General features: G+C 36.8%; 4 protein-coding genes and 1 pseudogene across 5 annotated transcripts; 3 read left to right on the top strand and 2 right to left on the bottom strand.

Moving 5' to 3' along the window:
• Positions 1 to 16,152: 16,152 nt before the first annotated feature.
• On the top strand, positions 16,153 to 17,025 carry LOC145122321 (RHOMBOID-like protein 2 pseudogene; annotated as a pseudogene). Its single transcript, XR_013714625.1, has 3 exons — positions 16,153 to 16,157; positions 16,571 to 16,734; positions 16,823 to 17,025. The product of XR_013714625.1 is annotated as an RHOMBOID-like protein 2 pseudogene (transcript).
• A 5,437-nt stretch (positions 17,026 to 22,462) lies between these two features.
• Positions 22,463 to 24,903, bottom strand: LOC145118545 (GTP-binding family protein). The gene is made up of 8 exons (XM_079054238.1): positions 24,162 to 24,903; positions 23,929 to 24,018; positions 23,695 to 23,840; positions 23,422 to 23,580; positions 23,273 to 23,339; positions 23,077 to 23,184; positions 22,858 to 22,997; positions 22,463 to 22,769 (listed from the first exon to the last, which is right to left on the bottom strand). Exons 1-8 carry the CDS (start codon positions 24,735 to 24,737, stop codon positions 22,685 to 22,687), a joined length of 1,371 nt encoding a protein of 456 aa, XP_078910364.1. The 5' UTR covers positions 24,738 to 24,903; the 3' UTR covers positions 22,463 to 22,684.
• Positions 24,904 to 43,017: 18,114 nt separating this feature from the next.
• Positions 43,018 to 44,087, top strand: LOC145122320 (uncharacterized). Its single transcript, XM_079057938.1, has 2 exons — positions 43,018 to 43,148; positions 43,604 to 44,087. Exons 1-2 carry the CDS (start codon positions 43,018 to 43,020, stop codon positions 44,085 to 44,087), a joined length of 615 nt encoding a protein of 204 aa, XP_078914064.1.
• Positions 44,088 to 45,881: 1,794 nt separating this feature from the next.
• On the top strand, positions 45,882 to 48,188 carry LOC145120939 (syntaxin-22-like). The gene is made up of 7 exons (XM_079056723.1): positions 45,882 to 46,329; positions 46,837 to 46,930; positions 47,066 to 47,205; positions 47,297 to 47,371; positions 47,448 to 47,605; positions 47,698 to 47,798; positions 47,888 to 48,188. The coding sequence occupies exons 1-7, from the start codon at positions 46,136 to 46,138 to the stop codon at positions 47,951 to 47,953; spliced, it is 828 nt and encodes a 275-aa protein (XP_078912849.1). The 5' UTR covers positions 45,882 to 46,135; the 3' UTR covers positions 47,954 to 48,188.
• Positions 48,189 to 50,750: 2,562 nt separating this feature from the next.
• On the bottom strand, positions 50,751 to 52,211 carry LOC145120967 (translationally-controlled tumor protein homolog). Its single transcript, XM_079056752.1, has 5 exons — positions 52,096 to 52,211; positions 51,553 to 51,626; positions 51,328 to 51,456; positions 51,074 to 51,231; positions 50,751 to 50,982 (listed from the first exon to the last, which is right to left on the bottom strand). Exons 1-5 carry the CDS (start codon positions 52,121 to 52,123, stop codon positions 50,865 to 50,867), a joined length of 507 nt encoding a protein of 168 aa, XP_078912878.1. The 5' UTR covers positions 52,124 to 52,211; the 3' UTR covers positions 50,751 to 50,864.
• Between the last annotated feature and the right edge of the window lie 19,878 nt (positions 52,212 to 72,089).

The following is a 72,089-nucleotide window of genomic DNA, read 5'->3' as shown; positions in this document are numbered from 1 at the left end:
TTATTTAAACTCGAAATTTTAATGATATATTTAGTGTGCATTTCATTTTATTTTAAGTTTAATTTTAAATTTTAAAAACAACTCGCAAAATTTTCAAAATTGACTTGATTCAAGTTGAGTAGAGCTCAAGCTACTTGAGAGTATAGGAGAGCTTTTGAGATACTCGAAACCGACTTGAAAAATATTCGAAATTGAATTGAATCAAGTCGATTAGATCTCGAGCCATTTGAGAATTTTATTGATTAGAGCTAGAGCATTAAAATGATTGGCTTGTGAAACTTGAGAGTTTAATTCAACCTTAGTCGAAGTTACATTTTATCCTTTGTTTTGTTTATATTTACATAATTATTGTTAGTCAAAGTTGCATTTTTTAGCCTTGGGTTTTATTGTAGTTTTTGTTTAAACGAGTTAAAAATGTAATTGTACTTGAATTTCAGATTTTGCTTTAATGATTTTTGATGAAATTGTAATTCTGTTGCAATTTTAATGTAAATTTTTCAACGCATAATTGATCCATGCTCAAAATTGCCTTTTACTCCAACAAGCTTAAGTTGGCACTATATCGATTCAACTCAGTTTGGTTTTTGATCCACACTGACCTTCGATGATTAAGAATAAGGATGGAAAAGATGACCGAAAAGGGGATGAATTTTTAGTAATTGTATGTCTTTTCCCTTTCCGACAACAATAATAATTGTAGAAAAAACGATAGTAATTAATATTAATACTAATAAGTATAAAATAAAACAAAAATTAATCAAACATGTCCAGTGAAGCCATGTGGATGCCCACTCACACGTGTCAGATGACATGCGGATAATATTAAGACTTAGACCATCCACATCAGTGCAAGATTATTGATCTTTCAATTGTGCTACATCAACTTTTATAATTATCACTCACATCGGTATAATATCAATCATCTTTCAAAATGGACCCCACTTATACATCGACTAATTTATAATTTTAATATATATATATATATATATATATATATATATATATATATATATATATATATATATAGAGAGAGAGAGAGAGAGAGAGAGAGAGCTAGGTTTAAATGTTTCTAGCAACTATTGTGTGCATGAATGCACCAATAGGAATTTAGGAAAAAATAAATCATTAAATAAATTATTTAAGGGTATTATAGTAATCTTTGCATAGTTAATTATGGTAGATCAACAACAATTCCTTATATCACGCAAGAAGCAAAGATAAATTTAGAACATTAGCCCTAAATCAAACTCACCGTCGTTCCGCTTCTGCTTCTTCTTCTACGCGTGTGGTCTCAATGATTTTTATCTGTTCAATCTTCAACAACAACAATATCAACAAGATCAGTAGTCATTGTTAGAACAAAGTTCTATTAGGATCGATAGATTCTATGCAGGCAAACAATTAAGAACGTAATTATGAACACAATAATGGCTTTAAATATGTCGTATGATTAAAACTTCAACACCTCAGAAGAGATCGATTAAGAACTTCGACTGTAGAGTTGTTTAGGGTTACAGAACAATAATCAATAATAATCAAGAACATTAACCTCTCTAATGCATACATGCATGCATTATTTATAGTATAACCCTACTAGATAATCACGGATGGACAGGCCCAATCCGGATACAAAACACAAGCCCATGACGCAACACAATAAGACCCAACAATCTCCCCCTTTTCGTCAATGGAGTCGAAAGCTCACTTTGGTTGAGCTGCAGAAGACTTCTTGATTGTCTTAAACACCTTCGGTATGATGGCCAATAGATGATGACGAAACGTTATGTACCACCGAAGCATGTCTGTGAAGTTCTTCTTGTCTGCTTCTGAGTTCTGCTTGCACCGATGAATAATATTGATAATATGCTCCAAGCAGTCTGTTGAGAACAGATGTTTATCAACAAGAGCGAATAGAAATTTATTGGCTTCGCCTCTTGTAAACATCACAGTTAGATGTGTAGAATCGATTTGGCCCATCTTCATTTTGTTCACGTCGCCTGGTTTCAGTGTTGGATTGACAGTCGGTTTCTTGTTCATCACTTTCGCTATCTCCTGATCCATAACAGCAACCTCATGGATGTAAGAGGCCAACATCCTCTTCAAATGATCCAGTATCGGCTCATATTCTTTCGGATTGGTGAGCAGAATGTTAAACAATAGGATCCAGTCATGAGGATTCAAATTCGGAAGGTCTGCCAGGGATATAATCGACACCGAGTTTGCTGATCCTCGTGTGATTTTGAAATTAATATGTATGAACTTCCCAACAGGCGAAGGCTTGAGTACCTTGACAGTAACAATCTTCTATGCGCTCCATGTCAAGTACTGTGGTTGACCATACTTCAGATAAAAGTCGATAAGCTCACGATCAACTTTTGGATGAGGGAAAGGAACTTCAACAGTCGAGTCAAAACAATGAAATGTGAATGCCTTTCGTGTTATTGGCATGTCGAACTGTGAGTCCTTAGAATTGTCACAATCAAACGAAACGACAGGTTCCAGCCAGTAAACGCTAGGAAACTCTATTGCCTCATTGATAAGTGTATCTTTTGTCCAAAGGGGAAACAAGGCCTTCTTGCAGTTTAAGGCTTCTTCTTCTTCCTTGTTCCTCCTTTCCCTTTCCTCAGCCTCCCTCGCAACCCTCAAGGTCTCATCCAACTCTCTGTCCCTCTTCTTTCGTTTAAGGGCCTCAACAATAGTCTCTTCTTCTTCGTCATCACTGTCATCATCAATCCCCTTCTTTTTAGCTTGAGAACCAGAACCCGAAGCTTCATTACCCTTCGGTTCGGTTATAACTTTGACTTTCGGTTGAGCAGATTCAGTTTCGGTTTTTACAGTAACCTTCGGTTGAGCACCTTCTCCCCCTTGTTTTGGAGGTATGAATCGCTCCGAAACACCCTTCATCTCGTGTAATAATGCAAGGGCAAGAAGAAGTTTTGAAATTAGATGATTCCTTATAGTCAAAGTAAGAATAGGATCATGAGCACCAAGGAGGTTGGTCAGCATATCCTTGACATCCCCAGCACAGCTACGAAAGACAGCTCTCTCCGTCTTCAACAAAGAAATTTCCTTTTCAGCTTGAGCAAGGTGCACCTTCTGAACTTCAATTGTTGAGGCTTGGCATGCAAGATCTTCCTTTAGAGCACTTTCCTTTGCTAAATCAGCATGAAGAGATTCAAGCTGAGAATTCACAGAACTGATAAGTGAAGTGTTCTCTTCTTGTATTGAAGAACGAACAGCCTCAAACTTTGTTTGCTCTTCTTGAAGGGACTTGGATAAGGAATCCACATAGGCATTCACCTTAGCTGTATTGGTGTCAGCATGCCCTTTGAGTGACTCAAGAAAGATCTGAGTATTGTGAACAATTTCTGCAACGTCAGTAGTGACCTTCTGGCAAGAAGAAGTAGACACGTTAACAGCCTTTGTGGATTTGTCAATTGACTCAGTATATTGCTCAAGAGTAGTATCCAGGAAAGCCTTGAGCACTACATCATTGTAGGACTTGTTGGCATCAAGCAATTTATCAAGTTTCTCATCAATGCTATGCAATTGTTGGCGTGTGACTGGAGCTTCATCATCATCATCTGTAGGAAGCCTATATGGACTGTAGTAGGTCGAATCAAACTCATCATTAGCACCACCGAGAGTGGCACCGGAATCAGTTGAAGGGGAAGGTGAAAGTGGTTTGGAAGTAACTAGAGGTTCAGTTTCAGTAGTCGCCCCCGTATCAGATACGTTGACTCTTACTATCGGTTCTGGGATTGTAGTGGAAGTTGATTGGGAAATAATAGGAGGTGGTAAGGGAGTTGTAGAAATAGGAATGGAAGTAACTGGTGGTGGTGGTGGTATAGAAGCTGTTGTTTGAGATGTGATAGGTGGGGGTTCAGGAGCAACCGAAATAGGAACTGTCTGTTTCGGTGATGGAGGTGGTGTTGGAAGTTTGTTATGAAGAGATTCGGTTGAAGTGGGAGATTGGGGAGGAGTGTTACCTCTCGGTGATTCATGATGAATTTCCTCTTCTTCATCCTCTTCATCGTTTTCTGAACTGGAAGGAGAGGGACTCTTGGCTTTCTTCGCCATCTTCTGAATCTTCTTTGGCTTAGAAGAATCCCCTTTCTCAGACTTTCGCTTCCTTGACTTGGCATACTTAGACTTATCATCCTCGGTTGTCCCTTTCTTGGTAGTAGCCCTTTTTCCTCGGTTGCCAGGCTTCTCCACAGCGTCCAAGGCAGTCTGCTATTCAGGAGATAAGACTCTCAGTTCCTTGGGAGGAATCTGGCGATAATCAGCCATGACCGTACTCTCGGCGGTGACACATTTGTACATTGTCTCTGGTATAGAGCCATTGTGAGGGAACTTGGTAGGATCAGAAATGATGATTTTCTTGGTGTGAAACGTAGCCACAGACGCGACTAGGGCATCCTCCATTACCGGAATCTGCAAAGTATCAATCGCCCTTCGTGTAATGAGAGTCCAGAATCGACCACACGAAATTTCAGAGTGCCTCGTTGAAGTGTTGAGGCTTTGCACCACTTGTGACCAGATAATCGACCCATAGTCGAGATTGAGACCATTATAAAGACCGTAGATGTAATGCCCGTGTTTCTAGGCTAGGCATTTATATTAACATTATAGTCTAGGTTAACCTTTGTAACTCATTTTGAAGAAATGAAAAGGAATTATGTGAATATTATGTGAATTATGTGTTTTATGCTTAATTATTAGGGCTTAATTAATTAAGAATAAAAATGAGCGTCAAAAATTAAATTTTAGATAAAGCCGATATCTATTAAGAAACTTGTAGTGGCCGTGACAAGGATTACGGATATATAAAGAATGCCGAAATCCGAGTTATAACGAAGAAGTTATGATCTGTCGAAGTTTCGCGACAAACCGGGACGGGGTCGAATGTCGTAAAAAGTGAGTTTTCGATAAACTACTTTTTGGCCTTAGTGATCTAAACAAAACTTGTAGTGTTCGTGAAACCGAGAGTAGGTATAAAAAGAACGCCCAAATCTGACTTCGTATGAGGAAGTTATGATTTTTCGAAGTTTCAGCTTAGCAGTAGACAGCTAAAAACTCGAATTTTAGATCGAGTGATTTTTAGCCGACATGACCTAAACGAGAATCGAAGGTCTCGTTATTAGTAGCACAACGGTAAAAAGTCTGACGAAAACGGACGTCGGATGAAGAAGTTATGAATTTTTAACGGATTTCCTGTCCCGGTCTGTTAAAAATAATAATATAAAAATTAAAGTCAAAATTAGCCGACGAAGTCTAAACGAAAGTTGTAGAGCGTAATTTTACCTACGCGTTCATATAAAGAACGTCAAAAACGGAGCTCGTATGCGAAAGTTATGGATTTTAGAAGTTTTTGCACAAAAACCGAGAAAATTCGCATATTCACGAGTTGCCACGTCACCCTCGCCTCGCATGTGCCACGTGTCCGAAATGGTGAGTCATGCGAAGCCACGTTTCGGATTTTGATTTGACCGAAGGGAGGCCCAATCTGAACCTCGCACGCCTTACTCCGAGCCTCGCACATGGACTGCGAGTCCGCGGTCCAATCAACAACTGCCACCGAGGCCTTCGCATGTGTAGCCTCGTGCGAGCCATCCCCCCCTGCGAGCTTCGGATCTGCGATGCGTGGTTCTTTCTCAGCCGTCGGATCAAGACTTCGGACTCCTATAAATAGAAGCCTCCTGCGAGCCTTCTCGGATACTTTTGGGATTTCACCACTTTTCATCCCTTTCTTCATATTTTCTTCATATTAACATCCCCCGAAGCCCCGGTATCGATTATAAGCCCCGGAATACGCCACGAAGAGCCCGTAAAGCCCGGAAAATTTATCTTTTCGGTTTCGAAGGCCGACTTTTGCAGAGCCCGGTTTCTCAATAAAACTCCCGGTTTTATTAGAAACGAACGTTTTAGGAAACGAATTGCTGCCCGATTATCATCAAAACAAGAGAGTGTATAGTCACTTTCATTTTACACATAGATATGAAGTATTTACCTTATAATACGTGCTATGTGTAAATATATTATTTGTTTATTTGAGGTGACTGTTGAGTTGATGTTTTATACAAGTTTTAAACTGTATAAGTATTTTTATCTACAAATATGTTGGGTAGAACATGGGTAGATAGTGATGTGTGATAAAATAAAAGTGATGAGAGACCTCGTTGTGATTTGAGATTCAGTCATCTAGCGGAGTTTGGATGACGACCACGGACTTTCTAGACAGTCCAGTGGGAAACATTAGCAGGTCCGCAACCTGTAGGTGTTAATGAACTTGGGTGTTTGTTCGCTGTACTCCATCCCCCTCATGGTTGCCTTTAGGACATGTATGGCTGAGGAAACCCCTTAGCAGTAGTGTCCATCCCGATGATATTCTTTAGGCTAAGTCCCTTGTGAAAAGTGTTTAGGGACGTAAAGTGAGGATAACGGGAACGGGTAATCAGGGTTATTGTTGATTGGTGAACTTAATAAGTTTATTATTACTGTGGGTTGAAAACCCTATATGCTCACTAGGCTCCCAAGCCTGACCCACTCAGATTTTTTTTATGATTACAGGTAGTGGACCCCGAGCTTAGTCGGAGGATGACGTGAGATTCTTGGATTATAGGCCAGTAGTTGTAAATAACTGTAGTAAGGCTTATAATGTCTTGTTTATGCTTTTGATCTGTATAGGAACATGACATCCCGAGGTTTTGATATATATGAAAAATATATACCTTCTTAATGAAGGGTTTTGATAAACTTTTATCATATGTTGTTTGGGGACCAATTCCGCAACATCTTTTGAAAAGATTTCTCTGATTTTATTTTAAAAAGCATAAATTAAATCGGTCTTTTCTGGCCGAGAAATTAGGGGATGTCACAGTAGAGAAGGGTCAGAAAACCCTTACTGGTACCATCAGACCCACCACTCCGTTCTGCCAAACTCTTGATGAGAAGAGTAAGTAATCCATTCCATTGGGGCGGTAAGCATGACTTCTTAACCTTCGTAACCGTGGTTAGCACATCAGTGTAGCCCATCTCGTAGAGCATCGAGAATAGTTGAGTAGTGGTAATGAAGTCCGGTGAGATCACAGATGAATCCACAGCAAGTTGTAACAGTGAACAAAATCTCCCTTTTGAAATCGAAGCCTTGTGAGAGAAGATTTGGAAGTAGATCCTCTCCTTGTTCTTATCATATGAAGCGGTAGTGTAGACTTGCGATAGGAGTGACATTGGGACGGATTCCACCTGTGTTAGGGCTAGAACCAAAGGTGAATACTTTAAACACTCAACCACTTGTAGCATATACGAATCGTACAGAAATGGGTTGAGTTCAATGATCATGTTCTGATTTGGCTTGATCGAGAGCAATGTGGACGAAGCAGTTTGATCGTGAGCCGATGAAGAAGTCACCATTGTTGATTGAAGGAAGAAGATGAACAGTTGTAAATCGTCGTGTATATAGAGAGAGTTTGTTGCAGGTAAAAGAGACAAATGTAATTAGAAACCCTGTTTATACCATTGCCAGGAGAGAGAACGAATCGTCATGATAATGATGAGGTCACTGAAACGTCACCTGAAAAAGCGCGATGTGACAGGGTGGTTTCTCCCAGGTATACGCCAGCACCCGTGGGTTTAGGGACCATTCAAATTCACGCGCCCAAAAGCTTATCCTCAATTCGTCGTTTGAAATTCAGCTTCGCTCCAAAATATAGGATAACCCCTGTTGCTCCAAAAGATAAACAAAAATTGAACCAACCGTAACCAGAATGTTGGAAAATAAAAATTTTCGTGCAATAGTGTGACAAAAGATAAAGAAATAAAGCAAAATGTGTATTGGATGTGAGTGATGTCTACTAGAAGACATAAAGCAGATGATTCCGGGCAAGAATCGCTTCCTTCAAAGTCAAGAGAGACTTGAAGTGCTTGAGTGGTTTCCCGAGAAATAACGATCAAGTGTTTGTAGAAAAACATTGAAAGGCTTCTTTTAATTTATAGGCTAAGGGTAGCTTATCTTCAACTGAACATCGATTCTTAACATAAAACCGAACATTGGAAGAAGTACTTGTGAGACCGATGTGGTCTGTTGAACAAGTAGGTTGGATATAATATATAGTGACTAAACAAATGATGGAAATCTCAAAAACAAAAACAAACTGGATCTTTTTGGGAAGAAAAGCCTTGGTGTTAGACAATTTCATAAAAGACCACTCAAAAATAAAAATGAGATTTCATTAGATAACCAGTAAGATCTTGAATATAATAATTCATCGTCAATTCATTGTTGGTGTTGGATTGTGGGTTTCACTCAGCACGTGGTGTACTTCTCTAAGATCACAAACACATATTTTATGCAACCATAAACCTCAGTGGTAAAGACCGAGAGTCTCAAGGGTTACAATGGTGAACCGAAAGTTGATGGAGAATATAAGGAGGGTGGTTAAAGAACCGAAAGTACCTCTGCTAAAGAAATGACAAAGCAGAAAAACTCTTAACTCATTTGAGAAGAGTAAGGTAGCTCTTGACTTGAGTTGATTTTAACAGCCTGATTGGGAAGAAACGATAGGTATAGATCGAATCATTAAGGTCTTGCTCTTAGTCGTAGAGGCTTCGGTCAACATGCAGCAGCATGCTTCTAGGGACTCTTAACTAGTTCATATGGAAATAATCGTACCTGCCTTAGCTCCAAATTCTATTGTACTGGTACACTTGGGACCTAATTAAAAGAACAAGCAAACAAACACACCACACAAACAAAACAAACAAACAAACCACACAAAAAAATAATAATGTTAAAAATATTTGAAGTTTTGAGATTTTCTGAAAAAATAAAAACAGAAAGAGAAAATATTTTTGGAATTTTTGAAGTTTTTCTGAAAAGTAATAAAAATAGAAAAAGAAAAATAAAGTAGCACAAAGCACTTTAAAAAAAATAAGAAAAAATAGAGTTAAAAGTATAAACAATATGTACAACCGAAACCTTATCTTAAAAAAAAATGAAGCGAAATAAGCCGAGCGTTCGGTTCATTTCGGTTCCCGAAAAATCCGGAGCCGAAATAGACCGAGCGTTCGCTCTATTTCGCTTGTCTAATTTTTAGTGAGAGATTTGAGGATTCGGTACCGACTCTGCTTCCATCATTCCCAGGCCTTGTAAAATTTTATTGAAGCTTGCTTCAGGTAAAGCTTTAGTGAATATGTCAGCCAGTTGATCAGAGGACCGAACGAAATGTACTTCCACGTTCCCATCTTCTACATGGTCCTTGATGAAATGATATCTAAGTGCAATATGCTTAGTCTTTGAGTGTTGCACTAGATTGTGACATATTCTTATTGCACTTTCTGAGTCACAATAGAGAGGAATCTTCTTCATACTCAGCCCATAATCTCTTAGTTGACTTTGAATCCATATTACTTGAGAAGTACAGGATGCTGCAACTATATACTCAGCTTCGGCTGTTGAAAGTGACACACAAGTTTGCTTCTTGGACTGCCAGCTAACAAGTTTACCATCAAGGAATTGGCATCCACCTATAGTGCTCTTTCGGTCCAGACCACATCCTCCAAGATCAGCATCAGAAAAAGCTTGAATGAAGAATCCAGATCTAGCAGGGTACCAGAGACAGAGAGAAGAGGTTCGCTTCAGGTAACGGAAAATATTTTTCACTGCCACAATGTGAGGTTCTCTTGGATTAGCTTGAAACCTGGCACAATAACAAACAGAAAACATAATGTCCGGTCTACTAGCTGTTAGATACATAAGGGACCCTATCATTTGTCGATATAGTGTTATGTCAATAGCAGGTTTTTCCAGAGAAGGTGTTAACTTAGTGCCAAATGCCATAGGAACCTTCACTTTCGAATCTCCCGTCATACCAAATTTTGTCAGCAAGTTCTTTGTGTAGGCCTCTTGGTTGATAAAGATACCTTCTGGTCCCTGTCTAATATTCAAACCAAGGAAAAAATTAATCGGACCCATTGCGTTCAATTCAAATTTAGTCTCCATCAATTTCATGAATTCAACCGTTAAGCTAGGATTCGTGGAGCCGAAGATGATATCATCGACATAAATCTGAACTATCATTAGATGTTCGCCTTCTTTCTTTCGGAAGAAGGTTGGGTCAACCGAACCTTGCTTAAATTTCGACATTTTCAGAAAGCGAGTTAAAGTTTCATACCAACCCTCGGTGCTTGCTTCAAACCATATACAACTTTATCCAGCACATAGCAATGATCAGGGAATTTCTCGTTCACGAACCCAGGTGGTTGCTCAACATACACCGTTTCTTCTAGTTCTCCATTCAAGAAAGCGCATTTTACATCTATTTGGAAAAATTCGAAGTTTTTATGTGCAGCATATGCCAGAAAAATTCTAACTGATTCTAACCTTGCTACTGGAGCGAAGGTTTCCTCATAATCTATTCCTTCCTCTTGGCAATATCCTTTTACCACCAACCGAGCCTTGTTTCTAATAACGTTCCCCTCTTTGTCCAATTTATTCCTGAAGACCCATTTCAAGCCGACCACTGAAGCATCCTTTGGTGTGGGAATCAACCTCCAAACTCGATTGCGTTCGAACTCATGAAGGTAATCTTTCATTGCTTGTACCCAATCAGAATGATCAAGTGCAGCATTAACTGTTTTCGGTTCAACTTTGGAGACAAACGAATTAAACATACAGAATTCAACTTTAGAGAATAATGCAGTTTGTTTCGCTTTCAATTGAGAACGAGTGAGAACTTTCTCAGATGATTCACCAATGATTTGTGCTTTGGGATGATCCTTGGTCCATTTCACTAAAGGAGGATAATTTGGGTCATAGGCTGGATCCAACTCTGCATTTACTTCCTCTTCAAGTTCTGATTGATCACCTTCGTCAGTTGTATTCTCTTTCTCCCCTTCGACTGGCGAAGTGTAACTTGTGTCAGGATCAAATTTTTCATCCTCTGTGGGAGTCGGATTCTCCCCCTCGATTGGACTATTATTGGGTGGGTTTGGAGTTGTATGCTCCCCCTCGCCTGGACCTTTATGAGTTGGGGATGGAATTGGATTCTCCCCCTCGAAAGACATTTCGGTTGTCTTTGGTGCTGATGAACTCTCCCCCTTGAACATTGAGCCGTTGTTTGGAGAGTCAGGGGAGGGTTGACCACCTATCGGTTTAGGAGGTTCACTTTCCATTTCTTTGGCAGCTTCATCTATGATCTTTTTGAGATTGTCGATTTTGTTGTCTACTGCTTTCGCTTCTGAGTGTGCTGCTTTCTCTGGTTCATCAAATAACTGAATGTACTCTTCAAACAAGTTGGATATTGGAACCGAGACTTGTCCTGATTCAGGAAATATTTCCCCTAAGGCACTTTCGCTCCTTTGAACTTTCTTCATGTAATTATCGTCAAAGGTTACGTAATATGTTTCTTCAATTCGTTTGGAGCGTTTGTTCAAAACTCTGTATGCTTTTGAAGTGAGTGAATAACCAAGAAAAATTCCCTCATCTGCTTTGACGTCAAACTTGTTTCGGTTCTCCTTTGAATTAAAGATGAAACACCTTGAACCGAACACGTGGAAAAATTTGACGTTGGGCTTTCGATTGTTTAAGATCTCATATGGAGTGATTGAGAATCTTTTGTTGAGCAAAGATCGGTTCTGAGTGTAGCACGCGGTTGCAACTGCATCAGCCCAAAAGTATAGTGGAAGAGAAGCGAAGCTTATCATGGTTCTGGCTGCTTCACATAAAGAACGGTTTCGTCTTTCAACAATCCCATTCTGTTGTGGAGTATAAGGGGCCGAAAAGTTGTGAGATATCCCCTTGTAAGCCATAAAATCCTCAAAATCTTTATTCTTGAATTCCAGCCCATTATCGCTCCTGATATTCCTCACCAACTTTCGCAGATGTACTTCCACTTGCTTGATGAACGCCTTCAGCTTAGGAGTAGCATCTGATTTCTGTTTAAGAAAGAAAACCCAGGTGAAGCGTGAAAAATCATCTACAATGACAAGAATGAACTTACTACCACCGAAGTTTTCGATAGCCGAAGGTCCACACAAGTCAATATGCAGAAGTTCAAGAGCTTCAACAATCTTTGTATTGATTCGTGTAGGATGGCTCTTTCTGCTTTGTTTGCCCATCTCACACGCTGCACACAGATGTTCCTTGTCAAACTTGAGAAGAGGAAGGCCTCGAACGTGATCACCAAGCACCAACTTATTAATATCTTTGAAGTTCAGGTGCGATAGACGTCGATGCCACAACCAGCTTTCATCAGTGTTTGCCTTTGATAGCAGACATATTGCTGGTTTTCCTCGAATTGGGTTGAGATTTAAAGGATACATCTCTCCCTTGCGTTCAGACTTCAACAAAACCTTTTTGGATTGCTTCTCAATTATTTCAGAGCCCTCATCATCAAATGAAACCTTCAAACCTGTTCCCACAACTAATTGTGACACACTAATGAGGTTATGCTGCAATCCTTCCACATACGCAACTTTTCGAATCGAGAAGTCTCCGTTGGTTATCATACCATATCCTTTGATTGTTCCATATGAGTTATTGCCATACTTGACACATCCACCATCCTTTAGGGACCGAAACTCCCTCAGCTCTTCCTTCCTTCCTGTCATGTGACGCGAGCAGCCACTGTCTATATACCATTCATCATCGAACTGCTCGTCACGTATCACCTGCAAATTCAAGCAGATTTAGGAACCCAAAGTTTCTTGGGTCCTGGTGAGTCTTTCACAGAAAAAGGAATTGCAGTAGAAATATCAACCAAATAAGTTCTTTTTATTAAAGTGGATTGATCTTTTCTTTTGATGGTGTACACCTTGATTTTAGTTTTATCTTGTTTAATTTTTGGTGTAGTCGATGGTGTGTTGTTAGATGGTTTTTGTGTTTTCTTTTGAATCCTAGGGTTAGCTATCCTTTTCTTATCATTGGAATTAGAATCAGAATCAAGCTTTCCCTTTCCTTTGATGTCCTTCACTGACTTTGATTTGCTTTGGGAGTTGGAAGGACCGAAACTAGACTTAGGACCAAAACTTGACTTTCGGTTCTAACTGTCGGTGTTGGAGCCGAAAGTAAACATTCGGTTGTTAGACTTGACGTTTTGACCGAAAGTAGACGTTCGGTTCTGTACGCTAGTTTTAGAATAGTAGGAATTTGGACTGAAATTTTCTTTTCCTTTTAGCTTTTCCTTCCCTTTGTCAATTGATTCTTTCTTATGAGGTACGTAGTTGGGATTTTGAGATTGCCAATGACGTTTTCGCTCATTCAGATTTTTCATGTATCTTTGATTTCTTTGGCGTTTCTGTTCAGCTAACTCCTTCTGAGATTTTTGGATATTGAAGCTAGCCTTTGGCTTCTTCTTTTGAGTTTCAGTTGTCTTAGTTGGAACAATCGGTTCTTTCATTGGTTCTTCAGGGATTTCTTTTCTTCCACTTGTGCTTGGTTTGTCGAAACTCGAGGGTTTTTTGATGGGTTCAGCAACGTATCTTCCTTTAACCCTCCATGAAGTTTGCTCAGATAAGCCTACGGTTTCGTCTGCGTTGTCAATAGGGGCTGACCAGAAGTAATCGTCGCACCCTTCAGCATTGTCTTCGTCGACCAAGATTTTTAACTCTGCCGTTTGTTTTGCAGTGATCCCTGTAACAGCATAGACCTGATTCGGCATAGTTTGAACCTTTTGATAAACCATAGCTTTCTCTTTGAGTTTCTGTGGCTTGTCTTTTGACAGGCGAGCGAATTCAACCGAATTTTCAAATATGAGGGGTTTCTCATTCTCGGTTTCGCTCTTCATAAACTCAGAGCAATCAACTACGTCTTCTACTGAGATTTCGCTCATCTCACTTTCCTCATCAAATTCAGACGTATTTTCTAAGTTCATTTTATTTTCTGAAATTAATTTGGTGTTCGACGAGTCAAATGATTGAATAGTTTCGGACTTAATTTTTAACCTATCATTTTCATCTAAGAGATTTTTTTAGCATACATTTATGTTCCTTAGATTCAATGAAGGTCTCTATCTTGTCCAGTCCAATTTTGTAGGCGATGGATGTCTCTTCTGAGGACACTATTGATTCACACTCAGCAATGACCTCATCCTCCTTAAATTCAAGGAAGGGTAAGATCATCTTATGAATCTTTTTCCGTATCTCACAACTTAAATGCAATTGAGCAATATTAGTATATAAGCGCTTAGCAATTAAACAAAAAACATTCCTTTATTTTAAAAACTTTAAATTGTCTCTTTGCAAATAAATACTTTCATCCCTAGCCCTATTCAATTCCGCCTCCTTCAGCTCAATCCACATCCTTCTCTCCTCACTTTTTGAAGACACCATGCTGAGTTGGTCAGTTAGGTTAGAATTCGCTAAGCGAGTTTGCATGAGACTACCACTTAAGTTAGAAAATTTAAATTTTATTTCATTTATATCTTCTTCATAATCTGTTACTGGAATTTTAAGTGATTCAAGGATTGATTGTACCTTTTTGATCAGCCGATCACAGTCGTTAATCTTCTCGCTCACGGGCTTGGCTGCAAAGCATTTGTCCTCAGTTAGGTTCGGCTCCTTACTTGCACTTTCGGTTGATCCACCAGCTGTGACCATCAAACATCTTCCAGCCGAACCTGCATCCTTTGCCACATAAGCTCTTCCAGGAGTGGGCTTTCTCACCTCTTCATCTTCAGAATCGGTTAACCAAACTTCAACGCCACTGAACTCATCTTCATCTGCATTCTCCTGCACAATCAAGGCATTCATAGAACTGTGAGTTGCCTTCTTTTTCTTGATCTCTTCCAACTTGCGCATGTAGTACGTCTCATCGTCTTCACCAGCTCTTTTCTCAGCCATTTTCCTCAGCATGCAATCTTTGGCAAAGTGGTTCTTACCGTGACAGTAATTGCAGTCGAACCCTGAGTCTCCTGTAAGCTTGCTCTCCTTCTTGTCTTCATCCTTTTGAGAAGAATTCTTCACTTCATCCTTCACCTTCTCAGAACTGTAACTTCCCTGCCAGTTTCGGTTCTTATTGACAGGAAATTTTCTTCGTGCAAACTTCTTTGGATTGGTGACCATCATAGCATACTCTTCGCTTGTAAGGTCACACTCAGACATATCCGACTCCTCTTCCTCTTCTGCAATACTTTTTCCTTTTGAGACAAGGGCCAGCGATCCCACACCCGAAGCTACCTTCGCTTCCTTGGTTACTACATTCTCATGGGACTTAAGTATTCCCACAAGTTTTGCTAGTGAGTAAGATTTAAACTGTTCATGTGCTTTCACTGTTGAAACCACAGCCATCCATTCTGGTCTCAGACCGTTCACGAAGGTTACCTTCTGCTCGATCTACTTTCTTTCTATTCCATGCTTGATCATCTTACTTAGGAGATGATTGAACCGATCGAAAGTTTGTATCAGTTTTTCTTCTGGTTTCTGTTTGAAAACTCCAAATTCTGAGAGCATCAAGGTTTGAATGGAGTGTTCTAGATCTTCATCGGTTGAGTAAAGTTCTTTCAACCTATCCCAGATTTCTTTAGCCATCGTGCATGAACCAAATAACTGAAAAGTATCAGATTGCAAGGCGAATCTGATCATTCTCATGGCCTTCACATTACACAACAACTTGTCCTTCTCATCCTGTGGCATCTTGTCTACGTCTGCCACCAGCTTGTTATATTTTTTTTGGGTCTTGACAGTCGTGTTCGTTCCTGAGTGAACAAACGGCCCAAGCGTGATAGCTTCCCAGATGAGATAGCCATTATCTTCAGATCCAACTACGTAATCTTCAAAGTGATGCGCCCATACTTCATAGTCTTGAGTGTAAAGAATGGGAATCCTGGTAGTGGATCCAATGTTGTTAGAGATGTTGATGGGATTTGTTTGAGAATCTTCGTGAGACATGGTGAGCCGCTAGAATCAGACCTGTAAACTTGAGATTAGGGTTTTATCAAACACAGGAGTTACCGTCGACAGGAAGAAGACGGCTTCTATATATTCGATAAAAGCGGAAACCCTAAAGAATTCTTAACACAGAAGGAATGTGTATTGATCACACAGTCTCCTGCTCTGATACCAATTGTTAGAACAAAGTTCTATTAGGATCGATAGATTCTATGCAGGCAAACAATTAAGAACGTACTTATCAACACAAGAATGGTTTTAAATATGTCGTATGATTAAAACTTCAACACCTCAGAAGAGCTCGATTAAGAACTTCGACTGTAGAGGTGTTTAGGGTTACAGAACAATAATCAATAATAATCAAGAACATTAACCTCTCTAATGCATACATGCATGCATTATTTATAGTATAACCCTACTAGACAATCACGGATGGACAGTCCCAATCCGGATACAAAACACAAGCCCATGACGCAACACAATAAGACCCAACACATACCAACCAACAACAAAGAATCAAGATTCGTGTTTTGAATCTGGGTTTCATAAACCGGTATCGATGCATTCTCCCTGGGTCCTCCCTCTGTGCGAATCAGTTCCCGTCGTGGCTTTCAACAACATCTATTTCATCTCTTTCAAAATTGGTCTAAACCCTAATTAACTGCAAGTTTTTGTTTTCCAGCCTCGAGAAACTGGGAGCTCTTCAATGGCGGAAAATCGTGCACGGAAATCAAGGATGGAGACTCGTCACCGCTAACTGGTTACACGTCGGATTGATTCATCTAGTCGCTAATATGTTAAGCCTTGTCCTCATCGGCATTCGCCTTGAACAACAATTTGGATTTCGTAAGTACAATCACACCTTCAATTCCTCATTTTCTTCAAATTTCAAGTTCCTTTTACATGAACAACACATCCTGAAAAACTTTTGCAGTTCGCGTAGGATTGATCTACCTGTTATCACGATTCGAGGGTAGCATTCTTTCTTCATTATTCCTTCAAAACAACATCTCAGTTGGTGCCTCCGGTGCTCTCTTCGGTTTACTCGGGACAATGCTCTCCGAACTCATCACAAACTGGACAATCTACTCCAACAATGTGAACAAAATTCCATTTTATAGATATGATAAAGTTTGAGCATTACGTGAAGCTTTTTATAGGCAAAATATGCCTAATGTGACTAATTTGCTTGCTACTGTGTTGATTTTCTTGATTGTTATATACTTTCAAGGGTTCCGTGTTGTTTTGCCTGTGAGATCTAAGAATGCTCGTGGGCAACAAGGGTCTTACCCCATTAAGTTGTTTTAAACTTCCAACATGCCTATTATTCTCCAGTCTGCACTTGTTTCCAACCTTTATTTTATATCTCAGGTATTAAACTTTTATCTATTCTTTATTTCTTTACTTGTTGAATTGAATAATTACTTATATTGTTGTTGTTGTTCCTTTTCAGTTGTTACACAGAAAGTACAGTGGGAATTTATTGGTTAATATGTTGGGAAAATGGAAGGAGTCTGAATACTCTGGTCAATCTATTCCAGTTGGTGGTCTTGCTTATTATGTTACTGCACCTTCAAGGTAATGACTGACTCCATTCCATATTTCCATTCCATTCACATTCCTTGTTTGTTTGCATGTGAATATCATCATCAGCTTGGCTGATATGGCAGCAAATCCCTTCCATGCTCTCTTTTTTTTTTTAATATTTTAGTTAATTGAGTAATACTTAAAGGTTTTCAAACTTTAGCTTTAAATGGTTTCAAACTTTATAATTTTTGATTTTCACCTACAGTAATATAACTTGTTTGCTTTACCAAATGAATGTTAACCTGTAAATTCTTTCAGAATGAGGGCAATATTCTTTTAGAATGAAGAGGGCTTTAGTTTGAAGAATGCTACTATTCTTTCAGAATGAAGAAGGGAAATATTCTTCACATGTAATCTTGCAAACTGATCAGACCTAGACAACCAAAAAAGGCAAGGAAGCTTTAATTTTATTCTTTTACAATGATTGTTCTCTAAGAATGAACTCGAATTTTATTCTTTATTTTTTTTCATATCAGAATGCAAACACATGTTCATTCTATGAGAATATAAATATTACATAAAACATGTGTTGCTAGTAATTCTGACAGAATACATTTATACACGCTTTAGAGTGTTTATGCATATAGAAGAAAAGATTATGATTTAAGTGCATTCTGTAATGTATTATGTTAGAATTTATTTATATAAATGCATTCTGTTAGAATGTCTTTGAGGATGTTTGTTAACAACAAGTATATTTGTTTAACTGGTAAAACTAACGAGTAATGTATCTTATTCTTTCAGAATTGCATGGAGAAGGAATTCAATATTGATCATACAAGAGAAATATTTGGAATCGAGTTCAACAACAAGTATATATGTGAAGATCAAGTTGATTATATAGACCATTGGAGATGATCAAGTGTATTTGTTCAATAATTGTATATTCAAGAATGATATTTTTTTAAGAATTTTATTCATTTTTGATGATATTCTGTTAGAATATGTATAATTTTGGATGTATATTAAAAATAAAATCATAGACCCAAGTTGGATGTATATGAATAATATCTTATTCTTAAATCAGGTCAATTACCAAATATAACTGTATTGGAAATGTATTCTACAAGAATAAAACCGAAAATATATGTACTGGTTTATGGTTGGCATTCTGTCATTCTGACAGAATAAAATCGAATTTTTAAATTTGAATTAATTTAAAATATTCAGATTTTTAAAAATAAAGGAATTAATTATCCCTTAAATTATGGAAATTTCCTTTTTTTAATATAGGTAAATTGACTAAAATACCCTTATGCTGAAAATTATGTGATTATATGGTGCATGTTACCCTATTCTAATATCATAGACTCTCAGATATGACCTTTGATTCTATTGTGTGTTAGAATGCACCAATATGAATTTAGTATTAATTATATGTATATTAAATGTTATCCCTACTTATAACTCATTTTTATGGAAACTAATTAAATTCGTCATTAATGTCAACAATAATATTCTTTCAGAATGAATTCATATCTAGAATGAGACTGTATTCCAGCAGAATGAGAGTGTATTGTAGTAGAATACACTCTTGTTCTTCATATTACATGCAACTTTATTGTATTTTAAGTGACTGAGTCCTGAAACAAAATACGAACTCATATATAAAAACCTAGATACGAATTCATTCTGAAAGAATGTTATTGCTGACATTAATGACGGATTTAATTAGTTTCCATAAAAAGAGAATTATAATTATGGATATCATTTAATATACATATAATTATGGAAATCATTTAATATCTATATTTATTTAATTAAATAATTATTTAATTTACTAAATTCCTATTGGTGCATTCTAGCACACAATAAATGTAAGAAACAAAATAACCTAGCCCTATATATATATATATATATATATATATATATATATATATATATATATATATATATATATATATATTATGCGCTTAGTTTTAAAAGGCGTGAAGCGCTCTGTGGCGATTAGCCACCTAAGAGCTTCATTATTCGAGGCGCTTCAAATCGAGAGATTCACGTACGCGAGGCGTTAATATTTGCAAAACAACTATAAACTATTTTAAAAACATACCTCATACACAAAACAACTTAAAAATTAACTTAAGGAGCAAAAAAAAACATCAATTTCATATCTCAAAAAGACAAAAATAGCACAAAAATCATCAATAATCAAATTGGAATCGGAAGGAGGGAAGAAAAGAAGACTTCAGAAGAATGGAAGCATAAGAAAAGGGAGAAGGGAAGAAATATGCATGAATTTATTGTGAAGGTGGAAAACTCTTGGAATACCCTGAAGAAATACAGAGTCAACATTGATGCATCTGAAGTGTGCAGTGTATCAATAGATTACACTAGAAATAATAAAATAATTAATATGATAGAATTGAACCCAAAACCAAAAGCCTAAAGGCCAACCGGTACATGAATCCCCAAAGGCGAGGCCCTGGCGCCTAAAATCAATCGAAGCCTCCTGTGCACGACATCGCCTAGGAGGCTGGAGGCGTTTCTTTTGTCGCCTTAAGTCGCCTAGCGCCTCTGAGCGTCTGCCTGAGGCGCACTTTTTAAAACTCAGCATATGCGTGTGTGTGGTATAGCATAATAAACATAAATTGCAAACCATAATTCATAAAGCAAATAATGATCTCATTTATTTATGGTTGCAAGGCTTTCTGTAGTTGCAAGAAGTTAACCAAAGCGGCTTTCAAACATTGTCCAGATTTGCAATGTAACTGAAAGCACTTTTGTGGGTGCTCTTACCCCTCAAGTTGATTAAGTTGCTACATTACAAATAGTAAAATATATATATATATATATATATATATATATATATATATATATATATATATATATATATATATATTATAAAAGACCTTGGGTGGGTTCCTAAGTGCAATTAAACGAATAATGAATCAAAGTGCAAGTTGTATATTATGCCATTAACCCTTAATTTAACATAAATGTTCGTGTACTCAATAGATATGATCAAAATAATTTGTGTGCATCGATGGTGTGTGTGTGTGTTCGGTTCCATAAATGGTATTGATGGAGATATGTTGAAGTTCTTTTGTTGAGTTTTTAAAGACATAATGGTATTGAATTTCAGAAAAACGACTAGCAACATGTATTTTTAAGAACATAAATATTTATGCTATATTAAGGGGTGATGTCACCAACTCAGCATATATCAACAAAACAAGCACGTATTTACACTTCAACTCACTAATTGTTTAACTATACTTTTTTTTTGAAAGAGTAATCGTTTAACTATACTTAAGGTCTGTTTGATTTGGTGTTGACCGGGTCCGGTCAGACGTTTTTGTCTGATTCAGTCCGGTAGTCCGGTCAGAGTGTTTGATTTGCACCTGATTCGGTCAATATCTCTTACTCGGTCCACAAAATTATCAGACTCGGTCCGGTAGAAATATAACCCTGACCCTGACCGAGACTGAAACTTCATTTTCCCCCAACTTGCCCACTGCTTCCCACGCGTTCCTTTTCTTCCCACCTCCTACATCGGCGCCTCCCACCTAGCCACCACCATCTACGTTGCTCCTCCCTCCTCCAACCAACACTGTCGTATATGTGTGTGCTAGGGCTGAACAGAAAACAGTGTCACCATCTTCCTCATTCCCTTCCAAATATCAGGAAGAATTTTGATCATGTCGTATGCTCCAATCATAATCAAATTCTGTTATTTCTATTAACAGCTTGCAAAAACCATTAGAATCAATTTTAACTATTTACATCTTTGCCCTCGTAAATGTTGCCCCTGTTCATCGATGCTAATCGGTGCTGATGTTGATCATTAATTTGGGAATTGATTTCCATGGGTGGAATTCGAGTGATTCTACTTCAAACTCACTATACAATTTAGACTACAGTCCAGTTCATGGAACCCTATCTGATCAAATTATCATATGTTCCACATCCACTGGGCCTCTAGATATATTTATGGAAATACTCAAGCTTCTCGGACCAAAAGAGGCTGCTAGTTAGATAACATGCTATGGATTTTCTTTCTTCAGAACCAACAACAGGATCCCTGGGACTCAATTCTCTTTGCGTAAACTAACTTATGATCTGGTTTTCCTTTCCCGTAGGTTTTCATTTTGTTAATTTTCAGCTTTATTGGATGTTTATAGAGTGAATTTTGAATTTTATGAACTATTTATGCTGATTTGAGAGGAATTTTCAATTCAATTATATGAGACTTAAACACTTGAATTGCATCTTAGGTCATCTTTGAATTCGGTAGAAGATTACTAACCAGCTCAAAGTGGAGAGCACATTCAAAACTATGGGTGAAGATAAACAAATCTCTCAGAGCAATTTTGTCTTGCAGTTGGAGTGAACTTTTGAAGTGCATGTTTTGTCAAAACGTGAATCATGGTCCAAGAAAGAACTTCATCTTCACATTGGTATTTTTGGTCAGCTTTGGTTATTAATTTTGTATTGGTTATTATTGATGACTCTATGTTGATGGGTTTTAATTGTATTTTGTACTTTGAAGTTTGCATTTTATAATTTTTTTATATAAAAAGTTTATTTATTGTCTTTAGAAGGGTATTGTAGTGTGTAAATTTTAATGAACTTATGAGTGTATATTTGTGTGTGCGAAAAAAATGTGTATATTTGTGTAAAAAAAATGGAGAAGAATGATTTAAAAACATAAAAAAATGTTATTTAAGGGTAATATAGCCATTTTGTACAATCAGTCAAATGCAAAATCAAACAACAAGTTTCAGTCAGAAGTTAACTCAATCAGAACTTCTAACCCAATCAGCTTCTAACCCAGTTAGCAACTATCAAACGACCCCTTAATGTCACCTAAAATGATTTTTTTTTTTTCTGTGTAAATGTTAGCAGCTTAATGATTTGAAGATGTAAACCATTAACATTGTCTATGTGGCATACTATATACATTTTCTTCTTTGTATTATCAAACGATTACAACACAAAAGTCATGAATGAAGTGCTGTGATAACAAAGAAGATGCAGTGCTAAATTGTTTCTGTGGAAGTCAAATCAAATCTCTTGCATTTTGTAAAAGAGACCTCAATTATGCAACTCTTACAAAGAATGTGACCAAAACATTACCAAAGGAAACATTATAAGAGTGAATATCAAAAAAAAAAAAAGATTAAATTTACATTTACATATAACAAAACTATACCTTTCTGCTATGTTGACTATTCAACATACGAAAGGAACATCATTGTCAATGGGTTCATTTGAGTCTGACTAAAAGGATAAGATGGACATTTCGTTTGAATATAGATCTCAGCTCTTCGTTGGCTTCTACTCCTATTCTCCTGAAAAAAATAAAAATAAAAAACATTACATTTTAATATTTTATACAAGAAATAAGTGAAAATTATGAGATGAAAGTTGATTAATTACCCTATTTTAGAACCATTCTTCCCAACTATAATTTTCCTCTGACTGAGTTTGTCAGTGATGAAATGCTGCTCAATCCTTATAGATCCATCACGCAATTCCTTCCAATCTATTAATCGATGTTCAACATCATATGGAATTTCCTGTTACAAATTTAAATGTGGGACTATAATTGGTAATTTGATTTTTTTAAAAGTTCCAATAAGAAATATTATATAATACCTGATGTATATGGTCTAGAAATTTTTCTCTAACAACTTCTAGTGATATGTTCTTCATGACATCTTGTGTCATGATCAGAGGATCTTCATCCCATGGTCTTTTAACTGCCTAACATAACAAAAAATCATACTGCCACAAAATTATTATACAAAAAATAGTATTAAACATGAAATTTATGGAGAAGCTTCAAGCTTGCCTGTTCCATCAAATATTGTACAAGATCTTTGACACCAGAACCCTTAAGTCCAGAAATCATGAAATACCTATAGGGACAAAAGAGCAAATAAATGTAAATTCAGGGTCAAAACGGGGATGAAAAGAAAAGTTATTAGTTATTACACCTACTTTTCATATCCAGGAAGATCTTTAAACTGGTCAGCAACCTTCAATAAATCTTTCTTTTTCTCTACCAAGTCTACTTTGTTCATGCATAAGATTCGTTTTTGTTTTGGATTCACTTCTGAACCCATTTGTTTAATAAGCCCCACCACTCTTTTATCAGGCCTATATACATATATGTCATTCATCTTTATACAATATATCATCATCAATAACACAATTACACAAACAAACAAACAAGATAATATGTCAACGTTTTGTGTCTAGTAAAAGATAAACCTGGTAAGATGCCTATGAACATCAAATATGACAACAAGCATGTCATAAAGATCAACTGAACTCAATGCACTTTCAACTCGAACTCTAATGTCGGATTTTGGGAGTCCATTAGTTCTCATAATCAACCCAGGGGTATCAAAGAAACACTGTTCATCAAAGAAAATTATGAAGTGAGGATGTTTGTAATATGTCATACTGGTAAAAAGATGAGAGGCATCAAAAGGGAAAACATACTATTTGCGTTTTTCCTTTCGTCATCACACCTAATACTTCATGTGTAGTTGTGTTTGTCTTGCGTGAAACTGCAGCAACCTTCGTCCCAACCTACATAAACAGAAATTCGATTTGACCTAAATGATCAATTCTAGCTAAACATTCTAATCTATAAAGTGATTAGTGGGTGTTCAAAGAGCTCGGAAGCATTAACATATAAGACATTTGATGAAAACAAGTGGAAACATGCATACCATGAAATTGGTGAGGGCGGATTTTCCAGCATTAGGAGCTCCGATAATCCCAACCGAGAGAGACAACTGATCTTCCATCTTCACCGCCTCAACATCATCTTCGTCTTCATCGGTTGGAGCCACCGCAGCTTCAAGCAGAGCCTTGGAGAGAATTGCAGCACGATGCCTTTTCTCTTCCTGCTCCATCATTCTCTCTTTCTTACTCTTCTTCTTTTTCTTTTCCTTCACTAATTTCTCTTTCTTGTCCTTCACTAATTTCTCATGCTCTTCTCCGAATATAGTTTTGTTAACTTTCCACCGATACTTTTCGTCCCAGGTGGATTCGGCATTTGAGACGGGAGTAATAGCCTCATCTAAGCCCAAACCTAGTGTCACGTTTGGTAATTCGTAATGACTGCTGTCGAATCCGAAGCCATTGGTGTCGGTGATGTGAGTTTCTTCGCTTTCGGATGCTGGGGTTTCTTGTAGGGGTTGAGATGAGAAAAATCGAGAGAGAAAGGTGGGATTAAGATTGGAGTTTTTAGGGGTTTTTGAAGAATGATTAGCAAGTGTTTGAATTAACCTCAAAGCTTTCATGTCGAGGCCTGGAATCAACTAAGAACATGTACTACGAAGAGAAATACACATCAACGGAGAGCAGAAATTGGATTAGCGGGGAGTAGAGCTTGATGAACCGGTCCGGTGAAAGAGGGGGCGAGAAAAATGAGAGGAAGGGTTCTGTTGAGGGTTTAACAAGAAGATCAACTTAGTTTGCAGGAAGTGTCCTTTTACTCTGGAAAATTGCAAACATAGCAAAAATTGGGCAATTAACTAGGATTTTCTATAAAAAATGGTAGGAAACTGATTTATTAAGGTAATTATTTTTTTGTTTTGTTCGAATAATTTTTTTATATACATTTATGTAACAAACTTTTTGGAAGTGTTCACGTATGATCATTATGACTGGTTGTAACAAGTTACATCCGGTCATAATGGTCATATGTAAACATTTTTATCAAGTTCGTTACTTATATGTGTACAAAAAAAATACCCAAATATGAATAGAACGAAAATGTACCCTTATAATTCAATTTCTTTTTTTATTTGACCTTCTAATTTTGATTTGTTATAAAATTTAACCTAAAGGATAAATATTTTAAAACCATGTCATTTTGGTAAATATCTTATTAAAATACACTACTTTGTTAAAAAAAAAATTGACAAAGAAAAAACACATCGTCGTTTTATAGAATTTTATTGTTTAAGATATTAAATATAAAAATTAAAATTTACTAGAGACAAAAAGTATCAAAGATGGAATCCAATAACAAGAAGAAGAACATCACCATCAATGAAGTTTACTCCATGTATTATAGTAGCTTTTATCTACAATGATAGCATTGCTCTTGTCTATATATATATATATATATATATATATATATATATATATATATATATATATATATATATATATATTGTAACATCCGGATACCCAGGTATCTTATTTTAAGTATTTTGTTGAATTTTAGAAAGAGACTCGGCGAGTAGGTGCTCAGACTCGCCGAGTGGAATCGCGCATCTGCCAGCCTGGATTTAATGAAGGGACTCGGCGAGTCCATGCGTGGACTCGGCGAGTCCGCGCTGTTAAATGAAGCCCTAATTTTCGGGGCTTGTGCCCTATTTAAAGGCCCTTATGGCCGTCATTTGAGGCCACCTTGTTCCAGAGAAACCCTAGAGAGAGTGAGGAAGGCTTGAGTGCAAGAAAGGGCTTATAATCTTCATTTTGGGGTGATTTTTGCTAGAGAAAGAAGAGAGGATCCATCTAGAACGTGAAGGGAGCTTGGATTGGAGCTAATCATCTTGAGATATTGTCTCTGGAGGTATAATCCCTTCTATTTCGTATTGATATGATAGATTTCATGATTTTAGGGTTTTTACCTCCCTTTTTTATAAGATCTAGTGAGTATGAGGTCCCCTTTGTGTTGATGATATCAGATCTGGACCTTGAGAGGTCCATAGAGTTACTACCTTCTAGCTTTTTGCAAGCAAATAAGCAATTGGAGACTAGGTTGCCATTTCTAGTGATATTTCTCCATTTGAGGCTTGATATGGGTTGCATGCACGTGAAGGTTGCACCTTTACGTGACTTTTGAATGTTAGAAGGATGGATCTACTGTTTGGTGAAGCAGATCTGACCTCAAGAGATCTTTTGAGAGTTTTCATGGGAGGAACTCGCCGAGTCCATAAGGGACTCGACGAGTCGAGTCGGGTTGCCCCGTGACTCGCGATCTGTAACAACCCGGGGAGTATAGGGTTGACTCAGTGAGTCAAGTGAGGACCAGGGACGAGGAGGCAGGCATGTACTCGCCGAGTCACTCTAGTGCACTCGGCGAGTCTGGTCAATGTTGATTGTTGACTTCTGTTGACTTTTAGGGATTAGTCAGTGTTTGGACTTATGAGCCATTAGAGGGGCAGAATGGTCTTTTACCCTTCTTAGAGAACTTATAGAGAGGAGTTGGCCTAGCCTTTAGAAGTTGTATTGATTAGAGAATTTATTTATGTGATTAGGTGAAGGCTAGTGCAGTATTTCAGAGTTCGAGGCTTACCGAGTTACTCGAGGTGAGTCTTCTCACTATACTTTACCTAGGGTGGTAATTAGAGTTATGTGACAGAGTATTTTGTATGCTTTTGCATGATGTGATTTCTATGTGATTTATGTTATGTATGTTACAGAGTTTACAGAGTTAGGACCGGAAGGTCCACAGAGTTAGGGCCAAAGGGCCCACAGAGTTATGGGACTGGAGGGTCCCACTGAGACACATTGACCAGAGGGTAAAACAGAGTTATAGCCTCGAGTGGCTAATATGTGTTGTGTGTGGTATTTTGGGGAACTCACTAAGCATTTATGCTTACAGTGTTTTGTATTATGTGTTTCAGGTACCAGTGAGGATCGCGGGAAGGCGCCGGCATGATCAGTACACACTATTGGAGTTTTGTACATTATGATCTTGGGATGTGTTTTTATGGATTTGATATGTGATACATTGGAATTCGAGAATATTTATGAATGAAATTATATTTTAAAAAAGTGAAAAATTGTTTTGAAATTTACGGTGTTACATATATATATATATATATATATATATATATATATATATATATATATATATATATATATATATATATATATATATATATATATATATATATATATATATATTGTAACGCCCCGATTCTCAAGTATCGATTTTGTATAAGAATTTCTTTGATTCAAGGTCTACTCGACGAGTTGGTTGCCCTACTCGTCGAGTAGCAGCGGGTTGGTCCATGTATTTTAGTGACCTACTCGCCGAGTCCAAGAAGGGACTCGACGAGTAGGAGCTGGCAGATGAAACCCTAAATCACGGGGTATTGCACCTTATTTAAAGGATCATTGGCCTTCCCCAGCCTCCCCTTTACAGTTACTTGACACCCTCAAACCCTAATTCGTATGAGCATACTCCAATTGTGTTTTTAAGCTTGGGAAGAGGATTTTTGGTGGGAAGAAGCTTGGAAATCAAGTGACTAGGAGCAAGGGACGTGTGGAAACAGAAATCTACCTTAATTGGCATCCTTTCTGGAAGGTATTAAGTCATTATCCTAACCCCTTTTCATTCTAGATCTATTTTGGGTGGATTTAGGGCTTTTCTAGCTTATTAGGAAGCCTTTTTTGTGTTTGAGCTAAGATCTAAGGTTTCAACTTCAGATCTGAACTCTCTTGGGTCTCTAAGTCCATAAAGCTTCCAACTTTTGCAAGAATGAGACTCTCCTAAGGTGTAGAACTCCATTGAAAGCTTGGATTGGTCATTTAGAGTCTCTAGGGCCTTGCATGCACGTAAAGGTTTCAACTTAAAGTGATAAGCATGCCCTAGGAGCTTAGATCTGCAATATGGAGCCGTGGCATGGCTTAATGTCACACCCCCGAACCAGACGGCGGAAACGTCCGAGGGCTTGTGTGTGACTTCATCTTGAAATATCATTACAGTGAATATAAATGAAACATAACATCATCATTACCATGCATAATATAATACAACTGCCATTGTTTACATCATGTACAATCTTTTAAATAACATGACCAAAACATTCAATGTATGATGTTTAACAGTACACAAAACAAAATCCCCTATTCTTGTTGATTCTTCTGCTTAATGAGTCCCTGAGAATACAAGTTATTTTGAAACGTCAACATATATAATGTTGGTGAGTTCATAAGTATATTTGAGAAAATATTTGGTATAACTTTGTAATCACAAGAAAATCCTGTATTTTCTTAAAATAGTTTGCTATGTTTATGTATGATCTTGTATTAATGCATGTGTGTTATTGTTTAATAGATTGTCAAAAGTGACTGAAGAGAATGTATATAGAATGTCACCGGACAACCCGATGTTGCCCGTAAAAGAAGAATAGTTAATGTTGTCGTACCAACACCGAGGTGGGGTACCAGTGTGAGTAAGTTACCGAGTAATCCAATCATAAAAGAAAATAGATAATGTTGTCGTACCAACACCGAGATGGGGTACCAGTGTGAGTAAGTTTCCTAGCAATCCAACATAAAAGAAAATAGTCTTCCGCAAAAGCGCAAACTTCCTAACATTAATTCCTCTAAGTGAGTCGTCATAACCATACTAAATAATGACAATTTCGCCTGTCTTGGCGTTAGTGAACGCCGACTGAAAAATAGAATAAGGTTATAGTCACCCTAGACCGATGTAGTCTAACTGTAGCAAACAGCTCAGGTGTGGGGTGTCATCCCTGTATAGATCTATACACAAAACCCCGCTCTCCCTCCAAGAGACTCTGATTATAACTACAGGCTACTATCGAACACTTAATAGGTGTCAACCGACAAAACTCACTAGATCCTTAATCGAATTTACGCGAAGATAAACATATAAAACACATTCCAGACCCAACAAACCATATAAGTGAGCTACTAGGGCATCGCTAAACATGTAAGTCATTTCAAAACCTAATATGAATGAGATTATATAACATGGGCCCAAAATATATGTAAAATGACAACTAAGGACCATTTCACATGTAAGATATTTATAGGCCCAAATAGCACGCAAATAGTATACAAAACCTATCAAACATATAAATGGGCCACTAAGGCCCAATAACCTAGAAAATGATCAAAATTAATCCGTTTGTTAGTTTATTGTTGGTTTTGGTTCAAGTATTCACTAAAATAGCATAAAAGGCCAACTTTTTGTAAAAATGACGTTCTTGGCCCAATAAACCAAAAATTTACAATTAAGGCCCAATTTTTGTAAGAATAACACTTTAGTCCCCATTTTGTTCAAAACTTGTGTTTATGACTAGTTTGTGGTAAAAATAACATTTTAAACCCATTTTTGTCAAAAATATCATTTTTGGCTTGATTTTTGTGAAAACACACATTTTTCTGGTTTTGGGCTTTTCTGACCTAGTTGTTGGAAAATTTGTAGAAAAATCATCGTAAGTCGAAATTTGGATCCGTAAATTCTGGAAGTTTGGAAATTTTGTCTAATTTGTTCAAAATTTTTCTCATAATTTTTAATGGCCTCTAACAAGTGTGAAATTGCTCACCTTCACAGGCTGGTCCGAAATTATTTCAAATCTGATAGTCAGTTTTGTAAAATTCGCCAAAAATTGTAGAAAAATCGTATGAAAACGTGAGAGTAGTCATTTTAAAGGTATAAAACTGAACTTTTTGCACGTAAAACATTTTTGAAAAATATTATCATTTAGGTGGTCAAAACAGTTCGAGATTGGACCAAAATTTTTCTGTCAAGGGCTGAATTTTGAGTTTAGTTTATAGATCTTTGAACACAACACTCATTTTTGCTATTTTAAGTGTATAAATCCCAGATCTGCTAGTTTACATGTATTATATGTGATAACACATACTTTTCTCAAGGTTTTCATGTAGATCCAAGTGATAAACTTAATATTCTTAACATAGTTTTAGATTTATGAAGTAAATAGCACATAATCACCAAATAAGTCATGAAAAGCACACATATTCATGCATATACACATAGATCTACATAAAGCAACTTGTATTCTCCCCCAAAACCAAGTAAAAATCGAAAATAGGGGGTATGAACTCACCTTTTTTGAATATTTCGTTTTTTGATGAAGAAATGAAGAGATCTCGACTTTAGCAAGCCTCTTGAAGAGGTTTTTGAACATGGATGGTTCTAATGAACATGATCCACAAAATATGGTGGTAAGAGGAGATTTTTGAAGAGATCAAGAAGTTAAATCCTAGATCTAAGTAAGAACTTACCAAAGTTGATGATCTTGAAGAAGAATCTCTTGAAGCACACTCTAATTCTCGAAAAGTTAGAGGAAAATGTAGGAGTGTTCTTGTGAGTGTTTGAGAGAGTTTGTAAGTGAAGTGTGTGTGTGTGTGTGTATCTTGGCAGATAGTGAGAGAAATAGGGGGAAAAAGGGTAAGGGTTGACCTAGGTGAGTGATGTGAGATGCACGGTTGTTTGTGGGACAAAAGCTTTGTTATTTGGTGTGCTATATTGAGGTGGCATCTCTTATTACACAAGCCATTTTCCTTTTTTTTTTTTTTGTATTTTGGGCCGAGAATGGCCAAATGGAGTGAAGAAAAATGGTTTTGGGCTCAATTCCTTGGCTTGATCGAATTCCATAGGCCCAATATTATTTTTTTCCGCCCATTGGGCTCTTAAGGTGGTTCACGGCCCAATATGGTATAAAGGAATGGGTTTGTGGTCCATTAAGGCTAATTAATTCATTTATGGCCCAATAAGGCCCATTAGAGATAACTAGTCCATTTTAGGTCCACTAAGGGTAAAATGAACCATTTTAGGCCCATATGGCCCAAAAGGTTGAGTTTTTATGAACGTGGGTCCAACTAGGGCCCATTTAAGGGTTCTAAGCCCAAGATAGTCAAATTGAGTGCTTGTGGGTCCATTATGCCCAATAAAAAATCCTAGTCCATAATGAACTTGAACCGAGATTTTTAAGGTTTTCGACTCATAATTGACTATTGAGGTGTTATGTGTTTAACTTTTGGATCTTTACTTAGTGATCCTGAACTGAATTTTATTGTTATTGAATGAACATAGTGTATGATATCAAGTTAGAGTTACCAGTATCATGATAGTTAATGTCTACAAGAGCATAGAATTTTCTAGCTAAATTGCTAGTTGTGACACTTAAAAAGTACATGTATGGTTAAAGGACTGAAGGGAATCGGCTAGTTGCATAGTCGGCTCGGCGAGTCACATGAAAATGGTCCTGAACTCGACGAGTTGGATGAACAACTCGGCGACTCCGATGAAGATTGTCGTAGACCCTACGAGTCAGTAGAATGACTCGGCGAGTCGGTTAGGGTTTTCCCAACCTTTGGACACGTATGAGCACGTCGAGTTGTAAAGGGAAAACTCGGCGATTTGGCCAAGGAGTTACAACCACTGACACTACGAACTCGTCGAGTCACTCAAGTGACACGGCGAGTTGGCGAGTCATGCTAGGAACTCAGCGAGTAGCTAAGGGTACTCGACGAGTTGAGGTCAACATGGACTGTTGACCTTGAAAGTTGACCTGGACTTGGACAAGGGTGGACTATTAGACTTTTGGAAGTATCTTGGGAACCTATGAACTTTATGATGTGTCGAATATAGGTGGTGGAGTTTGTGGTGGTGATTCGGGAGTTGAGCTTTCTAGTTTCAGACGACAGTTGCGAGGTGAGTTATCCTCACTATACTAAGGGGTCTAAGGCACCAAGGCCAGCCCATTGGAAATGTTATCCTAGCAGTGTTAGATGTTGAGTATGAGTTAGTGTTGCATGTTAGTGGTTATGCCAGTTAGGTAGATCTGTAGGACTACTTGTATTATTATATGATTATCTGCATGCTTAGTGGTTATGTATATGTTGATATGTTATGTGGGATGGGTTAAGGTGATACTGCTCCGTGTGGTAACCAACAAACCCGGGAGCATTCCAGATGCGAGCTAAGGGAGACTCGTACTGTAGGCTCGAGAGCATTCCAGTTGCGAGCTGAGGGAGACTCGTACTGTGGGCTCGATGGCAAACCATATGTGAGTTGTGGGCCCATAAGGCAATCCAGACTCACACTGTGGGCCCAGGGGTGATCCAGTATGTAAAGTTGTGGACCCAGTACATGCTGTTGTTATATATATATATATATATATATATATATATATATATGTGTGTGTGTGTGTGTGTGTGCTATGTGCAGTGTATCAATATTTTGGGGGAACTCACTAAGCTTTCGGGCTTACAATTTCAGTTTATTGTTTCAGGTACATCAGGGGATCGTGGCAAGGCGAATGCGTGATCGTACAGCTCCTCATGTTTTGTTTATGTTTCTGGGAAAACTCTGATATTATACATTTTGGAAACCATATTGTAATGTTTTGATGATTTTGAAATGTTTTTAAAAGTTCAAATTTTGCATGATTTTACGGGTGTTATATATATATATATATATATATATATATATATATATATATATATATATATATATATATATATATATATATATATATATATATATAGAGAGAGAGAGAGAGAGAGAGAGAGTCAATATCAAATAAGAAGGAAAATTTTGGTAGGATGGTAAGAAGTTTTTTTTCTACATATTTTTTTGGCGAACAAACAAAATGAATCATTAGGTGATTCATTTGTAAGATGATTCACAAGAGAAAAATTCCCAAAAAACATCTGCATGATTCATTTTTAAGTAAATTAAGAAAAAATTCACTTTTATGACAATTTTAGTGAATAACAACAAAATCATTGTATAAATGAATTATCGAAATGTTTTTTTGAGAATTTTTTTCTGTGAATCATGTTATTTTTATTCATCTAATGATTCATTTATTTTGTTCGTCAAAAAAATATGTAGAAAAAAAACTTCTTACCTTCCTAGAAAAAAAAATTTCTGACCGTATCTATATCCTATATATATATATATATATATATATATATATATATATATATATATATATAGCTATTTGATAATTATGCTATAAAAAACAACTCCCAACATCTCGTGATCAATTTAAATGTCATAAATATTGTTTTAAGAAAATTTAACTGAATTTATTAATGTTGCAAACATTATGATCGACTACCTTAATAAAAATGAAAAATTACTTATCAAAGTAATTACCTTTTCATTTTGTTCATATTTGGGTAACTTATTTTTTATACACATTGTCACAACTAGCATTTTTAGCTAGGGAATTCTGTCTTCATGTAAAAATCAACTCTTGTATAACTTGTAATCTAAGTTGACATCATGTACTATGCTCATTCAAAATTTGGGCCTTAAATAGACCCATATTCACTAAATAATAACATTTTGGGCCATAAGACTTCTCATGGGCCTTATTGAGCCTAAAATGTCTCTCTTTGTCATCATGGGCCTTAATGGGCCGTAAATAGTTTCTTGAACCCTAATGGGCCGTAAACTCCTTCCTTCTTTCCCATCACTATTGGGCCGTAAACCCTCATAAGGGCCTAATGGGCCGAAAATATCCAACTTGGGCATCATAATTTTGAATATAAGCAAGTATGGCCCAAACCCTTCCCTTCCCTTTTCCTTCCCCCTCATTCTCGGCTATACTACAAAAAAAAGAGAAAAACAATGGGATAGTTAGGGATGCCACCTCAACATTACAAGGTGGATTTCCAAGCAATTATACCTCAAATATCTAGGCTAATCTCATTTATCCATGCATGTCACATCTCATCTTCTCTCTTCTCTTCTTCTTCTTTCTTATTCTCGGTCACTCCCTCCCTCTCCACCCTCATTCACCACTTCAATTCCAACTCAATTCCTCTCAACATTCAACATTCTCCCACCCTCTATCTCTCTAAAATTTTGTGTGAGTGTGTGTGTTCTTCAAAAACCCTTCATCAAAGATCATCATTTTTGGTAAGTTATTCTCTCATCAAAGTGTTTAGCTTCATTTTTATGATAATCTTCACTCCTTAACATATCATTTCATGATCCATTCCCTTAGATCCATCTTAAGTTCGAAAAACCCCACTCAAGGAGCTTCTAGGGCCGAGATCCTTCTCAATCTTTCATCAAAAACCGAAATCTTCAAACCAATGTGAGTTCATACCCCCTATTTTTGGTTTTTACTATGTTTTGGGGGAGAATACAAGTTGTTTTGTGTAGATCTATGTGTATATGCATGATTTTGTGTGCTTTTCATGATATAAGTGTGATTATGTGTTATAAACTTCATAAACTAGAAAATATACTAACTTATGATGATATTTATAGGACATAACACTTATTACAACATACAATGTAAAGAAAAGGTTTAAAACTCTTCAAAGTTGTATAAAACTAAGAAAATTGCATGAGAGGGCCAAAAATGACAAAATAATCAAAAGTGAGGTTCTTTATAGAACTCACGGCTTTAAGGGACCAAAAAGGAGTTATTTTTGATAAATATGAGTCTTTATGGTATTTGCGATTTTCAAGGGGCTAAAAGTGAAAATTATCACAAATGGGCCTTATTTGGGCTTTCACGACCTTTGGGCCAAAATTGTAAAATTTTGGACTTTTGTGGGATTAAGTGTCATTTTAAACAAAGTTGTGCCAAAAATGTAAATTTTCGATAAAAAGGGCTGAAAATGTAAATTTATCAAATCTTGGGCCAAAAAGTTAAATTTATTCATAAATGGGCCGAGAATGAAAATTTTCATAAAAATTAAGGCCAAAAATGATATTTTTGACAAAAGTGGGTTAAAAATGTTATTTTTCTTAAAACTAGCCTTAAATGTAAATTCTTGGTCTTAAAGGACCTAAAGTGTCATTTTTACCAATAATGTGTCTTAATTGTAAATTTTCGGTTTTAAGGACCAAAAATGTCTTTTTACAAAAAGTGGGAATTTTATGTCATTTTGGTAAACAACTAAACTTAACAACCAACGTAACAACAAACGGATCAATTATGTCACTTTCATGCTTATTGGGCCTGGAATATAATTTACATTTTTAGTAGACCATAGTTATCCTTTTGCATGTCTATTGGGCATGGAATATACTTTGCATGCTTATTGGGCCTGAATTATAAATTACATGTTTAGTGGGCCTTAGTTGTCCTTTTACATGTTTATTTGGGCCGGAATATACCTTACATGTTTATTGGGCCTTCGTGGTCAATTTACATACTTGTTGACTTCACACATTCACAAACGTACACGTTGGGCTATAAAAACCAAATACTTATACGAAAATAATATACTCTGTGCAACTTCATATTCGCGTAAATTTGGTTAAGGATCTTGTGAGACATTTCGGTTCACACCTATTGAGTGTACAATCGTAGCCTGTAGTTATAACCAGAGTCTCCTGGAGGGAGAGCGAGAGTTTGTGTATAGATCTATACTGTCACAACTGCCATTTTAGCTAGGAAATTCTATTCCCGTATAACCATTCAACTATTGTAAAACTTATATTCTAAGTGAATCTCACTAAATGCACATTTGGATTCACCATTCATGTTCATCAAAGAGTCTGAAACCCTAAGATCCATGGTTTAAGTCCATATTGGACTAGGAGTTCCTTATTGGGCATAATGGACCAATAAGCCCCCAAATTCAACCTTATTGGACTTATAAGCCCTAATTAGATCCTAATTGGACCCAATTTATAAATCTAAAACATTTTGGACCATTTGGGTCTAGAATGATCCATTCTAAACCTAATGGGCCTTATTGGGCCATAACTAATCCAACTAACCTTAGTGAGCCATAAGCCCATTCTTTTACTCTAATTGGGCCGTGAATGCTTCCAAGAGCCCAATGGACCGAAAAACATTATGTTTAGGGTCCAAGTATCCTAGCTAGAGTTAATGGTCCCAATATACTCTTTCCTCCTAGCCCAAAATCTCGGCCCATGTATAATAAAAAAAAAGAGAAGAATTAGGGGGGTTGACTTTGGAGTGCCACCTCCATAATATCCAACATATATCAAGGTGAAGACCTCCCATGCATCCATGCTTGTCACCTCACCTCTCTCTCTCTCTCTCTCTCCCCTCTCTATTCTTCTCTCGGCCGAAGACAACAAACACGCACACATTACACAAATTCTCTCCATTACTCTCAAGGATCATCCATCTTCTTCCTCCAAAATTCTCAAGATTTAGCTTAGGTTTCAAGAGGATTTTCACAAGATAATCATCATTCTTGGTTAGCCTTTACACACTCAAGTTTTATAACTCCATCTTCTTGATAGATTACTCTTTTAAACAAAAATTTTGGTGATCATACTCCTAGAAATCTTCTTAAGTTCGAGATCCACTCAAGGGAGTTGCTAGGGCCAAAAAATCACTTCATCTTTCCACTTCTTCTTCCAAAAACCGAAACATCAAGCAAAGGTGAGTTCATACCCCTTTATTTTCGGTTTTCATATGATTTTTGGGGGAGAATGCAAGTAAAATGTGTAGATCTATGTGTTATATGCATGTTTTGTGTGAATTCTTAGTTTATTTGGTAAAAACGTGTTAGATCTTAGTGAATCTCGAAATTTTAAGTATGGTGTAGCAAAGATCTAAAAACTACAACACTATATACATCATATTATCAAGCCAAAAGTGAACACATGTTTAAGATGCAAAAGAATTCAACAGAAGCCTTGTTAAAGGTCAAAATTGTCAAGAAAACAGAAGATAAGGGAAAAAAGTGAAAATTCTATTTTTCAAAGGGCCAAACAGGTCCTACATGTAATAAAAGGTATTTTTATGCTAAACATGCTTTTAAAAGGGTCAAAAATGAAACTTTAAGCTTATTGGGCCAAAAATTTGGGCCTCACAGCCTTTGGGCCCAATTTGCGAAAAAATGGAGATTTAAGGTTTAAAAATGTTATTTGGCCAAAGTTTGAGTCCTAAATGTAAATAAACCAAATTTAGAGGTGAAAATGTCAATTATTTTCAAATTAGACCAAAAATGTAAAGTTTTCCAAAATCGGGCCGAAAGTGTAAATTTTTACCAATAAGGGGCTGAAAATGTATTTTTCTGCGAAACAGGGTTTTAAATGTGAAAATATAACATTATGGGTTAAAACCGTAAATTTATAGACATTTGGGACAAAACTGCAAACTTTTATAAATTATGGATTAAAGTGTCATTTTTACAAACTTTGGGCCTAATTTAATAATTTGAGAATTGTTGGTCAAAACGTCGTTTTTACAAAAAGAGGATTTTTATCAACAATCTATTGAATTTCAAGTCAAAACAAACAACGGAATAAAACAAAGCGAACGAAATACATCAATAACTATTTATTGAGCCTAATATACACGGTACTTGGCCATTGGACCCTAAGGGCCCAATTAAGTGTATATTGAGCCCAATGCTTTCCATGATGTGTTTATTGGGTCTTGCGACCCATTTACATGTTAATTTGGGCCTAAGTATTGGATTACATGTTATTGGGCCTTTGTGGCCCATTTACATGCCTATTAGGCCTAAATTACCCTTTTACATGTTATTGGGCCTTTGTGGTCCAACTACATGCTAATAGGGCTTGGAATGGAAATTTCACATGTTAATATGACCGTAACTATACCTTTGCGAAATCATTAAATGTCGAATACCTTTATATGTACCTTTCGAATACAAAAACATACTACACATACGTAAACGTTAAACATAGAACAAAAAGGGGTTAAGAATCTGGTGAGACATGTCGGTTGGCACCTCTGAGTGTACAATCGTAGCCTGTAGTTATAATCAGAGTTTCCTGGTAGGAAAGCGGGAGTTTGTGTATAGGTCTATACGGGGTGACCCCCACGCCTTAGCTGTTCGCTACAGCTAGACTAGTCCAGTCTAGGGCGACAACATCCTTAGTCAAGACCGGCATTTGGAAAAATACCAAGACGGGCGACCTAGTCATTATTATGTATGGTTATAACAGCTCATAAAGGGATTCAATACCAAAAGATAACCGTTTGAAGATAAATTCTTTAATTGTGTTAATACAAAATGACTTATCTAACGATACAAAAATCTAAACGAAGTTATAAAACAAAAAATATCGGATTTTTTGGAGAGATTATTCATATACATTTATCATTTATTCAAAATACAATGAACCTAAACTATACCCATACAAGTTTTTAACTATTAAATTCACGCATGCATTTATACTCGATTTTCACATCATTTTCAAAACATTTTTCAGAAGATATCGGATTTTCTGGGTTTCATGAAAGAAACAAAGACTTTTACTCAAATATACTTATGAACTCACCAACATTATATATGTTGACCGTTTTCAAAATAACTTGTATTCTCAGGTAATCGTTAAGCTGGAAGATATGCAAGTGTGTATGGTTTTGTTTATGTAATATCACTTATCGTACTTTGAACAATTAGAACTTATGTATTTTAAAAATGTACTTGATGTGAACAATGATGGTTGTATTATGTAATGTTGGTGATGAATGTGTTATGTTTCATGTATATTCATTGTGATGATTATTCAATTGTTAGTCACACGAGCCCCCGGACGTTTCCGCCGTCTGGTTCGGGGGTGACACCCCACACTTGAGCTGTTCGCTACAGTTAGACTAGGCCAGTCTAGGGTGACAAACTTTACCATCAACTCGTCGACGTCGAAAAACGTCATGACAGGCGGATTAGTCATTATCATGTATGATTATAACGACTCACTTAGAGGAATTAACACCATTATGAAATTTACGGAATACAACATCTGTCGAAAATACGGGAACACACACTCATTTGTATTCAGTTTTAGGGTAATGAAATCACAACGTCTTTTTATAAACAGACAACATCGGGTTGTCTGGAATTATTCACTCATACACTCACAAACATTAACACACATGCATTAATACAAGATCTGACACAAACATTTCAAACCGTTTTCAGAAAATATCGGATTTTCTGGTGTTTACAAAGCAATACAAAACATTTTACTCAAAACATGCTTATGAACTCACCAACATTATATATGTTGATCTTTTTAAATTAACTTGTATTCTCAGGGAATCGTTGAGCAGGTTGGTCAGCAAGAATACCTGAATACTTTGTTGTGTTTTGTTAGTACTATATTTGAATATTTTGGCATGTAATATTAAGATACAATACTTGATGTAAACAATGACAGTTGTAATATTACATGTGTGATGATGATGATGTTTGGTTTCAATTATATACACTGTGATGATATTACAAAAATGAAGTCACCCAAGCCCCCAGACGTTTCCACCGTCTCGTTCGGGGGTGTGACACACATCTAGGTAACGAACTTGTTGAAAGTGTTCACATATGACCACTATGACCGGATGTAACGTCTTTTTTTATAGCCGATCATAATTGTCACATGTGAACACTTCCAACAAGTTCGCTACATAGATGTGTACAAAAAAATAGTTACCCAAATGTGAACTAACCAAAAACTTAATCATCTTAATAAGTCAATTTCCCAAAATGATATTACCAAAATATCATATTAAAGTATAAAGTATAAGCTGTAAGGCCGGACGGAGCCAGTGCGGGAAGGAGGGGCAGGACGTTTCCCGCTCCAATGAACACCGCACCGGGTGTGCGGGATAGGAGGCGCGGGAGGAAGTGGGGGGAGGGGTTGCCGCATTCTCACTCCACTCCTGATTGGCTGTTCAAATAAAAATTATATTAAACCTAATATTTCATTATAATTTTCTATCCCCCCACTACTTATTTAAATATTAGGTTTAATGTAATTTTTATTTTATCTAATGAAATGCTTTTTATTTTTAATTAAATTTTATGTTTATTATTAATTTAAAAATTATAAATCATAAAAATGAATTAATTTTATTTAAAAAGATAAAAAAACAAATAGTGAGGGAAGCTTCCCACCAATTTATTGGATTTTAGTGAGGGAAATGATGACGTGACAGAGAAAAAGTGATGGAAACTTCTCACCCACACCCTCCGGTCTAAAATATATATTTTTATTTATACAACTAGTATATTATAGCTTCTATATATAATAATAACCATTTCTGTAATATTTTGTTTTTCATATTTTAGGGCCATTATATAATTATGACCATCTCTATAATTATGTCATATTTAACGAGATAAGTCGATAACTATACAATTTTTTTTATGCAGGGACCCTTTATATAAAAAGAAATATAAGGATCAAAATTGTAAATCGTGCATGTAAGTAATTAGGGCTGTAAACGAACCAAACGAACACGAGCGATGCTTGTTCATATTCGTTCGTTTAAGTTAGCCGAACAAATGAACGAACACGAACGGACAAACAAACGAGTTTTCTTGTTTATGTTCGTTCGTTTAATAAATTGCATTGTTCATGTTCGTTCGTTTATGTTCGTGAACATGCTAAATGAACATATAAACGAACGAACATAAATGAACAAAGATAAACAAACATAATTCGAACATATATGGACATAAATGAACATATAATATAGTAATGTAATCAAATACAATTAAGCGTATATGAATATAAAATGAACTTATATGAACGGACATAAACAAACGTAAAAGAATGTTCACGAACATAATTAAACGAACGAGACTATTGTTCATGTTCGTTCGTTTAACTAAATGAACGAGAATTTATGTTCATGTTCGTTCATTTATTAAATAAACAAACATAAGCGAACTTACCGCCGAACGGTTCACGAACAGTTCGCTGAACGTTCAGTTCGTTTACACCCCTAGGTAAGTTAAAATATATTGAGACCAAAACTATCATTTAGACATTTCTTACAATTTAAAAGTTACATATACCAAAAATAATATGTTTCATTAACAAATTGATTTTTATTTTAACTATTTAAACAGATTTATCATGAACTTTTATAATGGATCATATTGTAGCTTGTAAATTGCAAAATTGATTTCTGAAACTGTGAAAGTAGAAAATGTATTATATATTGTGGAACAGTGAAAGTAGAAACGATAGAAACAATATACTTTCTACTTTCACAATGATGGAACCATGCTAGAGACAATTTAACAATTGAGAATACAATTTATTACAAAACTAAGTGTAAGATCAATGTATTACATGAGTTAATTAAAAAAATTAAATATAAAAGTCTAAATATTTAAAACTTTGGATTTATAAAAAATAAGAAAAATAATGAATTATTAAAATTGATTTTTTTATCTTTTAAATTTAAATAAATAAACAAAATAAACTAATGGGCTTTAATTTGGGAATTTTGAAATAAAAAGGAAAATCCATTAATGAAATTGATATTCATTTATTACTACATTTATTGTAATTATTAAATTAAAGTATTATATATAATTTATTAAAATAGAAAAACTCATAAAATGACATGTGGAAAATAAATTAATTCAAAATAACCACAAAATGACATTTGGCAAATTGAATGAGAGTGTGACGTGTGACAAAAAAACATTCATTTATTAGAGTAGATTGATGGTTACTTTATCTTACAATCAGCTAGACAATTACTGTTATTAAATATTATTAAATAAATCATATCATTTTTACATTTTAGTTTTCTGAATACCCGTTGATAGAACGATACATATAAGTTGTTGATATAGTTTTATACAATTCGTAATATATTGACACCATACTATTTTTTTTATAATATCTATTCTATAAAAATTGTACCAACTAGTTGTTAAATTACAACACTTAATTTTTTTTTTGAATGAAAGGAAGTTCCCTAACAAGGGTTACCGGTCCAACTTTTGTCAACCAACTAATCCATGTTACATAACTTTATGTCCGGGAGTCATTACAGATGAACTTCTATTGTCATAGAGACTGAATAATGTCATGATTTGAACATAAATCAATATGTTACTCTTCATATCTTTCACATGTCTTACCAAGTCATCACAATCTAAATGAGTTACAGTACTTAAATTTTAAAATAAATAAAAAAAGATAAAAACAATAAAATAGAAAAGAAAAATGTAAAGAAAATTTTAGCCTTATTCTATAATTATCTTCTAAAAAATAGCAAAAAACTAATAAACAACCAAATAGCGGCTGAAATCGCAGATATCACTAAATGGACTACAATTTAGCCATAATGAATTGCGATTTCAATTATGACTGTGATTTTGTAATGAATCGAGCCCATGAGCCCATAATATTTAATGATGTGAGAAGTTATTCTCATTTTTACATAAGTGTTATGCATAACCTTATCCATTACACATTTTTATGATCTCAATTGATAAGAGTAAATCACAAATGAAAATGGAGGAAAATCGAGAGGAGGCACAGGAAATCATGGATGGTCAATGTAGTTTACGATCTCATCATACCAAAACGACAAAATTCGATTTTTTGTGTTTTATACATTAGATGAAATCGTAGGTGTAACCCCAAAATAACAGCTCACATGACGAAATTACATACCAATAGGTCCATCTATGATTTGAATGTCTACACAAATAATTTCTAAGTTTTTCGATTATTTCTTAAAAAAAAACAAAGAAAAAAGAAAAACTAAATTTGTCTTCTTATCAAAATTAAGTACTTAATAAAAGATAATCAAATATCAAACATGTGAAATGAGGAGTATGAAATTGTTCAAAACTGATATCCTTTTAGGAACAAAATTGGGTAGCAAAGGGACACGAGAACTTTCTGTGGGCTTTTTTCCACCTCGTTAATTTATCCGACCTGCAAGAAACGAAAATGGCAAAAACTGCGTTCGGATGTCATGATCTGATGTTTCCAATTTCATACATATGATATATATTCATATCTTTCAGTTTCACGGAGAATTAACCCTAGCTTTGTACTACATACAAAACAGCTACACATATCAACACAGAGGAACAATGGTGCTGTGGGAGATCACGTTGGGAACGGCGTATTTTTTGGGATTGAAGAGGACATACAAGCTTGCTCTGAGAATACAACGACGTCTTGTTGGTCCTAAACGCCCAAAGATCCGTCAATTCCTTCAAAGGTATCTTCATCTCTATCTCTGCCTATACATATATTAATATATATGTTGTATATGTATGTGATTTGTTCGCTCTTTCGATCAGCTTTGACTAATATGCTCTACTTGTTCTCGAATTTAATTGATCGATGTAGTTTGCTTTAATTAATTTTGATCATACACAAGGAATTGCATAGGAGGAGTATGACAGATAATTTTGGGGTTTCGTTTCCATCTGTTTCTAAATTCATTTCTTCTTACGATATTTGCTTTAGGCCTCATATACACATCACGGCTTATATGGAGAATTCATTATCTTGAATGTGCCATTTTGGTTTATGCATCTATAAATCTGATGAACAGACTTAGTGAACCTGTTATACTTGGTATCCATGAGAAGAAGCTTATTTTTTATTATCAGATTAGCTAAATCAAGTTGTTGTTGTTGCTTAGTTTGCTTTGTTTGTTATATGATATAGGAAAACAAGATCCATATTTGATGTGGCACTAAAGGTTCATCGTGAGGTACAACAAAGAGACATTGAAGTTGGTAGAAATCTTGGTAATTGGATCCTCAGATGGCTTGACAAAATGAAACCGGCTGCCCAGATACGCTCCCATCCCAATTCCCATTCCCATCCTAATTCCAATTCCCATTCCAATTCCAAATCCAACAATAATAATAATAATAATAATAATAATAATAATAATAGTAATCCACAGAAAACATCAACCAAAAGCTATTCAACCAACTCTTTACACCAAAAACTACCTCCACAGAGCCATGAAACAAGAAACAATAAGCATCTGTTTACTTCAAGAAAAACTTGGCATTCACCATACCCAAGTATTGGTATGATGATGAGGCCACAGATTGGAATTAATACTACTCACTACAGACGATTTCAGTTGGATGGGGTGATTCGGAATGATATAATGCAATGGATGATGATGAACAACTAGAACCAGTGAGTGAAAAATCATTGGACTTGAGTGTTTCAGATGGATTTGTATATTCTCCTAATTGTTCTTTCTGAAGCTTGTCATGGATTTTGTATATTCGATTGATTGTTCAGATGCTTTTGAAGCTTCTTTATCTAGCTTTCCAGTGGTAAATTTATTAGTTAGATGAAGCATGTTATTGTTATCATTTTAATTGAACACTTGCGCAGTAAATAAGATTTGGCTTCTCTTTTAAAAAATTGATTTGTCAGAGAACAATTTGGCCTGAATTTTTTAAGGAAAAGAAATAAAAAGGTCATCACTGGAAGCACTATGCACAAAATGATGATAAATATAATGTCGTGCTCCAACAACATACACATGTTTTAACTTCACCATATTTAGGACCACTAGTGTTTTTAGCATATTTTAGGAAAACCTCATTGTTAATAGAATATTTTATAAATTTCTAACAGGATATTGTCATCATAAAGTTATTTTTGGGGCACCAAAGACGGGTAAGTTTTTTCCAGTATTTTTGAGAAAATTTGTTCATCAAAACAATCATGTTTTTATCGAACCAAGAGATGCCTTTGGGGAAACAAGACAAAACATTGCAATGGTAAAAGAGATAACAAAATTACCAAACACTCTTAAATTTGTATCTGCTTATTGGTTCGATGACATCTCAGATGAAAGTGTGTTAGAAACTAATATTTCATGTGAGTTGTTATCGTCCAATAAGTAAATATTCGTTTGTAGATCTTTGATTCGATAAATTGTTATTAAACCTACATGTGTCATCCTAGGAAAATTGTAATAACATATAGGCCTTCATTTCTAGTTGAAATATGTAAGTATTAATTTCAATTAAGTTGTTATGTTTCTTTTGAGTTATTAGTAATATTTTTACAAGCAATTCTTATAAATTAAGGCATTTGCTACCAAATAACACAAAAGTTAAGTTTCATACACAACATATTTTCTACAAAACTAACATTATTTGTGGGAGTAGAGACGCTTAAAGGTTTTTCATGTATTTTCTAAAAAACAACATCATTCCGAACCTGTTTTTCGTATGGAACGACGTTTACAAATAACTACCAAAAAAAAATGTTTTGGTTTGTGAAAATCATACTTATAACAATTTTGTTATATTATTATATATATATTAAAGTTATGAAAAGTTTTAACAGTAAAGTGACACTATTTTTTGTCAATTTTGGTCCTCCAACTTACAACATTGACCCATCATCTTTATGTTTTTGTTCACAAACAACCCTTTCACTTTGGTTTGAATTTTTCATAACGCTCGCATTTTATTTCATATTATTAGTATTTAGTCTTTTGGCAGAAATGGTCCCTCATTATTATTATTATTATTGTTAGACAAAATTACACGATTGGTCCCTGTGGTTTACCAGATTTAACATTCTCTTTTTGGTTTTAAATTAATGTTTTATTTATTAGAAAATACTCACCCAATATCATAAACCCACCAACCATCTGCCATCACCACCACCACCACCACCGCCAAAATTACATAAATGGTCCATATGGTTTACCCATGGTGACAAATTCAGTCCCTACTACCTGAAAAGACCAAATTACCCTCACATTAACGGACAAAAAGCAACCAACATGCTACTTTAGTTTACAAAGCAATACATTCCGACCCCGACAACGTCGGTGAATCTTTTCTAGTTCCGTCATAAAAGATGTGGTGAATATATCATTATCATCCCTTTTTTAATTTGACATAGAAAGTGAAACATGATATATTTTTTTTAAAACAAGTTCTTATATGCAGTCGACACCCTGTGCCTCCTTTTGGCTATTCCCCATCACATCCCCTTCACCTCTAAATTATCATCGGGCCCCTTTGAATTCTCCCACATCAGTTGTTGCCATTTCTTTCACCAACCCAACCTCCGATTAACCTTCAGTTTCACTCTCTTACGATCACTCCCTTCTCGGATCGGTAGAGTTTCTGTCCCGATTGGAATTGTTCTTCGTTCCATAATTGAAATCAAAATTGTTCAATTTAGGGTTCATTCGAGGGATTTAATATGAGTTTTCAAGATATTGAAGCGGGTCGCCCGCTCAATTCTCGACGCGCGGGCTACACGGGCATGAAGCCACAAGACCCAACCCAAGCTATTGCTTCTGGAATCTTCCAGATCAATACTGCTGTCTCTACGTTTCAGAGGCTAGTAAATACTCTTGGTACCCCTAAAGACACCCCCGAGCTCCGTGAAAAGCTGTACGTCTGATTGAATTTTCCTTTTTCGTTTACGGTCATTTTAGGGTTTCGAAGCTGGTATCTATTTAACATTTTAGTATCTGTTTTTTTGACTCATATACATGTTTTGGTGTATAATTAGGCTCAGGTCAGTAGTTTTTATAATCGAATTATGTCACGAAATGATATTTGATCATAGTTTGTGTAGCTGGGATTCTACTGTCGAGTAAAGCAATATGATATAAGCTTAGATCATAAGGGATTAGCTCTTGATAGCAATTTGAATGAGAAATGATCCATTTCAACATGATCATACATTCATAGTGGGAGCTTTTGGTAATCACGGATTTCCTGAAGCTAAATAAACTATAAAAAAAGCAGAATTTATGAAAAATCTATGGAGTTTTAGGTGAACGATGAGATCATGTTAAAGTACAATACTTTATTCAAGAATCTTCATGTCTTTTTATGTGCAATATTGAGTATTGGTTTTGGGGTTTCTGACTCTGAGTTCTCTTTGAATGGTAGGCATAAAACAAGACTACATATTGGGCAACTGGTGAAGGATACATCTGAAAAACTTAAGCAAGCCAGTGAAACAGATCATCGTGCTGAAGTTAGTGTAAGTAAAACTCCCTCTTCCCCTTAGACACATGATCGATCCTCAAGATTATTTATGTTGTAGTTTTTCAAATTCACACGATAGTCTTAGAATTTGTGTAAACTTGTGGTGATTGAATGTTTCATTTTTATACAGGCCAGCAAAAAGATAACAGATGCTAAACTTGCTAAAGATTTTCAAGCAGTTTTAAAAGAATTTCAAAAAGCACAACGCCTTGCAGCTGAAAGAGAGACAGCTTACTCTCCTGCTGTTCCTCAAGCTATTCATTCCTCACGGTTAGTTGCCTTTAAAACTTCAATTACCAAATTTGCCCTTATGATGTGGCTGAATGAACAAATAATCTAAGTTTTTGCAAATGATCTGCAGTAATGAAGCCGGTGAAGTGGATGCAAGCTCAGGCAGAAGTCCAGAACAGCATGCCCTTCTTGTCCAATCTAGAAGGCAAGTTTTCTGCTTTCACCCATTATTAATATATATTATTATTATTATAATTAAATTATTGTTAGTATATTAGCAGACAGGAAGTGTTGTTATTGGACAATGAGATTGCATTCAATGAGGCTATAATTGAGGAAAGAGATCAGGGAATACAAGAAATTCAGAACCAAATTGGTGAGGTGAATGAAATATTTAAAGATCTTGCTGTTTTGGTTCATGAACAAGGAACTATGATCGGTAAGTATAATTTCCACATTTGCCCTTTTTCATTTCTTAATTTTTTGTTATATCTTATTGTTGTGACTTGTGATGTGAGGAATTTGTTTCAGATGATATTGGGTCAAACATTGAGAACTCTCATGCTGCAACTTTACAGGGAAAATCCCATCTTGCTAAAGCATCAAAGACTCAAAGATCAAACTCTTCTATGGTATACCTTTTTTCTTTATATTAAAAGAAAGAATTTGAGTTTATATGTTTTTATAAAAATGTTGATTGTGTGATATTTGATCCATGCAGACTTGCTTGCTTATGGTGATCTTAGGGATTGTGCTTCTGATTGTGATCATAATACTTGTGGTCTGATCTTGAATATTGGTAATGGAAGATTCTGTCTTTTGTTTGTATATGTTGAATTTATTATTTCTTGTGAGTTCTTTGCAGGGGTTCTTTCTGCTAAAATTGAATTTGTTTTTTTTTTTTTGGGTTGTGGGGTATTAATTTGTTTTATGGTATTGGTTAATGTATAAATCCTGCAGCCTTTTTGGTAGATTGAATGTTGCACTTTTTGTTTCTGGAAAATAAATTGTGTAGTTTGTTAGAGGTGATGAAAGTTGCATACGTATATGCTTTGGCTCAAAAGAAACCAATAAGTTTGTCATTTTTTAGGTGTGGCTTGATATTGAAAAAAAAAGGATTTCTTTTTGGAACAAAACCAAGAAAATCAGCTAAAGACATGGACAAAAACGTTGCTTACTCTTCTATTTTCAAATCTATCTATGGAGTAAACTACAAATTGGTCCTTGTGTTATTGATTTTTTTTGTTCGAGTACATAAAGAATTCTTTAACTTATTTTGTCCTTATTTTGATGACTTATTTCCGTTTTGTCCCCTGACAACAACACACCTCTTTTATTTATTAATCCTTTTGTGAGCTCTTTCCCATTACCTTTGCTTCTTCACGAATATCCTTTTAGAGTTGATCAAAGACTCATGAAACAAATGTGATGGTGGTGATGTTTTTATTTTTTAAGTAAATTAGACAGATGGTCCATGTGATTTGGGGGAAGATTGGGTTGAGTGGGGTGGAGGTTGTGTTTGCTTAATATGTGAGTAATAAAAGTTATATAAGATATAAATAATAAAATTCATTTTACAAGAATTTTTATAAATCTTATAAAAGAGACCATCTAAATGAATGTGTTTTAACTTTCAAGATATACAATACTTTTGCATCGTATTCGTTTGAAACCTAGATAACTTTAATTTTCACCTAATTAATAACAATCATTCAAGAGTTTTTCTAACTTATGATAGTTAATTGTACTAATGACACCAATTAATTAATATTGAGATATATAAAGGTTATATTGATAGATTATGGCGGTAGAGTTTTAAGAATTATGGGTGGTCGTGTGATAGATTAAAGATTCCAAACAAAAAGATTAAAGGTGGATAAATCATATGAAGGGATATGATGTCAAGATGCATGTGAAACATATAAAATTATTTTCAAGTTTTCTATCGGAGTTTTCTACAATTATATTGGTATTATTATTATTTTATTGGCATTATCCTACGAATTGTAATAGAGATGTAACATGATGATATAATTCACAATATTGTTTGTTATCTTTTTTTAATCAATATAAAATGGTTGTATTTAATGTATTGAGTCACGATAACTATTAGACTGAAATATAATTTTTTTTAGTTTTTATTTTCATTCGTAGAAACATATAAAGAAAAAAGTCAAGGCAAAAAAGAGGCAAACCGCATCAATATTTTGGGAGTTCTCTTGGATCTAGCAAACTTTGAAAATTTATAAGTATGAACTATTCACACTATTATTGAGTGACAGAACAGTTGTTAGGTTTAGCAGATATTACTTTTCATGTAAGTTATGAGACTTTTATTCAATTGTAACTTAATTGCATATTTATATTTTTGTTTGTAAATATTATACTAATATGTTTTATTTATATTAAAGTATTCGGTATTATGCAAAAACTTTACAAAATGAATAAAAAAATATTGTTTTTTAACTTATATCTTATAATTAGTAAGTACTCTAATTAATATAGTATAAGTTATGAATATTTGATAATTCACTAGGTTTTAACTAAATTACTTTTAATGTCTTTTTATTTATTAAAATATTAAATTAATTGCCACAAATTATATCTAAGTTTTAACATATGTTATCTTATGAGAATTCAAGTAATACGATTTAAGAATAATAATTAGTTTTTACAATATTAATTGACAATGTTTATTTCATACTTAATAATAATGACTTAAATATTTTTAACGAATTATTAATTAAGATGTTAAATTTATTATGACAAATATCATTCATGTTATTTTATTTTATGTATTTAAGTGTTAAACATATGTTATCTTATAAGAATTAAAGTAATATGGTTTAAAAATACTAATTATTTTTTTACAATATTAATAGAAAGTGTTTAATTTATAGTTAATGACATTAACTTAAATATTTTTAACTAAATATATTTGCTATTAGTTAATAATATAAATATATTCCTATGCAGGGGATTCACCTAGTTTAAAAATAAAAGAGAATGATAGTATCATAAACCAAAAACAAAATAAAACAAGATGATAAAACAAGATGAATACCAAAATAATAAAAAGATTCACCTTTGTGAACCAAAATACCAAAGCAATACAATCAACCACATGGCCCAAATATGATGAAGAAGGTGTTATCCACTTATCAATAAGATGCGTGGTTATGATGATAGCAATTTGTCCCACACAGATTTACACCAATTTGTTTATAAAATATAGTAAAGGGTTCGAATATTTACAGAGAATCAAAAAGTATTTATAAATTATAATATTTTATTTCTTTAGTTACTTAACTATATTATGTGATTATACTTATATTTTTATCTGCAACATTTTTCTTGGTTGCCCTTGTTCTTTCATTGCGATTTTACTTGACAAATATTTTTTTAGAAGCCACCCAATTCAATTCAATTCACTTTCCGTTTCTTACTCCTATTAAAAGTCTAGAAATATGGGCTCAAAATATCAGTAAGAATCTAAATCTTTAACTTCTTAACTTAACCCTTTGATAAAAACTATATTGCTGTCAAAAAAAAATCAATAAATCTAGAACATTTCTAACACGCACTTCCAAGATAACAAAAAACTGAACTCAAAATACCAGTAACAATCAAAACTTTTTAACTGTTTAACTTAACCCTAGAATACTTGTTTTAAGAGTACATAAAAGTAATAGAAACTCTTAACACTTCACCTCCTTCAACCCAACACCAAAGTACAAGAATGTTGGATCAGTTGCACCTTCTTTGTAATAAGCAAACACAATGCTGCTATCATCATGCATACTCTCTCCAACAAAACTACACATACCATTAACACCAAGTTTTTAAACAACATGTAAAAATATGGACTCCATTCATAAATCAGAGCAAAAAAAAAAAAAAAACTTACAATTGAAGATCACTGAGCTTTGAGAGGAGGTACTTTGTTGCAGCTTCAATGTTTTTCTTGAAGAACTCTTGTTGCTCAGCATCTAGTTTTGGGGTGAGTTGTTTGATGTATTTCTTTATATAACCAACAAACTGTTTCTTATCGAATGGAGGTTGCTCCTGCATTTTTTGGTGATTTAAAAGTATTAAAAACTAAAAAAGTGGAATGTCAATATGTAATTTATAATCACTGAAAGTAGTAAACTTTTTTTATACCTGGAGTCTGAAGGTGTCAACAATGTCAACGACCTTCACAGTTTGATCATCAACGCCTTCATCTTCTTCACCTCCTTCTGCAGAAGGATTTGCACCTATGTTCACATCAACAGCTCCTTGAACAACCCACTGTATGAGTAAAAGTAGAAGAAAACAATATGAATCATTACCATAAAATCATAATAGCTTCAAAGATGATGAAAGAATAGGAGACTGAAAACCAACCTTTCCTTCGACTTCCCAAAGAATCCCATTTAAAATCTCCTTGTATGGAAAGGAATCCGAAAGAAGCTCATCACCTACGTTACATAATCAAATTTAGATCAAGAGCACATTCGTTCTGAAAAAAAAAATTATAAAAGATCTTGCTAGAAATTTAGTCTAACCAGAAATTAATTAGCTATCAGTGAAAGGGTTAAAGCTTTCCACAGAATCACTAACGATTTGAATAATTGAGCAACTAAAGAAGCTAATCATGAAATTCTACAGAATCTGATTCAGACATAACGTATCCAAGAGCTTCAGCAATAAATAAACAAGAAGCATGTTTACAACAAAAGTTCAGTTATTTATAATGTAACGTCATAATTGAATTAAGAGAGAATCTATAAAGAAAACGGACCTAAAGCAGATTTAATAACAAAAGAATTATTAAAAAGTAGTCATAAACCCTTGACTCTCAATCAACGAAGTGACACAAAAACCTTTATGAATCGATTATCGATCAAATAGAATAAAAATAAAGATGGAATAAGTGAATTGAATTACCAGTAAGCAAATCCTGATAAACCAACATGATTGGAAGCTACCTCTCGGATCGTTTGAAGCAAAGAAACGGTGGAGATAGTGGGAAAGAGAAAGAGTATATATAGGGTGAGGTGAGGGTTTATTGGATTCTGGATTCTTTTTGTTAATTCCCAGATTCCACTGGGTTGGCCCAGATGCACTCTATTCAAGATTCAAGCCCAGTGTTGTTGGTTTTCCGATCTTAGCTTCGGTAGCACGAACGAACGACTTTAGATACGACGGATATTACGACATGCAGTCGCAAGTAAGATTGTATCCGATCACACCCTCTTTTTTGATTATTTTTTTGAACTAAAATAAAAATTATAAAAAGATGAATTAACCATTTTACGATTTTTATTTTTTACCGGTTTACAGATTGGTAAATATATCAATCTGAGAATACATCTTAGTTATCATCATACAATGAATGAGAAGGCAAACGGGCAATAAGTTGCGCCGCTAAGCCTTTTTGTATGGTAAAACCAATTTTCTTGAAGACTATATTTAATTTTCAGCATTGTCAGGATTCAGTGGTTTTAGTAACCGTCATGGGTTGGCGGGCGAAAGCACCAAAGGAAGTAGCTCGTCGTCGATGTATTAGTTGGAGCGCTAGTTAGAAGAGTTGGTTGTTATCGGATCGATCGTTGGACAGTGAGAAGGATTGGGAATTCTCCAATTTTCATGTATTATGAAGACTTAGTCGAATCTAAGTGGGGGAGAATCGTCCCGGGATACAGAAGCGGGAGAGGTTTTGAAACGGGGATAAGTTTCACAACCCGACAGGGAGAATGGACGCCCCAGTGGTTGCTTGGTTTGAGGGTTGTGTCGGTTGGGGGTTCGGTAAAACTCCTCAGCATAAGAAACACGTCTTCTTGGTGCTGATAGCAGAAGTTGAGGAACCAGGTTGGAGTTCTAGTCATGAATTGAGTTCAGTTCGAGTATTCGATCGAGGGTGTGCTCGACTCTGAAGGTTTTTGGATTGATAGATTTAGGGTTTTGTTAGCTGCCCGGGGCTCGGCAGTACATTTGGCACGAGTGTGCGGGTTATTTAGTGTATGTGGTAGATACGCGGGTCAGGGAACAGACCACGGTTTTCTGAGAAGGTGGGCGATCGACATGAGACCTAGGGTTAGGCTGGGGTTAGAGTCCACATAATGGATCAGGAGTTCGGAACCCCAAGTGGGTGAGAATAGTCCGCATGAGAGAGATCACCAGGATGGGTGGTCTAGGGAGATGCTTAACAGGTTAGAGCGGTCCGGATAGACAGGCTGAAGGCCCAGAGAGGCGGTCCAGACATGCTGAAGGCCCAGAGAGGCGGTCGAGACATGCTGAAGGTTCCGAGAGTGGTCTAGGTAGACTGAAGGACTGGTGAGGCGGTCCAGTCATGCTGAAGACTCTAGGCGCGTGTGTTTGTAGATCTATGTGCAGGTATTGAGTATGCTGCTATGTTATAGCAATCAGTAGGTCTGTCCCCAAGTATTGAACATGCGGATGGAGTATGCTGAAGACTTTGCATGGGTTTTGTTAGTTTCATGATTAGGTTCTGAGTTTATATGTGTGTTACGGGGTAGCAACTTGTTCTGCAAGTGGATAGTATAGGGTGAGGTTTCAGCACTGTGACGCTTGTTGGAGTTGTAAAGGACATTGATTAGGTTTTCTTGGGTAATGGAGGAGATGAGTACCTCCAGGACGGAGTGCTGGACATCTGAAGTGTCGACGGCGATGTCGATGGGTTATCGGGAGCATTCCAGTCATGATCTGAGGGCCGGAGAAGGCATCCCAAACTCATGTTGTGGGCTCAGAGGCAATCCAGACCTATGTCGAGGGCCATGTAAGGTATTCCAGCCATAGGTTGTGGTCATAGAGATTGTGTTGATTATGTCTTTTGTAGGAGCGCGTTCGGGTTAGATTTTTCTCCTGATCGTTTATGGCGACACATTATATGTAGGAAGGGTTGAGGCGGTCCTGCTCTATGCAGCAGGCCAAGATACCCAATGCGGGCCGACTGAAAGTCGTAGGCACGGAGGCTCAAGAGGAGCGGCAGGGTTGAGGCGGTAGGCCAACAAACCCTGGGAGTTTCAACTCGATGGTTGAATTGATTCGACATGTTGGTAGATCAATCTAGGGCATTCCATCTCGAGGATGACCGGACCCTATGACCATTTGGACTTGGCATATTGGTATTCCCACCCGAAAGGGTGGTATGGGATAGATATGAGTGCCGGGCTGGTGGGCCGGTAGTGGTAGATATGTTGTTGGTGGTAATCGATTGCGGGGCTGTATTCTATGGATGGGGTGGACGACAAGGAGCGACATGTTGGATGATCGTCGGTACTGTGTGGACATTTTATCCGGATGGGCTATTAGGTGGCATGTTGTACTTGATCGGGCTGAGGTGGTCTTGCTCTATGTAGTAGGCCAAGGTACCCGGTACGGGCTGGCGGTAGGTCGTAGGCTCAGGGGTTCAGCAGAATGTGATCCATGGTTCTACTTTCGGGTAGGAATCTTAGAATCCCGAGGTTGAATAGTCTGTTAGTGGTGTTGGGAAGAGAACTAGCGATGGTTAGTATGAGTGGTCTGTCAGGGAGCCAGACCAAATCCAGGTTCCAGATTGCAAGTTAGATAGAGTAAGGTTGTGTTGGATGACATTCAGGACGATGAGCGCCTGAATTATGCTGAGAGGCCGGGGCCATTCTGGAGAAAAAGGTGAGGGTTCTGCGGAACAAAGAGTTACTTTTGGCAAAGGTACGGAAGAAACATCGAATAGGGTCTACGTGAACGTGGGAGCCCGAGGCGTACTTCGAGGACGAAGTCTAGTTCAAGTGGGGGAGAATTGTAACGCCCCGATTCTCGAATATCAATTTATGGTGATAAATTCTCATGGATTCAAGGTCTACTCGACGAGTTGGTTGCCTGACTCGTCGAGTAGCAGCGGGTTAGGCCGCACACTTAAGTGACCTACTCGCCGAGTCTAAGAAGGGACTCGACGAGTAGGAGCTGGAGGAAGAAACCCTAATTTTTGGGGTTTTGCACCCTATTTAAAGGATCATTTTCCCCTTAGCCTCCCTTTACTGCCTCTTGAGAGTCCAGAAACCCTAATTCGTGTGTGTGTGTGTGTGCTCTATTGTGTGTGTTAAGCTTTGGAAGAGGATTATTGGGGAGAAGAGCTTGGGGAAAACAAGTGGATTGAAGCAAGGAAACTCGTGGGAAGCATAGATCTACTCCAGTTGACACCTTTTTGAAGGTATTAGGCTGTTACCTTGACCTTCTCTTAGTTAGATTCTCCTATGTTTGAGTTTTGGGGCCTTTTTGGCATTTTGGTACTTCATTTGAGTGGTGAACCAAGATCTGAAGTTGCAACTTCAGATCTAGGCTCATCTTGGCCCTTACAATCATAAAGTCTCAGCCCTTAGCATGCTAGTGTGATCCTGTTAGGCGTGTCAAACCCAACAAATAATAGGGGTACAACAGACTCCAAATACACTGCTTTAATGCACTAAAAAGGTAGTACAAGGCAAGCAGGGTCGAACCACAAAGACACGGGATAAAAGTCTATACCTCTTTGTGCAAGGTACTTTGGTCACAAAGGGGGATTTGTTTGCAAAAGTCAAATAATGAAAATAACAATCAACTTTGAAACATGCAGAAAATGAAATAGATTTGTAAACAAGTTGTAAAAGTGCTTCCAGTTCTAGTTCTCAATGTTGTCATTTAACCTGATTATGACTTGATGTAATTTGTGATTACTATTCTAAGTTGGTACTAAAAGATATTAACACGCTCTAATACCTCTCACTTGCCAAATTATCTAACCAAAACACTCTCTTTGACTAGACCTAGCTTTACTAATTCAACCTAAAAACGCTCTTAGATTGTATTGAAAAACTGCATTAAGTTTTGTACAAGCTTCCCAACAATGTTCATTTCTTCTCATACGCTCGGAAGTGTGAAAACATGTGATAAATGTTCTACAATAAGAAAACCTATTGTTTGTTACCAACCATTAACTTTATAGAACGATTAGATGCCCTAAAAGTTAATTAACTACACAAAAATTCAATTCATGAAAGTGGCCAATCAAACACAAATCAAATTTAAGGATTCTAGTTTAAACAAGAACATAATCACTAGAATAGAATCACAAATCAAACATCAAATCATATGCTTCAAGTCAAGCAATCAACATGTTTTGAAGAAGAACTAGAAACTAGGGTTTCTTAGCCACACATGGCTAGAACAATATCACAAGGATAAAAGATGGAAATAATGTGCAATTACAACTTACAATTACTAGAAATAATGTTTCCAAATGATTACTGATCAATCCCTTGCAATAACCTTCGAAATCCCCTCTCAAAATGTGCTCTGATATGTTCTGTGTGTCCCCAAATGACCCAATTTCCGTAATATGAAAGATAGGAAAAACTGCCAAAAGTTGGTTTTTGGGTCGAACATGGCCCGTGTTGACTTGCACTAAACTGACACGGCCCGTGTTCAGCATGGTCAACACGGCCCGTGTTGATTTTCACTAAACTGACACGGCCCGTGTTCTGCATGGTCAACAGCTTCTTTTCTGTTCAACACGGCCCGTGCTCCTTTTGCAGTGTAAATCCAACATGGCCCGTGTACCCCTCTGACTCCAATTCCAAACTTGATTTTTCCAACTTTTCTGTTCTTCGCCCGATCATCCCGAAATCTTCACCAATGCTTCCCGACACTTCCCAAAGTGCGTTCCAACCTCCGGTTTACCTGAAAAAGACATAAAAGTGTGCAAATAAGGTTGTTCTAGAGACTAACTTGAATATGATGAAATGCAAGACAAATGAAGAACAATTATGCTAAATAGATGTATGAAAAGGGACTAAAAGGTGCACAAAAAGGTGCACAAAATGCACCTAACAAATCTCTCCAAGCTTAGACCTTTCTTTTCCTCAAGAAAGAACAAGAATCAGACAAACAAGACGATTTCTAGATGGAAAATGAAATATAGAACAAACGGGGACAAGAAGATCCTAAAAGCTAAGAATGAATGCATGCAATGAAAACTATGAAAAAGAAACATATGTACAAAAGATACTTAAGAAACAAAATGAACCAAAGAAAAAAAAATTAAGAAGACAAGTAATTTATTTATTTTTTATAAATATATATAAATATGATCAAACTTTACATCAATGGGGCTCCAATCATTAATACCTAGGCGACCATCCTGCTACCTTCCACATCTCACAGACTCCCAAAGTGAGGAAGACCACGAAACAGTGTAACCCAATAATCGAACCATAGTTTTATTTAAACTTTATACCTTAATTAGCTTTATGGGCGAAAATAACACGGTCCGGGATTTCATGTCCTTAAGACTAGATGGCCAAGAATCAGAATCGGTGCATCCTTAAGAACCCGTCACGGCGAATCAGCTTTCGCTGAAACAGTGAGCCCACCCGAAGGGGCCCAACTCCTATGCTTTCACTTTTTCGAGAGCCACAAGTATCATATCACACAGTTTTTTCATTCGCCAGATTTGACTTTGAGGCGGCTTTTGATTTTGATTGAACTTGGATTTGTATCTTCATTTTGAGCTTTGAATTCTTCAATCAACTTTTGAATTTCTAATAATTTCTTCGTTTTGGCACTTGAAATTCTGATTGGGGTACTGGATGTGACAGTTGTACCCTTTCTTCTTTCTTGACTGTGTGGATCTGATACTTAAGCTCTCTGTTACCGCGAGGGTAACGCGTGTCAACAAATAGGTCCGTGTTCTGTGGGTCCAGAGTTGTCGATAAAGATTCTTTTTAAACATTCAGAAGCAACTCATCCTAAAGCTGTTATTACCGCCCACAAAAACGTTTCAGTATTCCATTTTTTATTATCTAAGGTTGGGGTCTCAAATTACGGTGTTTGGGCCCCCTAGTTATGACAGCTGATTCTACACTTCCGATAACTATCCGGTCGCCTCAGAATTTTTTCATTTGATTTCTCGTTTTCCCACTTCATGGAGCTATCATATGTAAAGAGTGTCATCATCTCGTATAATGTTTTATTTAATAGGATGCAAAAAAAAAAAAAACTTTGAAACTAAAGCAAAGAGGAAAAATATTTTTGGGTTTTATATTTTAAAATACAGGGTGCAAAAGAAAATATTTTTTTTTGTTTTTGTTTTTTTTTTCAAATGCATGGATGAACCTATTGTACAACTCTACCCCTCCCCAAGCTTAAAGATAAGCATCGTCCCCGATGCTCAGAGAGGGTGGAACAACCTAATCACCGAAAGGTGGTGGGGGATGGTAGTCAGGTCGGGTAAGAGTCCAAAATAGTCACAAATGCACACCAATCGAAATTTTAAGCAAAATATGAACGATTAAAGATATGGAAAGAATTTACCAAATCGTTCTTGGAACCTATGCAATTGTGGTGAGAACCTCCTCTTCATCTTCCCCAAGCTATCCGTGAAATATTTTTGGAGCCCGAGATTCATTTTCTAGGCATAAAAACATGTTGCAACACATTTTGAACATTAAAAACTAAAAACTTCAAAGAAACGGAAATGTTTTGAAGGAAAAGACAAAAATACCCCCGGGTTGCCTCCCGGTTAGCCGCCCTTGTTTTAAGTCGTTGGCTCGACTTGGCCCGGGAATATTCTTCATTCTAAGTATGTGGGCCTTTCCAACACATCAACCTTCTCGCCACCTCCTTCAATGGAACATTCAACTTTCATTTGGCTTTCTTTTTACGCACAAACCAAAAAGGACTTAAACCCTTAACATCGGAGATTGTCCGCTCAGTCCTGTTTTGGTATTTATTCAGCAGGGTTATCAACTCCTTCTTTTCCTTCTTCGATAGTTTATTTCAGTTGATGACTGGTTGAGTGCTCTCCTTCTTGACATGTATATTCTTTAAAGGGTCCGGTGGAGTTTTTGCTCCCGAATCTTGTGCTTGTTCCACCGGTGGAAGAAATTTGGCTTTGGTAGTAGGTAATTCTACTTCTCTTCCATCAATTCGCATGTGCTTATCATCCTTGAACTTCAAAATCTCCAGCACCTCCTTGTTTATACCGCACTCCTTTGCAAGTTCTTTGGCTTTGTCACTGTCTAATTTTTGTGAAAAGACTAACTCCATAAAATCATGGTTAGTCGAGTTTAAGCTCTTTTCAGCCAATGGTTGGATCATATTCACAAAATTAACAGATTGAACATCAGAAGGAACCTTTTTTGCTTCATGAACATTGAAGTTGATAACTTCACCATCAAATTCCATACTTAAAGTTCCGTTGTAGACATCAATTTTTGTTTTAGAAGTTTTAAGAAAAGGTCTACCCAAAAGTATGGAACTTGAACTTGGAGAGTCATCATCTCCCATATCTAAGACATAAAAATCGACCGGGAACATCAACTTGCACTAACACGTCCTCCAATACACCTTTTGGATGTACCAAAGACCGGTCGGCAAGTTGGATGATCACACCGGTTTTGCTCAATGTTCCTACACCAATTGATTTAAAAATAGAATATGGTAGGACATTTATGGATGCACCTAGATCGAGCATGGCTCGCGGTACATAAAGATTCCCCAATTTGCATCGCACGGTAAAGACACCGGGATCATTGCACTTCAGGGGAATCCTCTTTTGCAAAACCGCAGATACATTTTCCCTGACCTTTACAATTTGGTTTCCTTTCAATTTCTTTTTAGATACACAAAGATTCTTAAGGAACCTTGCATATCTAGGTACCTGCTTGATGGCCTCGAGGAGTGGGATGTTAATGTGAACTTTCTGGAACATTTGCATAATCTCACTCTCCTCCCTTTCTTTCTTCGTGCTCTTTAATCGTTCGGGGAATGGAGCAGGTGTGGCTTTAGGCTCAATGACGAAGGGTTTCTTTGCGGTTGTTTTATCTTCCTTCTTTTCTTCTTTTGTTGCCTCTTCGACCACTATTTCTTCTTCTTCTTGATCAACCGACACTTTTGGACCATCGTATCTCTTTTCGCCTCTCAAAGTGATGGCACACACGTTGTGCCTTGGGTTCGTTTCAGTTTGGGCAGACAACTTTCCTTGAGATTCTAGTTTGCTTACAGAAATAGCAAGCTGTGAAACTTGTTGCTCTAAGTTCTTTATACTTGCTTTTGTCTCTTGTTGGAAAGTTTGTGTACTAGTTGCCAAACTCTTCACTATGTTCTCTAAGGACATATTTGATGAACCCACTTGTTGAGGAGGGTGTTGTGGATGCCTTGGCTGGAAGTTCTGTGGTGGAAAAGGTGGTCTTTGTTGGTATTGATGTGGTTGACTTGGTTGATAACTTCCATGTTGATATCCTCCCCAACCTTGATTATTGTTCCATCTTTGATCACCCCGTGGCTGCTCATATCCCTTTTGATTTGACCCAGAAAAGCCTCCCATGGCTTTTGCTTCTTCATAATCCTCATCTTGAAGTTGAGGGCACATGTCGGTTGGGTGCCCCACTTGAGTGCAAATACCACAAGGGCGGGGTGTGGGCTGCACACCCTTGTCTTTAGCTAGCATCATGACCACTTTTGTAAGCTCGGACAATTGAGCTTCAATTTGAGGAGTTTGGACTTCCTTTACACCTTGGGGTGCATCCGTGTACCATTCTTCATCATGACTTGAATGCTTAGAATCTTCAGCCATGTTCTTGATTAAGTTGCGGATTTCGGTTGGAGTCTTGTCGGGTAAAGACCCACCATTGGAGGCATTAAGAAGACTTCTCTCCATTGGAGTCATGCCTTTAATGAAATATTGGAGAAGTTGATACTCGGTAATTCCATGTTTAGGACAACGGGCACACAGTTTCTTGAATCTCTCCCAATATGTGTGAAAAGCTTCTCTTCTGTTTTTCTTGATTCCAATGATTTCCCTCCGTAGGGCTGAAGCTTTCATCTCCGGGAAGTATTTGTCCAAAAACAGTCGTGCAAGATCTACCCAAGTGGTAACCATCCCCCGGTAGGAGGTCATAGAGCCAGTCTTTTGCTGCGTCTTGCACCGCGAAGGGGAATGCCCTAAGCTTGATTTGATCCTCTATGACATTGTGTGGCTTCATGCCCACACATACAACATGAAATTCTGTCAGAAACTTGTGGGGATCTTCATTTTCCAAGCCTATAAAGGTAGGGAGTAGGTGGATGAGTCCGGATTTAAGTTCAAGATTTGTGGCTGCTGGATATGTGATGCAAAGAGGTTGTTGAGTAACCTATTGCCTCGCCCATTGGCGAAGGGTTTGCTCGGGTGGTGGATTTGGAGGTGGGTTCCCTCCATGGTTATCTCCCATGGTATGAGTAGTGGTTGAAGTTTCTGTGGGTGTAGATTTTGGGATGTTATGAGTAGGTGAAGAGGGTGGAGTGGTATTTATGGGTGAGGATGGTTGTGGTGAGAGTGAGATAGTTCCTGTTCGGATGCGGACACACTTGAGAAGGGTATATCCTCCCAAATGTTAATGACCGTAGGGATAGATGATGAAGAAGTACCGGAACCCGGTTGCCTCTTATGAAGCTTGGCTTGCTTCCGTAACCTCTTTGCAGTCTTCTCTATCTCTGAGTCAATTGGCAATGACGTACCTGTACGAAAAGATCTTGGCATAAAACAATTAGTAACACCGTGTCCCCAACAACGGCGCCATTTGTTAGGGCGTGTCAAACCCAACAAATAAAGGGGTACGATATACTATATTGCACTAAAAGGTAGTACAAGGCAAGTAGGGTCGATCCACAGAGACACGGAACAATTAGTTTATACTTCTTTGCACAAGGTACTATGGTCACCAATAGTAAAGAGAGGGGGTTTAGAATGTTATGATTAAACAAACAACTAAAAACATAAGTAATCAACTAAATAAGTGAATTAAATTCAGAATTTGTGAGGACTCCAACTCTATGTATGAAAACTTAGTAATGCGATTCCAAGATAACATGATATTTGCTCAATTCTATCTAAGTTGGTACTTGAAAGTGTTAACAAGCTCTAACACTTCCCATTCACCACATTAATTAACCAAAACAAGCTCTTTGATTAACCCTAACCTTACTAACCTAATCTAAACAAGCTCTTAGAATTAGATTGAAAGATTGCATTAACTTTATGTGAATTTTCCCAACAACACCCAATACTCCTCACAAGCTCGGGAGCGTAAGAGTGTGTGAATAAGATTTACACTAAATTCATTCAATGGAAATCAGTTTAGTGCTTGTTACTTGTTCAATTTCACAAAACAATTACGGATTTTGTAAAAGAGATAACTTGAATGACCTAACCCTAATTCAAATGGCCAATAAGAATCACAATTAGAATCAAACATTCGATTAAATCAAAATCAAATTCACTAGATAGAAATTAAAAGCAAACATCAAGTCATATGATTGAAATCACAACTAAGAAGTCAACACATGAATTTGGAGAAACTAGGGTTCTAGCCACACATGGCTAGAACAAGATCACAAGGATAAAAGATGGAAATAATGTGCAATTACAACTTACAGTTACTAGAAATAATGTTTCCAAATGATTACTGATCAATCCCTTGCAATAACCTTCGAAATCCCCTCTCAAAATGTGCTCTGATATGTTTTGTGTGTCCCCAAATGACCCAATTTTCGTAATATGAAAGATAGGAAAAACTGCCAAAAGTTGGTTTTTGGGTCGAACACGGCCCGTGTTGACTTGCACTAAAATGACACGGCCCGTGTTCAGCATGGTCAACACGGCCTATGTTGATTTGCACTAAACTGACATGACTCGTGTTCAACATGGTCAACAACTTCTTTTCTGGTCAACACGGCCCGTGCTCCTTTTGCAATGTAAATCCAACATGGCCCGTGTACCCCTCTGACTCCAATTCCAAACTTTATTTTTCCAACTTTTTCCGTTCTTCGCCTGATCATCCCGAAATCTTCACCAATGCTTCCCGACACTTCCCATAGCGCGTTCCAACCTCCGGTTTACCTGAAAAAGACATAAAAGTGTGCAAATAAGGTTGTTCTAGAGACTAACTTGAATATGATGAAATGCAAGACAAATGAAGAACAATTATGCTAAATAGATGTATGAAAATGGACTAAAAGGTGCACAAAATGCACCTAACAGATCCCTTGCCTAAGAACCACTTCTTTAGCTAGATTTAAGTCATTAGCACCTTGCATGTACGTAAAGTTTGCAACTTTACGTAAGAAGTATGCCCTAGGAGCTTAGATCTGCAATATGGAGCCTTGCATGACTTAAAAAGCATCTGTATGGTTGAAGGATTAAAGGGGCTCAGTGAGTCGCAAGGTCGACTCGGCGAGTCATATGAAGATAGTCATGTACTCGACGAGTTGGATGAACAACTCGGCGGGTCCGTTGAAGATTGCCTTGGGATCGGCGAGTCAATCGAATGACTCGGCGAGTCGGCTAGGGTTTTTCCCCAACCCTTGGACACGTATGAACTCGGCGAGTTGCGGGGAAACTCGACGAGTCAACCAAGGATTTCACGACTTCTCGAGTTCAGGAAGGACTCGACGAGTCGGTAAAGTGCACTCGACGAGTCGGGTCAACATGGATTGTTGACCTTGACTGTTGGCTTTGTCTTTGACCAAGGGTTGACCAGTTGACCTCTGGGGGTATTTTGGTAATTTGGAAATTTATGAAAAAGGGTTTTATGGTAGCTGTAGGTGGTGGAGTTTGTTTTGGTGATTCGAGAGTTTAGCCTATCTCTCCAGTGCGACATTTGGGAGGTGAGTTATCCTCACTATATCAACAGGGTCTAAGGCACCAAGGCCGACCCTTTATCGGATTGTATCCGGGTATTTGTTGATATGTTTATTGATCTGCTAGATCTGCATCCTGGTAGTTAGGATGGTATTATGTTAGTGACATGGTTTAGGTCGGTATCCTGGTATATAGGATGATGTTATGTTAGTGACCGGTTAGGTTGGTATCCTGGATATAGGATGGTTGCTATGCTAGTGATCTGTTAGATCGGTATGATTATCTGTTATATACATGCTAGCGAATGATATTTATGTGCACATGATTGTTTGATTGGTATGGGGGAAAGGGTTGAGGCAGATCCTGCTGTGTGCAGTAGGCCAAGACACCCTGGGCGGACCGGGTAGACTGCAGGCCCGGGACGGGCAAATCTAGTCAGACCGAAGGCCCGACGAGCGGTCCAGATAGGCTGAAGGCCCCGAGAGGGTGGTCCAGACATGCCGAGGCTCGGAGAGTGGACCAGATAGACTGAAGGCCCGACGCGGGCGGTCCAGTCAGACTGTAGATTCAGAGAGTGGACCAGGTGGACTGAAGGCCCGGTACGGGCGGACCAGTCACACTGTAGACTCGAGATGCATGGATGTTCTGTGTTTGTTATATGATATGTTATGGTTGTATGAGGTTGGTATCTTGGGGGTAACTCACTAAGCTTTCGGGCTTACAGTTTCAGTTTATTGTTTCAGGTTCAGCAGATGACCGCGAGAAGGCGAAGGCGTGACCGTACACTTCCTCGAATTTAAAAAGTTTTAAATTGGCTCAAATTTTATGGATGTTACACTAAAAAGGGCACTCGCCAGTGTATTCTTGGATTTAGGGGGGCAGTGTCCTTAGTAGTAAAACTGCTAAGGTCAATGTCTGGAAGTTTGTTACGAAGAGAAGATAAGGCACAAGCATAATCAGAATCCATGCCATGAATGTTGCTATCCCGTAAGATGTGGTCTTGCAATACCCAAGATTGGGCCCTTGAGGCAACAAAAGTGTATGAGGTAGCCTCTAATGTCGAGTATAAACCCAAACCACCAAACCGAATGGGTAAGGAAGCAAGTCACCACTGTATGTTGCCAAATAAAGGGCCACTACAAACCACAATGTCCTCAATCGCTCCGCGCAATGCATTACCGAAGAACAAAGCCGCCTCCTCCATATGAACGGGTTGGCACGTCCTCAGCCCAAAGAAAAGTTTCGCAATACCCATACAAGACCGAAGTAGAAGGAGCTCACTCTGCGGGTCAGACAATTATGGAAGAAAGCGCATCAAATTCACAACGTTTTTAGCTCTCTTTATGGCTAAGCTGCTATTGAAATTAGCATCTTTACTAACAGCTCACCCGAGAAGTTTCATCCCCAATGACGGCCTCCCGATGCCAACCTGGAATAACCCTCACGCAGCTTCCTACCATAACACGAGGGCCAAAAGAGCTCAGTTTTTCTTGATATTCGATTGAAGGCCCAAATTTGGGCCCATAACCTTAATAATGACTAACGCTTTACCCATCTCCTCGTAATCTCCAATAAGTGTGTCATCATCAAGATACCATGCATGGAGAAGAAGCTTGCAATTGTCTCTAATATTATGCAAGAGCGGGTGCAACACACGGGCAAAGAGAAGTGGTCCCAAGGGGTCTCCTTGCTGAGCTCTAGTAGAAGACCAAATATGTGTGTCTCTTAGATACAACCTTGCTGTGTGACCATAAAGGAATTATACCCACAAAGATATAGAAGGGCACCTCAATCTGACCTCATGAAGTAATGTGGATCTATCAACAAGGTTAAAAGCAGTAGAGAAGTCCACGGTAAGCATGGAAAGAGACCCGTCATTGTGGTGCTCACTCAACACCCTATTGGCGCTATGTAATACGGCTTCAGCGCCGCCAAACACCCCGACCACGAACTGAAAATCATTGAGATACTTGGCCATTTCTTTACCAACACCTTTCATAGCTAGCTTGGAAACCAAACGTCTCCATATAGTGCCTACTGCAATAGGTCGTATTCCCTTGTCAGGTTTTAAGAACGGTCTAAGAGGAGCAGATGCAACAAATTAAGCCAAACTCGAAGGGCATCTTCCCCCTAGCCATAAATTAACCACACAAGTAATAGCACATAGAAGTCTTTGGCTATAGCTGAACCTTCTCCACAAAGAGCATCTAAAATGTGTTGAGCTCCCAACCCATCTCTCCCACACCGGTTTACTGTTTATTTATTTTTGTTGTGACTAATGTTTAGAAGTTATTATAGGTTTTGAACGGAAAAAATGAGTATGAGAGATAATTTTCAAGTTTTGAACTTATAAGTTAAAATTTTTTTTTTTTTTGGGATCTTACGATCTTGATCCCGATCTTGTAAACCTAAAAACGATCCTACATACGATCATGTATCCTTAGAATGATTGATTTAGCCTTATTTCGTGTTCCTTGTCTCGTTGTGGTCCTAGGGTAGAGTCTTTCATTCGACAATCTATTTGATATTGTATTGTGTATAATTTGCATGCATAAGGCAACATGCAGTGTTAGTATAAGTTCCTAGCAGGGTAGTAGCGAGCAAGTTGATATGTCCTTTGATTGGTTTTGGCTAGGAGTTTTACTGCACAAATGTTGTTTGCTTTGTGCTTTGTGGGAACCTTATTGATGTGAGTTAACTATTGAGTTAATACGTTAAGTCACATGTTGTAAGGGTTAAATAATCTTAGAGTGGGGGATTTGGCCCTATTGTGCATCTATCGTTTGAGTCTAACCATTGTATGGTTGAGTCTTTTACCCGAAGGATTATCTAAACTTTGTTGCATGTGATTGTATTCATGAAGTGGTTAGCTAACATTAGTGGGAGTTCTTCAGCAGCTGATAGCAAGGTGAGGTTGGGATCCTAAGAGAGCCTATGAAGTGCTTAGTGGGTTTGGTTGCATAGTTTAGCGGGTACTTGGAGTACCAGTTTAAGAAGGTGACTTAGAGGATTCAGGATAATTTTTGAGGAAAGTATGGATAGGTGTGGAAGGTAGTATTGGGCGCGTAATACTTAAAACACAGGATTCATACTCGAATCAAGGAAAGTCTCGGACATTCTAGAAAGCCTGTAGTATGAGGAATTTTATGGGCATGATCTGATTATTGTATGGTTGCTTTTCAGAATGGTGATGAGCACTCGTGGAGGAGGATCTGGTTCGGGTTCAGGTGCTGGCATCGATCCGATCGATGAGCGAATGCAGGAGTTTATTTTGTCAGAGATCATCTGTTGTATCTTGGAGCGGACTCCTACGATTTTCGGTTCGGTCAATGAGGGGATGTTGGAGATTATGGACGAGCGACAGGACGCGTACCATTCTGGGATTATGGAGCTACTGAATGAGCGACTCGGGGCCATTCGAGCGGAGATCACGACAGGACAATTCGAAGCGCGGTGTAACGCTTGTTCCAGTTATCATTTATATTTTTAAGTTTTTAGGGTTTTGCACCGGGACTCGACGAGTTGGGGAGCCCAACTCGACGAGTAGAGATCGATATTGGATGCGGGACTCAGGCTCTACTCGACGAGTTTGAAGGCCCAAATCGAAGAGTAGACACTATAAAGGAAAACCCTAATTTTCCGGGTTTAGTACCCTATTTAAAGAACTTAACGATTAGGGTTAGCCTCCTTACCAACATCCGTACTCAGAGAAACCCTAGAACCGCCTCCCCCTCTTGTTCATTGAAGTTTTGAGTGTTGTGGTGTGATTTTTGAAGGAAGTATTGAAGAGAGAAGTAACAATCTTGGAGGAGTGATCTTCGATCCAGAAACTGTTGGATTAGTGTCTAAGTCCATAACTATTTTGGTATGTACTTGACCCGATTATGAGCATGGTCCTTTTGGGTTGCCTTCACCATAGCAACTTGTAGGATGAATTAAGGAGAGAAAGGTTTAATTATGATTTATTAATATATTATGAGAATAATATATTACAGGAGAAATCATATAGTTTAATTAATATTAGTCAAGAATTAATTGAGAATTAATTTAGTGGCTAAAAGAGATTAATTAAACTTAGGGGACTGGAGTTGTAATTATAAGATAATTACAATTGGGCTATGGATCACCTAATAATATATAGGTTGGGCGAATTCTATGGGAAGCCCATAAGGAATTCGTCCAAGGGATATGTTAAAGGAGTCCATGGGCTGCTTAGGGCTTAAGCAGTCAGATTAGGGTTTCCTAGCTGTAAACCCTAATAGCCAGCATATATAAGGAACCCTTATGGCCCCAAAAACGTGGTGAATACTTCCTTTAGGGTTTCCAGCCGTTTTTGGTGCCTCCTCTCTCCTCCCTCTTCATCCAAGTTGTTTAGTGGTGTTTGTGACTCCATTAGAGGTGCAACACTTGAGGCACTAAGCTTTCTGAAGCCAAGGATTGATTGTTATTGCTATATAACAATCAAAGGTAAGATCTAAACCCTAATTTCAGTTATAGTTTATTAGATCTAGGGTTTATAGCTTTGGATATTCAATTGCATGTTCATTAGACAAACTAGATCCAAAAGCTATTAGGGTTTGCATGTACACCATAGGAATGATGTATTGCTCGAAACCCATCAGTGGTATCAGAACCTAAGGCTGTTTGTTAGTGAATTTGATGCTTGATTGATCAATTTTTGCATGAAAAACGAAGTTTTTTGCCCTCTGCATCACTGACTCGGCGAGTCAGTGGATGAACTCGGCGAGTCAGGCCGACTCGGCGAGTCCAGTCCCTGACTCGGCGAGTCCATGGATCTAGCAGCCTATTTTTGCGATTTTCTTGCCTATTTTGCTGTGGGATAATTACCAAAACAGTTTTTTATCAATAAAATCTGAATTTTATGTATATATGGTGATTATCCTGGCCAAAATAGAAGATAATTGTCAAAATTAAGATAATCTTTTGTTTTATTAGATAAAGATTGATTATTTGTAATTTAGATTTGAATTATCTTGTGAAAAAGTTTCAATTTTCCCCTTTAGGTTTTATAGTTTAAATTTGAACTTAAAAGTTTTGTTTTTGAAATTTGAATAGTTAAACCCTAACGTTTTGAAAAGTTTCAAAACTTGCCCTCAAGTTTTGGAATCTAAATTTTTGATTAAAAGTTAATTTTGAAATATTTAAATTCTAATCCCAAATGTTTTGAAAAGTTTCAAAACTTGCCCTTAAGTTTTGGAATTTAAAAGTTGATTAAAAGTTTGATTTTGAAATGTTAAATTCTAAAACCCTCACATTTGAAAAGTTCAAATTACACCCTTATGGTTTTGTTAATTAATTAAAGTGTATAATTAAAAGAGAGTTAATAAATCCATAAAGTTTTGGTTTACAGTTAATTGAATTAAAAGTATAATTTATTAAATTAGACAACCTAGTATTTTAAAAGTGTAAAATACACTCTATACTATGTATATATGACATTAAAAGTCTAATATTATATATGTATAAGTAAACTGTCAGTCTTACCGTTAGTAGGTCTCATTCACGAAGCTGGTCTATAAGGGGTGTTTAAGGAAATTGCCTATAATATGGCGATTGAATGGGTATCCACTCTTACCCACCGCAGTCTTGACTAGTGGAGGGTCGTTAGCCGAACGGGTAGGATAGGACGAAACCTTCCATTATAAGTATAATGAAGTACAAAGTAACTACATGCTTTTACAAATTCCCAAATTCTAGTTACTTTAGGCAAAATGTGAAATTGTATGCTAATCCATGAAATTACACTTCGCACCCTTGTCAAACGTTAGTGGAGCGTGTGTGGTTAACCGACACACTAATTTGGGATTGACATTGGTGGCGAAGGGTGGCTCGATGTTTATCATAGATCAATGGAGCGTGTGTGGCTAACCGGCACATTGATTAGGTGATAGTAGCATTGGGTGCACCACATGATTCGTATGGTTATTCACACCTTGTTTGTGATCCTCGGCATCTCAGTCGCAAACTTGAAGGGCATAATCGAGATTAAACATGCCATTGAAAAGTTCAATGAATCTCAAAAGATCTAGGAGTTTCAATTCATTTAAAACTTAAATTTCTTTTTCGTTTTTCATGGTGGAAATTGGTAAATCGTCATTTACCTACCTTCAAATATTCTGCAACTATATTACGGCATCCCTCTTCTAGGCTGTAGAGTATTGTGTTGGATCCTGGACTTGATGTCTCATTTGGGTGTTACATCAAGGATTCTTATCAACTAACTTGAATTTTCTCCCGGTTTGTAGATGTCTGAATCTAACAATCGTCTTCCCAAATCCATTGGAACAAGCTTTCCAAATGAAGATGGCGTTCCAAGATACGATCAAGGAAATGAGAGTCATGCTTCACTTCCCCCACCTCCTCCAATTGTTCTCCCTGACCCACAAATTCAAAGGCTTGAAAAGTTCAAGCTCACTCAATCCCTATTGGCAAGTAAGCACGAAGATGGGAAACCTGTGTGTGCACACGTCTTAGAGATGAAGTCACACATTGATAGGTTAAGGATGTTGGGTGTCGATATCTCAGAGATGTTGGCTGTTGACTGGGTTCTTCAGTCACTTCCTGATTCGTATAGTGAGTTCACAAGAGAGTACTATATGATGGACCACGACGTGACTCTCATTGATCTCACCTATTTGCTTATAGCTGCTGAATCAACAATGATTTGGGGTGCTGATCAAGCAAATTTGTCTGGTGAATCAAACTCCCAAACTTCAATGGACATTGAAAATGGTGACATTGGAGATCCAGAAAAGGTAAATTCTGAGATAGTTCCTTGTGCCATTCCAAAGGAGTCCATTTGCTTTTATTGCCAAGAGAAGGGGCATTGAAGACGAAGCTGCCCTATTCACCTGAGAGATCTAAGAGATGGGAGAGTCAAGACGTATGGCTCTACTTCAGGTGAAATCCACCATCTAACTCTTTTAAGTTCCTATTCTAGATTCTTAATACATGATGTGATAAGATTACATTTTGATGTTTTGAAGGATCGAAGAAAAGAGAGGAAGCTTAAGGGAAGAAGTGAGCTGAATCTGATCGTGAAGAAATGGATTTCGATCGCATTGCTTAAAGATCAGATTTTTGAGCTGCTTCTTTGGAGTTAAGATAGATTGCTAAGAAATATGTAATAGCATAGTTTTCAATTGAATTGCATTGTAAGGACAAGTTTTTCCGGAATAAAATAAATTTTGAGTTTTATTTATTTATTTATCCTTACAATGGCATGTGTGAAGATGGATGTTTGTGTATTTCTAAATTTAGCAATGTTAAATTGGATATGATTCTTGTTTTGCTATTTATGGAAATGTCAAGAATTTACCAAATAGGGAGAGTTTCTCATCGCCCAAGTTTCAGTTGGACAGAAACTTGGAATCATACAACTTGGTTGCATGATGAATGAGAGACTTCATATTTGGAAATTAGACTAATTCTTTGACAAAGAGTCAAGTGAAGGACTAGGAGATCGAGTACACTGGGTTGTGCGTTGATCAAGTCCACCACAAAAGTGATAAAGATATTCTTCATGATTTACTAAAGTTTAGTAAATATGATTATACTTATAAGATTAAGTGTAATTCTGAGTTGATTGAAAAGGTTTCAATTGATGGCAGAACGAATAAGAAGAATCAAGAAGGCAGAAAGATAAAAGTTTATCCATTCTTAGAAGAAGGGAGAGTACCTTTTATTGTGTTTTATGATAAATCTTAATGATTAAGAACCATATCTAAATTGATCCTCTAAGTGAGTCTTAGTACATTTGTATGTCTAAGAAGAGGAATCAGGAATTATGGAAATGGTTAAATCAAGAAGTCAATCATACTTCGTTCCAATATCGAATCTTAGAGTCATACTCCAAGATTGCGAATTGAGTGACACGTCTTTAGTAGGTTTATAACACTCAACAAATGTGGAATTGGAAAAAGTCTTCTTATTCCTGCACATTTGAAATTGGTAAGTTATGATGTCTTGCAGAAGACAAAGACCACCAAGAACCAATTGAGCTAAGTGTTAGTCTTGATAGGATTTCGCACTAACTCTTGAATATTTGTTTTGTCAAGAAAAGTTCCTTGACAAAGAGAATCATATATGTCAAGAAGTCAGTGGGAGTCTCAATTGTCTTGAAAAGTTCAAGAGCTAATCAAGAATAAACCAATAGTTAATCACTAGCACACGACTTGAGGTTGGCGACCTATCGTGATTGACATAATTTTGTTTCTGTGCCATTCCAGATTAAGTCAACTATGCAATATGAGTTCTATGAGTT

The sequence above is a fragment of the Lactuca virosa genome, chromosome 6 (genome assembly GCF_052849685.1).
Source record: "Lactuca virosa cultivar CGN04683 chromosome 6, Lactuca_virosa_CGN04683_v6, whole genome shotgun sequence".
Classification (NCBI taxonomy): domain Eukaryota; kingdom Viridiplantae; phylum Streptophyta; class Magnoliopsida; order Asterales; family Asteraceae; genus Lactuca; species Lactuca virosa.
Note: the sequence above shows the minus strand (reverse complement) of the source record. Positions and strands in the feature narration are given on the sequence as shown.

Excerpts from the sequence above, each read along its gene's own strand:
- LOC145118545 (XM_079054238.1), bottom strand. The coding sequence starts at position 24,737 with ATGAAAGCTTTGAGGTTAATTCAAACACTTGCTAATCATTCTTCAAAA. Across the intron at positions 23,185-23,272 it reads TACAATATTTGATGGAACAG|GCAGTTAAAAGACCATGGGA; the intron begins GCAAGCTTGAAG and ends TTGTTATGTTAG. Across the intron at positions 22,770-22,857 it reads AAGAATGGTTCTAAAATAGG|GAGAATAGGAGTAGAAGCCA; the intron begins GTAATTAATCAA and ends TATTTTTTTCAG.
- LOC145122320 (XM_079057938.1), top strand. The coding sequence starts at position 43,018 with ATGGTGCTGTGGGAGATCACGTTGGGAACGGCGTATTTTTTGGGATTG. Across the intron at positions 43,149-43,603 it reads ATCCGTCAATTCCTTCAAAG|GAAAACAAGATCCATATTTG; the intron begins GTATCTTCATCT and ends TATATGATATAG.
- LOC145120939 (XM_079056723.1), top strand. The coding sequence starts at position 46,136 with ATGAGTTTTCAAGATATTGAAGCGGGTCGCCCGCTCAATTCTCGACGC. Across the intron at positions 46,330-46,836 it reads CCCGAGCTCCGTGAAAAGCT|GCATAAAACAAGACTACATA; the intron begins GTACGTCTGATT and ends TTTGAATGGTAG. Across the intron at positions 47,206-47,296 it reads CAAGCTATTCATTCCTCACG|TAATGAAGCCGGTGAAGTGG; the intron begins GTTAGTTGCCTT and ends AATGATCTGCAG.
- LOC145120967 (XM_079056752.1), bottom strand. The coding sequence starts at position 52,123 with ATGTTGGTTTATCAGGATTTGCTTACTG. Across the intron at positions 51,457-51,552 it reads TTTGGGAAGTCGAAGGAAAG|TGGGTTGTTCAAGGAGCTGT; the intron begins GTTGGTTTTCAG and ends TTACTCATACAG. Across the intron at positions 51,232-51,327 it reads TTGACACCTTCAGACTCCAG|GAGCAACCTCCATTCGATAA; the intron begins GTATAAAAAAAG and ends CAAAAAATGCAG.